This window comes from Lampris incognitus, chromosome 12 (assembly GCF_029633865.1).
Source record: "Lampris incognitus isolate fLamInc1 chromosome 12, fLamInc1.hap2, whole genome shotgun sequence".
NCBI classification, from domain to species: Eukaryota; Metazoa; Chordata; class Actinopteri; order Lampriformes; family Lampridae; genus Lampris; species Lampris incognitus.
The window spans coordinates 51,969,524-52,041,612 of NC_079222.1; the positions used below are offsets into that span (position 1 = coordinate 51,969,524).

The 72,089-nt window shown below is 45.1% G+C and overlaps 1 protein-coding gene across 1 annotated transcript; it reads left to right on the forward strand.

Moving 5' to 3' along the window:
• The first annotated feature begins 3,533 nt into the window (after positions 1-3,533).
• Positions 3,534-43,550, forward strand: fbxw2 (F-box and WD repeat domain containing 2). The gene is made up of 8 exons (XM_056290977.1): positions 3,534-3,870; positions 4,905-5,191; positions 5,613-5,835; positions 7,246-7,440; positions 33,677-33,810; positions 36,276-36,362; positions 37,565-37,734; positions 42,945-43,550. Exons 2-8 carry the CDS (start codon positions 4,925-4,927, stop codon positions 43,231-43,233), a joined length of 1,365 nt encoding a protein of 454 aa, XP_056146952.1. The 5' UTR covers positions 3,534-3,870; positions 4,905-4,924; the 3' UTR covers positions 43,234-43,550.
• The last annotated feature ends 28,539 nt before the right edge of the window (positions 43,551-72,089 follow it).

Sequence of the window (72,089 nt, forward strand, 5' to 3'; positions counted from 1 at the left end):
GGGGGTTATGAAAAGAAAAAAAAAGATAGGATTTTTTTTGTTAAATCTCTTTATTTTATATATGCTAAATGTTATATTCGCTGATGCAGATGGTCAAGTAAAAGATCACATATTGTAGCGATCACGGATGAATAGACTCGCTAGCAGCTTGGCTAACGGGTCGGAGCCTTTAGTCCAGTGGTTCTCAACCTTTTTGGGGTCCTGGACCCCCTGCGTATTTTTGATCTACCCTGAGGACCCCTCCACCTGATCTTGGGGGAGGGGGGTTGCAATTTGATAGAAACAGTAGAAACTGCATTTTAAATTGCATTATAGCATTTATTCACTCTTTGGGGCAAAAATAAGAGCTTTCAGTTGTAACTTAGATATAGTTAACAAAACAGGATTCTTATGCAGTAACTTTCAGATATATGTAACAAAACAGAATATGTATTCAGTAACTTTCAGATATATGTAACAAAACAGAACATGTATTCAGTAACTTTCAGATATATGTAACAAAACAGAATATGTATTCAGTAACTTTCAGATATATGTAACAAAACAGAATTCTTATGCAGTAACTTTCAGATATATGTAACAAAACAGAATTCTTATGCAGTAACTTTCAGATATATGTAACAAAACAGAATTCTTATGCAGTAACTTTCAGATATATGTAACAACACAGACTATGTATTCAGTAACTTTCAGATATATGTAACAAAACAGAATATGTATGCAGTAACTTTCAGATATATGTAACAAAACAGAATTCTTATGCAGTAACTTTCAGATATATGTAACAAAACAGAATATGTATTCAGTAACTTTCAGATATATGTAACAAAACAGAATATGTATTCAGTAACTTTCAGATATATGTAACAAAACAGAATATGTATTCAGTAACTTTCAGATAGATGTAACAACACAGAATATGTATTCAGTAACTTTCAGATATATGTAACAAAACAGAATACGTATTCAGTAACTTTCAGATATATGTAACAAAACAGAATATGTATTCAGTAACTTTCAGATATATGTAACAAAACAGAATATGTATTCAGTAACTTTCAGATATATGTAACAAAACAGAATATGTATTCAGTAACTTTCAGATATATGTAACAAAACAGAATATGTATTCAGTAACTTTCAGATATATGTAACAAAACAGAATATGTATTCAGTAACTTTCAGATATATGTAACAACAGAATTTGTAAGCAGTAACTTTTAACAATGCAATCTTGACAATGGTGGTGTGGTCGGAGCCCTGTTTTTGGATTTTACAAAGGCCTTCGACAACGTTTATCATGACGTCCTACTCTCAAAGATATCAAGATTTAACTTTTCCGTTGATTCATTAGACTGGATGGAGTCCTATTTAAATAAGAGAAAACAGTGTACTAAAATTGGTGACAAGTGTTCGGCAAACACATATTGTACAGCTGGGGTCCCTCAGGGGTCTATACTAGGACCAATTTTATTTAGTATATACATAAACGGCCTTCCACAAGCCTGTCCAGATGTAAACATTCAAATGTATGTCGACGATACGGCCATCTTCACTCATACAAGATCAAAAGAGCAAGTTGCAGCTAAATTAACAGCTGCCATGTGCAAGGTATCTGATTGGCTTACAAACTCATGCTTAACTCCCAATGTGAGCAAACCAGTCTGCATGTACTTTACATCAAGGACCAACAATACAGTTGATCCGGACATTTTATTAAACGGTGAAGTTATTAATAGGGTGACACATGTAAAATATTTAGGCATCATAATGGACAAGCACTTGTCTTTTAAAAACATGGCAGTAAGGTAACCAGGAACGTTAAGTTCAATTTGAATACTTTTAAGAGCAGCAGGCATCAAATGTCTTCATCTGCCTCGCATCTTTTTCTACATGTCATGATTTCCCCTCATCTGTCGTTTAACCACTTGGTCCCAAGCAGGCGTGACCGCCCTCAAGCCAGGATATATTCTCTACATAAAACCAAGGGAATATCACCACTGCCATATCCGGAAAAAATATAACTTTCTTAATTTTGATCATTTTTTGTTATATTCGGATGTATGCCTGATGTTCAATATTATTCATGGACTCCCCCCCCCCCCCCTGAGCGCATGCCTGGCCTCTCCCGACCGTGACAGAGCTGTAAGGGTCAGGACCGGAGCAGCTTCAAGGGGAGCCTGGGTACCACAGTTTAGGAAGACTACTTTTGGTCAATCAGCCTTTTCAGTAAAAGTGGTGGATAGTGGACTTCCCTTCCCCCTAATGTCAGAGAGTCAGCCAGCTTTGCATCTTAAGCTTTGGTTAAAATCAGCACAAACGTGTAATCACAAATAAATGTCCTTGCTTTAATATTTTGCACATACTTTAGATTTCCTTCAGGGTGTACTTTTTATTCAGAGTAGTTAGTTGCTATATGTTTCTTAGTCAGGAGCAGCCTGGGGTTCTGGCTGGAACCAGCCCAGGTGAGACCTGACCGTAGACTGTGTGTCATTTATATTTCCTGCCACTGAACAGGCCAGACTGATTTTTATAGCTGTTTTCGTAATTTAGGTCAGATTGTTATTTATTGATGTTTCAGGTCAGTTTACTAAATATATTTATTGTTCCTGAATAGATGAAATCCGTATTCATTATGTTGTTGTCATATAGGCCAGATTACTATTTATATCCACTGTTTTAAATAGATAATATTGTATTTATAACATTTGAGACTGGTTTTCTGATGTATTGTCATGTTTTTATTTTGTCTTGATTGTTCTTTGTCTGCCTGTCCAATAGTTTTCTTATGTATTGTTATGTTTTTACTTCTGTATTAATTGTTGTTTGTTTGCCTGCCCAGGGACTGCAGATGCAAATTAGCTGCCGGCTAACTCTGGTGCAATTGTAAAATTGTGCATTGTCCCTGTCAAATACACAATAAACTAAATTAAACTGTACACACACACACACACACTTAACTATAGCTTGTGTGTGTGTGTGTGTGTGTGTGTGTGTGTGTGTGTGTGTGTGTCACAGATGTAGGACAAAAAGTTCGACTATAATGAATACATCACATATATTATATATGTTCTCTTTGTAATGTTCTGAATTGGATTTAAATAAAGTTTTGCTAAAAAAAACTACCAGTCCCATCAGCCCTTGGGCATCCCCAGCACAGAACCACCGACAGAGTGTCCTCTGCTGGTTGCTACAATAACATTACAATAATTATAATATAATAACAATTATAATATATGATACATAGCAAAGTATAATGCATAATATTATGATAATACATAGCACAATATAATAATATTATAATAATATGATTTTGCATAGCACAGTACCTATATAAACTATCCAAAATGACCTATATTGACAAATCTATTATAATAGCACAATACTTATCAATATAATATAATCTATACACGGTGACTTATACGGACAAATCTGTAGTACAAAATATAAAAACGCAGTACTTATATGATATAATTTATCGTAGAAGAAGAAGAGGAAGCGGAAAAGAAGAAGAAGAAGAAGTAGACGACGAAGAAGAAGAAGAAGAAGAGGCAGAAGAAGAAGCAGAAGAAGAGAATCAGAAATATCATCATCATCGTCACTGGAAACCAATTTCGCGTTATGTTTGGGAGAGTTTATCGTCACAACTCGTCCCCCAGCCAGTGTATCTGATTAAAAAAAACTCGAGTAAGGCCTTCGGTAACTGACGTTAAGCGACAGAAAGCCTGTTGTCCTCTCAGCACTTAGCTGCGTTCGTTACCCAGCCTTCAACCTGTTTGCCTAGAGGTTAGCTAACGCCACACCGAAAGCTAGCGATGTGAACTGAGCTAGCCAAGCGCTGCCAAGGGAAGCCTCCACACTAGCCCACTGGTTTGTCTCATTCTGGCTTCTTTGTCTGCGTGCATGCTCAGTAAACCTTGTGTCCAGGTGAACTGATGCAACCTTCTTTGATTTAAACCGGTTTATTAAGGAATCGAGATCTTTACATACTAGACATGTCGTTTACAACTTAGTCAACTTGGCCTTAGGACCGCGGCTACTTCAGTTGCTAACCAAGTAGCCAGACTAAATACCCAGGCACCCAGCTACTTTAATCTTTTACTAGAAAAATGTGCACCCATCACATGGTTTAAAGCTATTTAACCACCGCTTTCTGTCGCTTGTTATCGCCAATAGCACAGCTATAGGCCAGTAGAAGTTCCAGTTGGTTTAGGTAGCTACTCTCATGTTTTGATTGTGAAAATGGTTTATTTAATGATGCACTATAACAGCTGATCTCTGTAAAATACAGATATGTAGTTAGATTAGATAACTCACCTATCCAAGTGTTGTTTTACTGAAGAAAAAAAAGTTGTTTAATAGAATTTGTCGTGAGGGTTGTTGCCTTTCAAAATTACCCATTGCCACTCTTGGCCTGGTCATTTCTGGAGCTGTTTTACACAATAAGATTTTTGGTGGCGTTTACACTCATTGTATTTGCTCATATTAAAATTTCAGGTAGGGAATTATGAATTTACTCGAAACTTGTCAATGTTCTGTGATGTCTTATCAGTCAGTTGTTACCCTAGACTAGGGGTGGGCAATCTTATCCAGAAAGGGCCAGTGTGGTTGAAGGTTTTTGTTCCAACCAAGCAGTTACACACCTGATCCCACTAGTCAACCAGTGGGGTCTTTGCTGAGGACTTGATTTGGAGACACAGGTGTGTAACTGCTTGATTGGAACAAAAACCTGCACCCACATTGGCCCTTATCTTATTCAGGGTGAGTGATGAAATGTTTCTCTCAAATGTGTCCAGATGAACTGATTCAGTTTTCTGTGATTTTCTTATCTGGATTATTAAGCATGCATAAAGAATGTAACAAGCTATAGTTAAGTAAGAAATGCTGCCTAATGTGTTGTACAGGTCTTTGCTCTCATGTGCCCATGGAGAAGGTGGCCTTTGAGGGGTGGCTGGAGTCAGTTTCTGCCTCTTTCCTTACGCTGAATGACCAGCAACGTAATCAGTCACTTGACCAGCTAATTTCCCTTAGTGGTGCTGCCCAGCTACGCCATCTATCTAATGGACTGGAGACACTGCTGAAGCGTGACTTTGTGCGCCTTCTACCACTGGAGCTGACCTTTTACTTGTTGCGTTGGCTGGATCCTCAGACCTTACTTACCTGCTGCCTCGTGTGCAAGCACTGGAATAAGGTAAACCTCTTTTTTTGACTGTTTTTTTTCTAACTTAAAGACATTATTTTTGTCAAATAATCCATAAATGTTTTCCCATATCTGGTCTAGTTATAGTAAATGTTTTCCATACTTTTTAACATAGTACATAAGTACCTTTTTTAAGTAGTTATAAAATACACCTTGGGAACGTTAAGGAAAATTATGTCTTTTTTTAATACACTCTGATTTGTTGTTTTGGAATTACAAAAAATATTAGTGGCTTTAAGTTTATATTTTTTAAAATGCAGGGAGGTGTCATAATCCAATGCTTTTGGTCTATGTCTTGTCTGTTGTTAACACCAAGGACTACAATAGAGTTGTCCCTGATTTTTTCAGATGCATGTGACATTTTAACATGGAGTTAAAGATTGCCCAGTAAATTAAATTGAAACTCCTGCAGGTGATAAACTCCTGTACAGAGGTATGGCAAGGTGTGTGTCGGGAACTTGGCTGGCGGATTGATGAGTCCATTCAGAATGCGTCACACTGGAAGGGCATCTACTTAAAGGCCAAGCTGCGAATGATTCAATTGAAGGACGAGGAGGCCTTCGAAACATCTTCTCTCATCGGCCACAGTGCACGTGTGTATGCCCTCTACTACAAGGATGGCCTTCTCTGCACGGGTAAATGGCGATTTGGAATGTTTAGGGTTTGTTAAGAGTGTGGGTGAGCCTTTGAATGTCCTGTCATATGTCTTACTGTGAGATGGAAAATGAGGCGTTGCCACCAATTAAGGAACATGAATTGTGTGGCAGACTGCCTTTTTACTTGAATTCATACTGTTAATCTAGCTGTAGTTATTTTGTGGCCCCAATACCGCTGTTTGCTGTGTTCATTTTTGGATAGTGAGTTATTTGAATGTAAGATTAGAATCTACATTGAGTACAAAATATTTAAGATGCCTGCTCTCCTTGAAACAGATTGACCAGTTGAAAGCTATGGTTGCTGTTAGCTGATTTCATCTTTTTAATTGCAATCCAGCCAGTGAAGGGAAGGACAAAGTATTACGAATGAGTTCAGACAATTGAGAACTATATCATACTTATAAGGAGGAATTGGCCAGCGGTAAGGTCTAAGTGCCATTTGAACAGGTTGCATATCAAGGTACCAGGCATGTTGGTTTGAGAGTGTTAAGAGTCTTGATGTTGCCATGTTATCCAGGCGCAACAGTAACATTTGTGTTTGGAGTAGCCCACAGTCCAGCCCTTGGCTGGCCACTGGTCAAGGAGGTCATTGATGAAAGAGGTTAAAGGACTAATGAGAATTGTGTGAAGCAACAGAGGGTCCACAGCTGAAAGTTCAAGATGATAGTGATGCCAAAAGACCTATATAACAATGCACAGCTCATCACACCTTGTCAGGAATATGGTAAAACAGCCATTGATCAACAAGAGCTACACCTTCTTTTGGCGTTAAACAAGACTGGTTGCTTGAGGGCAAAGGAATGAAAACACTGACACTGGAGAGTGGAGAGTTAGAAAAACATTACCTGGTCTGAAGAATACCAACTCCTGCTGTTTCACACTGATGGGAAGACTGGGCTATTGAGAAATTAGTGTGTGCCACAGAATATTGACCATCATTGCCAATCAGTGCATCCCCTATCCATCTGCAGGTGGATTAGTTTCAGCAAGATGATGCCTGCCACAAGGTTAAGTTGTCAGGGAATGTTTCTACGAAAAGACAGTAAATTTAGTAGGAAGACTACAACTTCCACTCACCAAATCTTAATGTAATTGAACATCTTGTGGAAGGAAATGGAATAAGCTTTTAGAAATCGAGATCCGCTATCAGCCAACTAAACAACTTTCAGCATGGGCCCATCATCATGTGGAATGCTTTCTTCACCTTGTTGAGTCTGTGCGCTGATGGACTGAGGCTGCTTTAAGTGCAAAAAGGGTGTAACTCAATATTGGATAAGCGTCTTTAGTAGTTTGTATGCTCAGATTATTCTTTGTTTTGGGGATATACTGTTTTGACCTGAGATGGTACTTGCAATGCTCTACATTGGCCATTTTTTTTTCCTTTTTCAGGGTCTGATGATCTCTCTGCCAAATTATGGGATGTCCGTACTGGGCAGTGCATATATGGGATTCAGACGCACACCTGTGCCACAGTGAAATTTGATGAACAGAAGTTGGTGACTGGGTCTTTTGACAACACCATTGCTTGCTGGGAGTGGAGCACAGGGGCTAAAATCCAGCAGTTTCGTGGCCACACAGGGGCAGGTGGGTGCAAATGTTTCGCAGACATATGTACTTGAACCAAGCTTATTTGGACTGTGGAGCACTGTAGATTTAAAGTGGTCAGAAATAACATGACATGGTGTGTAAAGGTTATCAGCTGCATACACGTCAAGTGGTCAGATTCGATTTTTGGAAGAAAAAAAAAACGTTTGTGAGAGATGGTACTTTAGTCTCATAATGGACAACGTTTTAATTCAGTGAACCCAGGCTCATTTCTGTGTTAACATTCAGAAATACTATGGAAGTTTTAGTATCTCCATCATATTTCACAGGGCTACTCACATGATGATAGCATTGTGACATTTGGTACGAAAAATTCATCTTGTGCACATAAAAGATCACATTCACACCTGTCGGGCGATTTGTATGGTGTTGAACCCAAATGCTTATGGTAGTTTTAGTCCATGTGAGCGTGTACCATTCTCATTACTTGGAGACCGTGGCATCGAACAACACTTCCCACAACTCACCCAGGCAGCTATGCCATTTTACTGTAATAACAAGAAATGACAAGAAGCTTTAAACAAAAGCTGCCAAATTTGATGTCAAATTGTTTTTAAAATCTACATTCAAACAATAAAGCTTATTTTTCTGTATTAGAAAGTGGTAGCAAGAGGCCTTGCGAGGAAATTATGAACAAAGTCTGTGAGCCTGAGTCACAGACTCAAAATCAAGACTCTCAGCAGCACGCAAAGAATGTTAAGTCTTACAGATAATTTGCCTGTGGCAGAATGATTTCTCCCGGCTTCTTATGAAAAAAAATGCTTTTCTCATGGTGCTAGGATTAGCACTGAGGAGGAATGTTCTTGAGAGTGATTTGAGCTCATCCTGGGCTGCATATATACTGTACAAGGGTGTCAATATGCCAAATGTGTGCTGAGCAGTTGATAAAGACAGTGGAATGTTGAGGATGTAAGTAGTAGAGGTGACGAAGGTGTATGAGTTTAAATACTTGGGGTCAACTGTCCAAAGTAACGGGGAGTGCAGAAGAGAGGTGTAGAAGAGAGTGCAGGTAGGGTGGAGTGGGTGGAGAAGAGTGTCAGGAGTGATGTGTGACAGAAGGGTATCAGCAAGAGTTAAAGGGAAGGTTTACAGGATGGTTGTGAGACCAGCTATTGTATGGTTTGGAGACAGTGGCACTGATGAAAAGACAGGAGGTGGAGATGGAGGTGGCAGAGTTGAAGATGATAAGATTTTCATTGGGAGTAACGAAGAAGGACAGGACTAGGCATGAGTATATTAGAGGGACAGCTCAGGTTGGACGGTTTGGGGACAAAGCAAGAGAGACAAGATTGAGATGGTTTGGACATGTGTGGAGGAGAAATGCTGGGTATACTGGGAGAAGGATGCTGAATATGGAGCTGCCAGGGAAGAGGAGAAGAGGAGGGCCAAAGAGGAGGTTTATGGATGTGGTGAGAGGACATGCAAGGTGGCTGGTGTGACAGAGGAAGATGCAGAAGACAGGAAGAGATGGAAATTGATGATCTGCTGTGAATCCAGTGAGTCAAGAAAATACTTTATGAGACAGTACAAGCCTGTTTCATGCCATAAGCAATCATCAGCTGTCATTGTTTTTGAATGTTTGAATGTAGGCACCTCTCCCTTCCCCATTGGACGTTGTGCACGTGATGTGCATGATGAGGCAGTAAATGGTATGTTCTTTCCTGTGTAGTTTTATTGACAGCTGATGATTGCTTATGGCATGAAACAAGCTTGTACTGTCTCGTGAATAATTGACTTGACTCACTGGATTATTTTGCTGCTTATTTGTTGAACACTTTTCCTACCGTCGAGTGTTTCTTTTAACAAAGTTATATATACATGTATATATATATTTATATATATGTGTGTGTGTGTGTGTGTGTGTGTGTATATATATATATATATATATATATATATATATATATATATACATACATACACACACACACAGTTAAGGTCAAAATTATTAGCCCCCTTTATGAAATCAAACAAAACCCTTAACTTTTCCACGGAAATGACCATAACCACAAGTGTTTATAGTTTAATTGCTTCCAAAAGAACAAAGACAAGATCTCCACTAAGCTTGATTAAGATATTTTGCTGATGCGCTGAATTAAAACAAGATAAAACCAAAATGACAAGGGCAAAATTATTAGCCCTCTGACAATTAATAGTCAATGGTGTAACCTTTCTGACTCACAACCTCTTATGGTAGTTCCTAACTACCATATATATATATATATATATATATATATATATATATATATATATATACAGTGCATCCGGAAAGTATTCACACCCCTTCACTTTCCCCACATTGTGTTATGTTACAGCCTTATTCCAAAATGGATTAAATTCCTTTTTTTCCTCATCAATCTACACACAATGACAAAGTGAAAAAGGTTTGTAGAAATTTTTGCAAATTTATTAAAAATAAAAAACTGAAATATTGCATGTACATAAGTATTCACACCCTTTACTCAGTACTTGGTTGAGGCACCCTTGGCAGCGATTACAGCCTCAAGTCTTCTTGGGTATGAAGCTACAAGCTTGGCACACCTATATTTGGGGTATTTCTCCCATTCTTCTCTGCAGATCCTCTCGAGCTCTGTAAGGTTAGATGGGGAGCGTTGCTGCACAGCTATTTTCAGGTCTTTCCAGAGATGTTCAATGGGGTTCAAGTCTGGGCTCTGGCTGGGCCACTCAAGGACATTCACAGACTTGTCCCGAAGCCACTCCTTCGTTGTCTTGGCTGTGTGCTTAGGGTCGTTGTCGTGTTGAAAGGTAAACCTTCGCCCAAGTCTGAGGTCCTGAGCGCTCTGGAGCAGGTTTTCATCAAGGATCTCTCTGTACTTTGCTCCATTCATCTTTCCCTCGATCCTGACTAGTCTCCCAGTTCCTGCCACCACCATGCTTCACTGTAGGGATGGTATTAGCAAGGTGATGAGAGGTGCCTGGTTTCCTCCAAACGTAACGTTTGGCATTCAGGCCAAAGAGTTCAATCTTGGTTTCATCAGACCAGAGAATCTTGTTTCTCATGGTCTGAGAGTCCTTTAGGTGCTTTCTGGCAAACTCCAAGCGGGCTGTCATGTGCCTTTTACTGAGCAGAGGCTTCCGTCTGGCCACTCTACCATAAAGGCCTGATTGGTGGAGTGCTGCAGAGATGGTTGTCCTTCTGGAAGGGTCTCCCATCTCCTCAGAGGAACGCTGGAGCTCTGTCAGAGTGACCATCGGGTTCTTGGTCACCTCCCTGACCAAGGCCCTTCTCCCCCGATTGCTCAGTTTGGCTAGGTGACCAGCTCTAGGAAGAGTCCTGGTGGATCCAAACTTCTTCCATTTATGAATGATGGAGACCACTGGGCTCTTCGGGACCTTCAAACCTGTAGAAATGTTTTTGTACCCTTCCCCAGATCTGTGCCTCGATACAATCCTGTCTCGGAGGTCCACAGACAATTCCTTTGACTTCATGGCTTGGTTTCTGCTCTGACATGCACTGTCAACAGTGGGACCTTATATAGACAGGTGTGTGCCTTTCCAAATCATGTCCAATCAGTTGAATTTACTACGGGTGGACTCTAATCAAGATGTAGAAACATCTCAAGGATGATTAGTGGAAACAGGATGAACCTGAGCTCAATTTTGAGTGTCATAGCAAAGGGTGTGAATATTTATGTGCATGCAATACTTCCGTTTTTTATTTTGAATACATTTGCAAAAATTACTACAAAACCTTTTTCACTTTGTCATTATGGGGTATTGTGTGTAGATTGATGAGAAAAAAAGGAATTTAATCCATTTTGGAATAAGACTGTAACATAACAAAATGTGGGGGAAGTGAAGGGGTGTGAATACTTTGCGGATGCACTGTATGTATATATAGATATAGATATAGATATATAGATAGATAGATAGATAGATAGATAGATAGATAGATAGATAGATAGATAGATAGCTTTCAAACCACACCTGAGCAATCAAATCAGCTATATATATATATATATATATATATGTTGACATATGTGTGTGTGTGTGTGTGTGTGTGTGTGTGTGTGTGTGTATATACACACACATACATACATACTTACATACACACATATATGCATGCATATATAAATAAATATACACACATATTTTCAGGCAGTGTGGGTTTCTTACTGATTGTATCTTAACTGTCCTATTACAGCGAGTAGTGTCTGCTGTGATTTCATAACTGGGGTCCTGTACACACAAAGAAACATCAGGCAGGGCATGGACACGCACAGAGTAGGCCAAGTAGATGAACAGTTGCAAGGCAAAGTAATAGAGAATATAGGCCGAGAGCAATTATATACAGTAAAACCTAAAAATGCCAACTGTATTTGCAAATTCCATGGGGCTGAATTCACCCCGGCTACAATACGATAGGTTTATTCTGATTCAGTTATAGGCCTACATTCTGTATCATTACTACATTTAGCAGGCACAGCCAGAAACTCCACATGATAGTGAAGCATTGCATTTATCGTTTCAAATTTAGATACCTTCCACAATACTGTGCAGTCCAGTTTACATGGCCTGTAAACTATTAAATTTAGACAAGGCAAATAAGATTATATCTACCTCACTATCGGGTAGATCATAATGAAAAAGCCCTGAGACATAACAGACTTAGTGGGGTTTCAAAAAAGGTCAATGTTGAATACCTTAAAGTCTGCTGTAGACCAGCGTTTCTCACACCTCTCCTGGAGGTCCACTTGTCCTGCATGTTTTAGATCTCTCCCTGCTCCAACACAGCTGATTTAATGATCAACTCGTTATGAGCTCCTGAAGCTGCCTAATAACAAAACTGATCATTAAATCAGCTGTGTTTGGATCAGGGAGAGATCTAAAACATGCAAGACAAGTGGTCCTCCAGGAGAGGTTTGAGAAACGCTGCTGTAGACAACGGTACTGGAACTACCATAGGTGATTGAGACGATGCAAGTAATTGTTGACAAATCCAACAATTAGTAAAGTTACGAGAAGTGACCTATTCTTTCATCATAGTTTTAGTCAGAGTTGTTCTATAGGTATCAAAGTGTCTTACACGCATCTGTGCGGCATGTGAATTTTCCGTCTTTTTGGCACCAGACTGCGGACTGTTTCAAGCCCTCAGTTGTAGGTTAGTCTGTAAATAGCACTTTACAGTATCCCGTTCCACATGTAGTGACACAGCAGTGATTGCCGTTTATCCATGACCAATAAACTTCGCGTGGCTGACCAGGGTAAACTGTAGGGTCAGTGGTTAGTAAACAGCTATCTCTATCACACGTATCTGCACAAAAAAGACACTAATCTCCTGTCATCTGCACATCTGGCAATTTGGCTGTGGTGAGGGTGAAAGGTGGTGGATGAGAATGCAACAGGTGTTGTTGCAACATTGTTATCTTGTGGAGGATCAAATACCCATAACACGGGACTGACAATCACAATAGTTATTATTGCAAAACAATACATCGTTCTCCTGAGACCAAACCCATCTCATCTCATCTCATCTCATCTCATAATCAGCCGCTTCTCCAGGGTCAGGTTGCAGTGGCAGCAAACTAAGTAGGGCACTCCAGACGTCCCTCTCCCACAGTACCCTCCTCAGAGTGCCCCAGGGTACACGGTCGTAAGCTTGCTCCAAGTCCACAAAACACATGCGGTCGGTCAAACTTCCATGCCTCCCTCAGCACTTCTGCAAGGGTAAAGAGTTGGTCCGTTGTTCCACGGCCAGAGTGGAATCTGCATTGTTCTTTTTAGATCCGAGGTTCGACAATCAGTCGGAGCCTCCTTTCCAGCACCCAAGAGTAGACTTTTTCAGGGAGGCTGAGCACTGTGATGCCCCAATAATTGGCGCACACCCTCCGGTCCCCCTTTTTAAATATGGGAACCACCACGCCAGGCTGCCACGCCATAGGTACTGTCCCCGACTTCCACGCGGAGACATACCCACATCCGGCCCCCCACCCGCAGACATGGCCAATTGTGTCTGTAGGGACACCAGACCAAGCCGGAGGTAACACTGGGATTCGAACCGGTGATCCCTGTCTTAATAGGCAACGGAATAGACTGCTACGCTACCCGAACGCCCCTGTATTTGCAAATTCCATGGGGCTGAATGCGCCCCAGCTACAATACGATAGAAAAATTCTGATTCAGTTATAGGCTCAAATTCTATTCCCCTAAAACCCACAGATCCTAGTGCCCTAGCAAAACTCACAATTTGCCCCTCTGACATTAAATCCTGGAGGTCTAAAAATTTTCTCAAATTTAATGATGATAAGTCCGAGGTCATTCTCCCGAAAATTCCATCAGTCCTTTTGTTACTAATCTTGGTGGTCTGTCAGGTATTGTTAAGCAGACTGCTAGGAATCTTGGTATTCGATGCTAACCTCGGTTTTGATAATCAAATCAAACATGTTCATTCATGCTTTGCAAAAAGTTGTACATGCCTTTATCTACTCTCGTCTTGACTATTGTAACACACTTTATTCTGGTATCAGCAAGGGCTCCCTCCACCATCTGCAGTTGGTACTACACCCCACTGCTGGGCTCATTACCAGGACAAAGAGGCATGACTATATCACTCCTGTGCTTGCCTCCCTGCACTGGCTCCCTGTTATATTTCGAATTGATTTTAAAATGTTATTTCTCACTTTTAAGGCCTTAAATAGTCTTGGTCCTACATACATTTCTGATTGACCTGGTATACGCCCTCTCGATCATTAAGATCCGCAGATGGAGCCCTGCTGGTTATTCCCAGGTCTCGGTTTGTTACAAAGGGTGATCGGGCTTTTGCTGTTAGAGCCGCCACACTATGGAAATTCAAATTCAAATAGCTTTATTGGCATGACGTAACGCTGTACATATTGCCAAATGTCTTAGTTCAACAGGAACTCTCTTCCTGTTGAACTAAGACAAACCAAATCTCTAATTTCTTTTAAATCTCATCTTAAAACTTTTCTTTTTGTGAAAGCTGTTACAAATGTTTGATATTTGTTTTTATTTATCTGTACTGTTTTTATTTTTACTATTTGGTCTTGTTTTTGCCTTGTCTGGTTTTATTTCTTTGTAAGGCACTTTGTAACATTGTCTTAGAAAAGTGCTGTATAAATAAAGTTATTATTATTATATCATTACTACAGTTAGCAGGCACGGCCAGAAACTCCACACGGTATTGAAGCATTGCATTTATCGTTGTTTCACATTTAGATACCCTCCACAATACTGTGTGGTTCAACTCACGTGGTCTGTAAACTTTATTGAATTCAGACAAGGCAAATTAGATTATACCTACCTCATTATCGGGTAGATCATAATGAAAAAGCTCTGACACATAACAGACTGAGGGGGTTGTCAAAAAGGTCAATATTGAATAGCTTAAAGTCCATCCACTGTAGACAACGGCACTGGAACTACCATAGGTGATTGAGACGACACCGGTAATTGTTGACAAATCCAACAATTAGAAAAATTATGAGAGGTGACCTATTCTTTCATCATAGTTATAGCCAGATTTCCCCTATAGGTATCAAAGCATCTTACATGCATTAGAGGGGTTTCAAAAGTCTTGAGTTGCTACTGTGGGTTTAGCAATATCTTTACATACCTGTGATTGATGCCCTGGTGGCCAATCTGCATCTATACGGCATGTGGATTTTCCATATTTTTGGCACCAGACTGCACTTTACAGTATCCTGTTCCACATGTAGTGACCCGATAGTGGTTGCTGTTTTTCCATGACCAATAAACTTTGTCTGGCCGACCGGGGTAAACTGTAGGGTCATTGGTTAGTAAACAGCTACAGTGGTGTGAAAAAGTGTTTGCCCCCTTCCTGATTTCTTATTTTGTTGCATGTTTGTCGCACTTAAATGTTTCAGATCATCAAATAAATTTAAATATTAGACAAAGATGACACAAGTAAACACAAAATGCAGTTTTTAAATGAAGGTTTTTATTATTAAGGGGAAAAAAATCCAAAGCTACATGGCCCTGTGTGAAAAAGTGATTGCCCCCTAAACCTAATAACTGGTTGGGCCACCCTTAGCAGCAACAACTGCAATCAAGCATTTGCGATAACTGGCAATGAGTCTTTTACAGCGCTGTGGAGGAGTTTTGGCCCACTCATCTTTGCAGAATTGTTGTAATTCAGCCACATTGGAGGGTTTTCAAGCATGAACCGCCTTTTTAAGGTCATGCCACAGCATCTCAATCGGATTCAGGTCAGGACTTTGACTAGGCCACTCCCAAGTCTTCATTTTGTTTTTCTTAAGCCATTCAGAGGTGGACTTGCTGGTGTGTTTTGGATCATTGTCCTGCTGCAGAACCCAAGTGCGCTTCAGCTTGAGGTCACGAACAGATGGCCGGACATTCTCCTCCAGGATTTTTTGGTAGACGGCAGAATTCATGGTTCCATTTACCAAAGCTAGTCTTCCAGGTCCTGAAGCAGCAAAACAGCCCCAGACCATCGCACTACCACCACCATATTTTACTGTTGGTATGATGTTCCTTTTCTGAAATGTGGTGTTATTTTTACGCCAGATGTAATGGGACACACACCTTCCAAAAAGTTCAACTTTTGTCTCGTCAGTCCACAGAGTATTTTCCCAAAAGTCTTGGGGATCATCAAGATGTTTTCTGGAAAAACTGAGATGAGCCTTTATGTTCTTTTTGCTCAGCAGTGGTTTTCGTCTTGGAACTCTGCCATGCAGGCCATTTTTGCCCAGTGTCTTTCTTATGGTGGAGTCATGAACACTGACCTTAACTAAGGCAAGTGAGGCCTGCAGGTCTTTGGATGTTGTTGTGGGGTCTTTTGTGACCTCTTGGATGAGTCGTCGCTGTGCTCTTGGGGTAATTTTGGTTGGCCGGCCACTCCTGGGAAGGTTCACCACTGTTCCATGTTTTCGCCATTTGTGGATAATGGCTCTCACTGTGGTTCGCTGGAGTCCCAAAGCTTTAGAAATGGCTGTATAACCTTTTCCAGACTGATAGATTTCAATTACGTTGTTTCTCATTTGTTCCTGAATTTCTTTGGATCGCAGCATGATGTCTAGCTTTGGAGGATCTTTTGGTCTACTTCACTTTGTCAGGCAGGTCCTATTTAAGTGGTTTCTTGATTGAGAAGAGGTGTGGTAGTAATCAGGCCTGGGTATGGCTAGAGAAATTGAACTCAGCTTTCCAAAGATGTGATAAACCACACTTAATTTATGTTTTAAAAGGGGGGGGGGCAATCACTTTTTCACACAGGGCCATGTAGGTTTGGATTTTTCTTTTCCCTTAATAATAAAAACCTTCATTAAAAACTACATTCTGTGTTTACTTGTGTTATCTTTGTCTAATATTTAAATTTGTTTGATGATCTGAAACATTTAAGTGTGACAAACATGCAAAAAAAAAAGAAATCAGGAAGGGGGCAAACACTTTTTCACACCACTGTATCTCTATCACACGTATCTCTCCTTCACAAAAATGATATCTCCTGTCATCCGCACGTCTGGCAATTTGGCTGTGGTGGAGGTGAAGGATGGTGGATGAGAATTGCAACAGTTGTTATTAAAACATTGTTATCTTGTAGAGAATCAAAAACCCATAAAACGGGACCAACAATCACAATAGTTATTATTGCAAAACAATACATTGTTCCCCTGAGACCAAACCCCTTTCTCCCAAAAGGATGCCAGGGCCTGCTTGCCTCTTCTGGCCTCATTAGTACAAAGTACCAATGGTGCCTTATTGTTATCAGGCTCCATTAGATAAAGAATGCCTCTCCCTATAGCGTAGCAACCGTTGGCTCTCAGTAGGTTTTTAAACTTCGGTGAGAGCTGGCCACGTCTACTTGTCTTCCTCGTTTGTGAGCAGAGCGAGTCTCTCACCCTGGAACCTCTGTCTCCAGTGGTGGCGCCTTCTTGCAGTGGCTGGCGTGTGTTCAGCTGACTCCTCTGCACCTTCACTGCTGTAGGTGTGGTCAATAGCACTTGGTGGGGCCCCACCCATGGGGCTCCCTCCAATGTTTTCTCTTTAGGTCCTTTATAAGCACCCAATCTCCTGGTTTCAGATCGTGCAGCTGACCTTCTGTTGGCTGTGGAAGTGCCGCTCTCATATGCATGTGAATAGAACTCAGCATTTTGTTGAGTTGTACACAATAATTAAGCATTACATCCTTCATGAGGTCTGAGCTGAGGACCCACTTTTGCGGGGGAAGGGCTACTCCAGTGTTCATGGGTCTGCCTGTGAGGATTTCAAAAGGCGACAATCCTGTTGCAGCCCTTCCTCTTGCTGTCATGGCCATCACCACTAATGGTAGTGCCTTTATTCATTCGAGTCCTGTCTCATCAAAACATTTGAGTAGCTTATTTTAATCGTCCCATTTTCTCTCTCAACTGCTCCACCACTCTGTGGATGATAGGCACAATGTTGCCTCAGGTTAATGCCCAAAAATGACTTACAAACTGCGTTCCATTATCACTGCTGATCTTCTGTGGGATTCCCCATCTGGAAATAATCTCTTTCTAGCATCTTTGCTACTTTGGAGGCATCTGCCTTTCCTGTAGGGAAAATTTCAACCCATTTAGAAAACATACTAGCAAGAGTACCAGCAAGAGTTAAAGGGAAGGTTTACAATATGGTTGTGAGACCAGCTATGTTATATGGTTTGGAGACAGTGGCACTGATGAAAAGACAGGAGGAGGAGGAGCTGGAGGTGACAGAGATGAAGATGCTAAGATTTTCACTGGGAGTAACGAAGAAGGACAGGATTAGGAACGAGTATATTAGAGGGACAGCTCAGGTTGGACGGTTTTGAGACAAAGCAAGAGAGGCAAGATTGAGATGGTGTGGACATGTGTGGAGGAGAGATGCTGAGTATACTGGGAGAAGGATGCTGAATATGGAGCTGCCAGGGAAGAGGAGAAGAGGAGGGCCAAAGAGGAGGTTTATGGATGTGGTGAGAGGACTTGCAGATGGCTGGTGTGACAGAGGAAGATGCAGAAGACAAGAAGGAATGGAAACGGGTGATCCGCTGTGGCGCCCCCTCACAGGAGCAGCCGAAAGTAGTAGCAGTAGTTAGAAAACACATCAACAATTGCAAGACATTATTTCTTTCCCTCACATGGTGTTATTTCAATTAAATCCATCTTTAGGTGATCAAACAGGTGGTCAGGGGAAGGGTGACTCGAGGGTTGTGTGATTTGCTCTCTTGCGGCATTATTTTTCAAACAGATTAAACATTTAGAACAATTTGTGAATAATTTGTCAAACCTCTTATAAACCAGTGTTTGTTTACTGTATCCACCATCCCCCCTTTTGACACATGGTCCTCCCCATGTTTTACATAAAAAGGAAATAAACACTCAGGCAGACAAGGACGTATGTCCTTAGACTGCCATACGTTATTTACATATGTGCACTTACTTATCCTTTTTTTTTCCCTCTCTGTCTCTCTATCTTAACAAGACATCATAAAACCTCTGTCCACAGTCTGTGTGACTGGTCTGTCTGGGTCAGGCAGTCCTAAAGTAGCCGTGGTAGTCAAGGTCTGTTTTAGTTGAGTGAAAGTTGTGTCAGCAGCCTCTGTCTACGGCGCTTTGTCAGTTGGTTTTAGTCCATGGCCATGCGTAATGGGTAACTGTGGAGCCTCCAGGGATGCATAGTCACAGAGCTACTGTCTACAGTGGCCTGTCATCCCTAAAAATGACATTTATTGCCTCTTAATGGAAGGTTTTCGAATTTTGAAGATTGGTTCCACTCATTTTTAGCTCAGTATTTTACCCTTTTTTTTTTTTTTTTTGCGATCTCGTGTCCTAGGAAAGTTACTTTTTTCTAAGAAAATTGCAGTTTACTCAGACTGGCCATGTAGCCCTGCTCAGCCAGATGTTTTAGCAATGCAATAATACCAATCTCACAAGCTTGTTTGTTGAAGAACAGATCATCAAATTGTTGACATACTCTGTATCAGCGCGCTCCCTGCTGGAAGGCCTAAACTCTCCAGACTTGCATGCAAAACCTGTGAGTTGACTGCTGGGGATTCTACGTAACCTTGTGGCATCCTGGCCCACATATAGTATGTTTTACCCTGAAATGTGAAAGCAAAGCAACACAGAGTGTGGGTGCACATGGACACTGCTGGATTTACTGCTTGTAAATCTTGCATGAATCACCACTCTGCTGGCTGATTCTCAGGCCTTATCTTTTTAACTGGAAAGATAGGCATCCTCACTGGTGAATGAGCACATGGGATAAGGACTCCTGCTGCCAACAAACTGTTAAATACTGGTGTTATCCATAGTTTTCAGTCACGTGACTGACGCAGAGCCCTGGCAGGCAAAACAAAGTTCCAGCATGGCGGCCAACAGTGGAAACTCCGTAGAGCAGCAGCACAGACCTGTAAATTTTCCAGCTGTTCCAAGCAACGACTATTTGGATCACCTTACAAAAGAAGAAAAACAAAGGTATATTAACAAATGACAGGTTTTGGGCACTTGCGATTGATATACAGCACCCGCCACAGTATTTCAGTCTCTAAAAACAGCGAAGTCCCTGCCAGAGCTCCAATTTGGCGATGTTTACATATATCTTGTGGAGAATTCCTCTCCTTACACTGCCGCCGGATGAAAGCTTACAAAAGTACAGACAGTTACACTACCGTTCAAAAGTTTGGGATCACCCAAACAATTTCGTGTTTTCCATGAAAAGTCACACTTATTCACCACCATATGTTGTGAAATGAATAGAAAATAGAGTCAAGACATTGACAAGGTTAGAAATAATGATTTGTATTTGAAATAAGATTTTTTTTACATCAAACTTTGCTTTCGTCAAAGAATCCTCCATTTGCAGCAATTACAGCATTGCAGACCTTTGGCATTCTAGCTGTTAATTTGTTGAGGTAATCTGGAGAAATTGCACCCCACGCTTCCAGAAGCAGCTCCCACAAGTTGGATTGGTTGGATGGGCACTTCTTTGAGCAGATTGAGTTTCTGGAGCATCACATTTGTGGGGTCAATTAAACGCTCAAAATGGCCAGAAAAAGAGAACTTTCATCTGAAACTCGACAGTCTATTCTTGTTCTTAGAAATGAAGGCTATTCCATGCGAGAAATTGCTAAGAAATTGAAGATTTCCTACACCGGTGTGTACTACTCCCTTCAGAGGACAGCACAAACAGGCTCTAACAGGTACTATTTAATGAAGATGCCAGTTGGGGACCTGTGAGGCGTCTGTTTCTCAAACTAGAGACTCTAATGTACTTATCTTCTTGCTCAGTTGTGCAACGCGGCCTCCCACTTCTTTTTCTACTCTGGTTAGAGCCTGTTTGTGCTGTCCTCTGAAGGGAGTAGTACACACCGGTGTAGGAAATCTTCAATTTCTTAGCAATTTCTCGCATGGAATAGCCTTCATTTCTAAGAACAAGAATAGACTGTCGAGTTTCAGATGAAAGTTCTCTTTTTCTGGCCATTTTGAGCGTTTAATTGACCCCACAAATGTGATGCTCCAGAAACTCAATCTGCTCAAAGCAGTGCCCATCCAACCAATCCAACTTGTGGGAGCTGCTTCTGGAAGCGTGGGGTGCAATTTCTCCAGATTACCTCAACAAATTAACAGCTAGAATGCAAAAGGTCTGCAATGCTGTAATTGCTGCAAATGGAGGATTCTTTGACGAAAGCAAAGTTTGATGTAAAAAAAATCTTATTTCAAATACAAATCATTATTTCTAACCTTGTCAATGTCTTGACTCTATTTTCTATTCATTTCACAACATATGGTGGTGAATAAGTGTGACTTTTCATGGAAAACACAAAATTGTTTGGGTGATCCCAAACTTTTGAACGGTAGTGTATATGTATTTTCGTTCTGGATGGGTCAATAATGCTGCTGTTTGGGAAGTGTTTTGCCCGCCAGGTGGGCGTTCAAATATGAATGTGACATCACGTGAAAACTATGGATACATATTACTGCCTCTAGTTTGAGCAGATATTGTGCCTGACATGGATGGTATGTGGTCTTGGGTGTCACATGGAGGGGTTCAGCCCCTGTAACTAACCCTGCATCGTAATTACTGTAGCCCATAAAATTTGTGGCACTCCTTGTAATTGGTGAGTCAATGGTTAACTGAGGGGAAATATCCCCACCCCCTCAAGTTGAATTTACTGCTCTGTGCTAAATGCACAGTCCGTTTTGCCATAAAAGTGCTCTGAAATGGGTATCTACATGATTGCATTTGGGGTGAGTATTGCACTCTCCTCCCCTAGACTCCCACATGCGGTCTTGTTAACACCGAGTGACCCATGGCCCTAAATCCTCCCACTGGATGTCAGATGTTTTGGGTAGAGGCACATATGGTGTTGAGTTATACTCCCATTGGAGCTGGGCTACAGCGGGGGTCGGCACAACCGTCCGTGCCCACATAATCATCCCAATACATCCAGTCAATAGTCATAAGATCACTGTCTTTCCCTTGCTTGAACCAGACTTTCTCAAAATCCTCATCAATTCTTTCACTCACTTGGCTGTGACATGCAAGTCAGAGTCTTCTGTGAACATGTGCTGAGGTGACTTGCAAGTAGCAATATTTTAAGTAAATCAGGGGTTAATGATCTTGGCGCCGATGGCGGCAGATCTCATTGATATATGTACAGTGGCTTACCACACCCTAATTGTCCATACTGACCTGGGATGTTTGATATTCTAGTGACTTTAATTCCTTCCTCTGTGCAATGCAAGACCAAGCCTAACGCACACATCAAATCTCTGGCTAACAGATTTACAGGGCAATATTTGGAAAAGAGGAATGAGTGCTTTATTCTGTCACCGTCTTCCATGACAACTGGCAATGGTGGGGTATATAATATTCTTACTGCAACGTCTGATGCTCTTACAATTTCAGGGGCTTTTGAAACTCATTTTGTCTTATTGCTGAAACTTTAGCTCCTGCCACTTCAAAATAATTTCAGATAAAACCTCAAATGCACTCACTTTTTGTCATATTAAATGCGTTTTGCACTTAATGCACTTTGCCACCATGCCGCCTCCCCACCGCCAGTCACGCTTCATCTTCAGTGTACACATTGTGTGTGTCCGGGGGGTCCTAGTCTCTTTCTTGATTCAGTACAGTCTTTTGCCCAATGATCAAGGGCCCCACAGTTCCAACACCCCTTGTCTCGAGGGCCCGCATTGCGGGGTCCTCTACTCGGAGCTTGGCCGCTTCTCCGAGGGGGACCGCCACCCCCTGCTTCGCCCTCTGCCTCTGTTTGGGCTCTGCTGAGTCTGGAACTATGTCAGCTGCACCATTTGATTTATTTATTTTATTGTATTTATTTATTTATTTATTTTATACTTATTAATTCCCACGGGGACATTCATGCGCCCCATTTAACCCATCCTAGCTGTGTAGCTAGGGGCAGTGGGCAGCCATCATGTAGCAACCGGGGACCAACTCCAGTTTGTCTTGCCATGCCTCAGTCAGGGGCACAGACAGGAGTATTAACCCTAACACGCATGTCTTTTTGATGGTGGGGGAAACCGGAGAACCTGGAGAAAACCCACCGCAGACAAGGGGACAACATGCAAACTGCACACAGAGGATGACCTGGGATGACCCCCAAGGTTGGACAACCCCGGGGTCCGAGCCCAGGGCCGTCTTGCTGTGAGGCAATAGCGCTAACCACTGCGCCACCGTCCCGACATTTGGAGCTTGTTAGTCAACCGAGCTTTGGCTTGTGTTTTTATCTCTGGGAGTTTCATATTCTTTTAAACATGGATGGCATGCTCTTAAACACCTGCCAAACAACCTCTGTCCCTGCCCCCACAGTGTTTGCGCACCTGGCGGCAGATTTCTTCCTCCATGCCATCCAGGAAACAGGTCTTAATCTGCTGTTCATTCAGAGAGTCATTTTATCCATTCGGTGGTGCTGGACCGCTTTTCTTTGAAAACTTTAGTCAATCTGACTAAACGTTAGCCTTTATTGTGCCCCATCTTATGGTGGCTGGGAAATTGTCCCTCATTCTGCCACATAATCCCTCTACATTGCATCAATAATCGGCATTGTCTGCCCAGTTATAACATTTCCATCTCTATCCTTGATCACCCTTACTTGTTGCACATGCTTTGCAGCTCGGTCCCTCTGTCTAGCCAATCGGTACAAGTCCTTTTCTCCTTCCTTAGTGTCTAACCTGTCATACAACTCACCATACACCTTTGCCTTTGCCACCTTTCTTCACTTTACGCTGCGTCTCCTTGTATTCATGTCTACTTTCTTCATCTCTGTGACTATCCCACTTCTTCTTTGCCAGCCTCTTCCACTGTATAATTTGCTGTACTTCCTCATTCCACCACCAACTCTCCTTGTCTCCCTTCCTCTGTCCCAATGACACACCAAGTACTTTCCTAGCTGTCTCCCTCACTATTTCTGCAGTGGTTGCCCAGCCATCCGGCAACTCTTCACTACCACCCAGTGCCTGTCTTAACTCCTGCCTGAACTCCACACAACAGTCTTCCTTCTTCAACTTCCACCATTTGATCTTCGGCTCTGCCTTCACTTGCTTCCTCTTCTTGGTCTCCAAGGTCATCCTACAGACCACCATCCAATGCTGCCTAGCTATGTTCTCCCCTGTCACCACCTTGCAGTCTCCAATCCCTTTTAGATCGTGCCGTCTACATAAGATGTATAGTCCACCTGTGTGCACTTTCCTCCACTCTTGCACATCACCCTGTGTTCCTCCCTCTTCTTGAAATATGTATTCACCACATCCATTTCCATCCTTTTCGCAAAATCCACTGCCAGCTGTCCTTCCACATTTCTCCCCTTGACACCATACCTACCCATCACCTCTGTTCCCTTCACCAACATGTCCATTGAAGTACGCTCCAATCACCACTCTCTCCTCCTTGGGTACCCTCTCCAACACGTCATCCATCTCACTCCAGAATTCTTCTTTCTCTTCCATCTCACACCCAACTTGCGGGGCATATGCGCTGATAACATTCAGCAATACACCTTTGATTTCCAGCTTCATACTCATCACTCTGTCTGACACTTTCTTCACCTCCAGCACGCTCTTGACATACTCTTCCTTCAGAATTACCCCTACCCCATTTCTCTTCTCATTCGCACCATGGTAGAAGAGTTTGAACCCACCTCCGATACTCCTGGCCTTACTCCCCTTCCACCTGGTCTCTTGCACACACATTATGCCTCCCTTTCTTCTTTCCGTCATATCAGCCAGCTCTCTCCCTTTACCTGTCATAGTGCAAACATTCAAAGTTCCGACTCTCACCTCTACACTCCTACCCTTCCTCCTCTCTCGCTGCCTCTGGACATGCCTTTCCCCTCTCCTCCTTCGCCCAACAGTAGCATAGTTTCCACTGGCACCCTGCTGGTTAACAGTACCGGTGGCGGTCGTTGGTAACCCGGGCCTCGACTGATCCGGTATGGAAATCTGATTTATGATCCACATGTTTGATTTGGCAAAGACTTTACGCCAGATGCCCTTCCTGACCCAACCCTCCCCATTTATCCGGGCTTGGGATCAGCACTAAGAATGCACTGGCTTGTGCATCCTCAGTGGCTTGGTTTGCATCTTCAGTGGCTGGGTTTGCACGTCAGAATGTCAATAACTGCATTAACCACTGAAGTGACATCTAATTGTAGTCTTGAAACAACTCTGACTGAGAGAAGAAATAAAACAAGCAGATTACAATAAAATGGTGTAAGTTGTGAACACCAGTTTTGCAGATATTTGTTGCCATCTGTTGTTGTGAATCTATGTTGACATTTAAATGTCTAGACCCTGAATATAAGGTGATCCCAGTTATTCAGACATATTTCCAGGAAAAATACCCCGTCTTATGTTCGTGCACTTGCAGTGCACGGTTATTGTTGGGTTAATGCTTTTACAGGGGTGGTTTTTAAAAAAAAACTAAACAGTCAATCCAGTTCAGGACAAAAATTAAGGCCATGTTCACAAAAAAACATACTGCAAAAGAAGTAAGGGAGGGACAAGTGGCCATTCAGTCAATAATCTAATTAGTAATTTTATTTTTATTTTTTCGATTTTATTGGGATTTGCAAAAAAAAATACACCTGTGTCATCAGAGGATTCAGAATGAGTAAAAGTACACATTACCTTTACAAAGACACACCACAAAAAAGTGACAATTGACCCGCTGCTAAACACCCCAACAACCCACAGAAAACAAACAACACAACCATAAACAAACACCAAAAGAAAAAAAGGAAGGAAAAAAAACCCATCAGTCAACCAACAATAAACCGTGTCAATAATAGACACCAGTGCAGCAGCACATCACCCATGTCACAACAAACTCAATACCCATCTAAACCATAAGAGCTGCCTCAATCAGGGATAAATTGGAAATTCCTTTTCAGAACAAATTTAAAGAATGGACCCCATATTTTCCCAAATTTATTGGAGGAGCCACTTAATGAAAATCTTGATTTTTTTTTTCTAATCTAAGAAAATAGAGGATGTGTCTTGTCCAGTGGGTATGAGAGAGAGCCACAGCTGATTTCCACCTTGTCAAGATTAATCTTCTAGCCAGTAGGGTGACAAAAGCCAAAATATCTTTTTTGGATTTAGAGAGGGTGGATGGGGTGGAGACCCCAAATAAAGCACCAAGAGCATTTGGTTCTATTTTTTCCCCAATTATCTGTGACAGGGTATTGAACATTTCTGTCCAGTAATTCTGTAGGGATGGGCAAAGCCAAAACATGTGTATGAGGTTTGCAGCGGATTGCTGACACCTATCACAGGCTGGTGATACACTGTCATAGACCTTAGCCAACTGAGCCTTAGTGTAGTAAGTACGGTGTACCAGTTACACTGAATAAGACCATGTCTTGCGCAAATAGATGATCAAGGCTCAGCGTTTTCGGTTTTTACCGATTTTCACTGAAAAATACCCAGATTTTTAAACTGATTTTCATGCGGATTTTATGTTTCCACTGATCCAAAAGTTGTTCCTTTTCGTATGAGGTTATGTAACAGTGTCCTCTTGTGGCAAAATTCGACATGCTGGATGGCTTTGAAAAATAAAAACCAAAAACGCTGAGCCTTGTAGATGATCCATGTACATGTTCTAAAATCTCCACCCTAACTTCCTCTGGTATTACCTCCCCCACATCCTCCTCCCAAAGGGTCTTTATAGAGTTTAATGACTCTGGACGTAAAAGATTAATTTGGTTGTATATATGTGAAATTGAGCCTTTCAGGATTGGGACTGGTGTCAGAAAACCATCTAGAATGGAGTCATTTGGTAGGTTGGGAAACATGGGGAACGTGGTACGGGCAAAGCTATGGACCTGTAAATATGTGAAAAAATTTTGCCTAGGAAGTGAAAATCTGTCTGAAAGTTGCTGATAGGATGCAAAAACCTTATCAATATATAAGTCTTTAAAGCTTTGACCAAATCAAGAAAGCACGGTCTGTCAGGGAAGGAGGGAAAACATGATTATCAGCTAATGGGGCATAGGTAGAAAGTTATTGTAGACCAAAAAGCGCTTAAACTGAACCCAGATCCTAAGAGAGGTTTTAACAATTATGGTTTTAGTATAGGGAGAAGTAGAAGAATGTATAGGAGAGTGTATCGGAGCCTTAAGTGATACCGGTTTGGTGGAGTTTGCCTCTATAACAAGCCACGTCGGAGGGGGGTCAAAGGCCTCATATTGAAGCCAGTATTTAAAAATTCCAATATTGCCTGGCCAATAATAGAACCTGAAATTCGGTAAAGCCAGCCCTCCAAGTTGCCTAGGCCTTTGCAAATAATGTTTACACAGCCTAGGAACCTTCTTATTCCAGATAAACTCCAAGATCAGACTATCCACTTTACGGAAGAAGGTCTGAGGAAGGAAAAGCAGTATGCATTGGAACAAGTAGGAGAATCAAGGAGGAATATTCATTTTAACAGAATTGACTTGGACATATCAGGAAGTGTCAGGAAAAAACATTTAAAAAAACATCATTGTCACAATTGGGAGTGTAAAGGTTAGCCAAAGCCACGCGAGTATTATGAATCTGGCCAGCAACTATAATGAATCTACCATTAGGATCAGAATGAACATTTGAATGAACAAGGGGAACAGATTTGTGCAGCAGAATAGCCACACCTCTTGATTTACCCAAGAATGAGGAATGGTAAGTCTGACCCACCCAACCTCTCTTCAGTTTCAAATGACTGAGGCCTTGAGATGGGTTTCTTGTAGAAAGATTATATGAGCACCCAGGTGCCCATCTACAAACCCCAATTCCAGTGAATTTGGGACATTGTGTAAAACGTAAATAAAAACAGAATACAATGATTTGCAAATCCTTTTCCACCTATATTCAATTGAATACACTACAAAGACAAGATGTTTAATGTTCAAACTGATAAACTTTATTGTTTTTTTGCAAATATTCACTCATTGTGAATGTGATGCCTACAACACGTTCCAAAGAAGCTGGGACAGGGGCATGTTCACCACTGTGTTACACCACCTTTCCTTTTAACAACACTCAATAAGCGTTTGGGAACTGAGGACACTACTTGTTGAAGCTTTGTAGGTGGAATTCTTTCCCATTCTTGCTTGATGTACGACTTCAGTTGCTCAACAGTCCGGGGTCTCCATTGTCGTATTTTGCGCTTCATAAGGCGCCACACATGTTCAACGGGAGACAGGTCTGGACTGCAGGCAGGCCAGTCCAGTACCTGCACTCTTTTACTACGAAGCCCCGCTGTTGGAACACGTGCAGAATGTGGCTTGGCATTGTCTTGCTGAAATAAGCAGGGACGTCCCTGAAAAAGACGTCGCTTGGATGGCAGCACATGTTGCTCCAAAACCTGTATGGACCTTTCAGCATTAACGGTGCCTTCACAGATGTGCAAGTTACCCATGATGCCATGGGCACTAACACACCCCCCATACCATCACAGATGCTGGCTTTTGGACTTTGTGCTGATAACAATCTAGACGGTCCTTTTCCTCATTAGCCCGGAGGACACGACATCCATGATGTCCAAAAACAATGTGAAATGTGGACTCGTCAGACCACAGCACACTTGTCCACTTGGCGTCAGTCCATCTCAGATGAACTCGGGCCCAGAGAAGCAGGCGGGCGGTGTTTCTGGGTGGTGTTGATATCTGGCTTTGGCTTTGCATGGTAGAGTTTTAACTTGCACTTGTAGATGTAGCGATGAACTGTGTTAACTGACGATGGTTTTCCCAAGTGCTCCTGAGCCCACCTGGTAATAATCCTTTACACAATGAGGTCAGTTTTTAATGCAGTGCCGCCTCAGGGGTCGAAGGTCACGGGCATTCAATGTTGTTTTTCGGCCTTGCTGCTTACGTGCAGAGATTTCTCCGGATTCTCTGAATCTTGTGATGATATTATGGACTGGAGATGATGAAATCCCTACATTCCTTGCAGTTGTACATTGAGAAACGTTGTTCTTAAACTGTTGGACTATTTGCTCACACAGTTGTTCACAAAGTGGTGAACCTTGCCCCATCCTTGCTTGTGAACGACTGAGCCTTTCAGGGATGCTCCTTTTATACCCAATCATGACACTCACCTGTTTCCAGTTAACCTGTTCCCCTGTGGAATGTTCCAGACAGGTGTTTTCTGAGCATTCCTCAACTTTCCCAGTCTTTTGTTGCCCCTGTCCCAGCTTCTTTGGAACATGTTGCAGGCATCAAATTCAAAATGAGGGAATATTTGCAAAAAACAATAGAGTTTATCAGTTTGAACATTAAATATCTTGTCTTTGTAGTGTATTCAATTGAATATAGGTGGAAAAGGATTTGCAAATCATTGCATTCTGTTTTTATTCACGTTTTACACAACGTCCCAACTTCATTGGAATTGGGGTTTGTAATATAATATAAAAAATATAATATAAAAATAAAAACTTCACATGAACACAAAACTTAGACGCAGACATGGAGAAAGACACTGCATAATCTGCGCTGGGTGAAGCCATCGCAAACACGTGTTCGCGCCGCCATCGTCCTTCTGCCATTGGAGATACTCAAAAAAATTAACCACTGCAGCATAGAAAGCTCTTCATCAGGAGAAATTGCAACATTTGCATCCTACTTCCAGTGGACATAGTGATGAGGGCATCCCATAGTTACAAGTTGTTTTCATACACTTCCCACTTGAAGGGCCCTCCACAGCTACAAGTCTCACTTGATTTGGAGCGACACTTGAGAGGGAAGTGGTAGTGCATAAGGAGTGGTTTGGGAAAGGCCCTGATAGTACCCATTTTTCTTTTAAGTACCAATTTTTGTTTTTTAAACTGCAACCTTACCGGTTTGCATTGTCCATGGTCCTCCCTGCCTTCTCGAGCCCTGAGACAGTGCTGTGATTCCCTTGGTAATCCCTGAAACCTCCTTGTGAAGGTAGGAACTGGTTGCCCTATGGCAATAATCCCTATGGGCGTCGGTGTTTATGGAGCCAGCCCTGGATTGGTGTTTCACCTTCAAATTATAACCCTGTTGCATTCTTGGCCTTGTTAATGACAGCCACTTAAGGGGGATATAATCTGTCACCAAAATTAAGTGTCTGCGGGCATCCGGGTAGCATAGCGGTCAATTCCGTTGCCTACCAACACGAGGATCGCCGGTTCGAGTCCCCATGTTACCTCCAGCTTGGTCGGGCATACCTACAGACACAATTAGCTGTGTCTGCGGGTGAGAAGCCGGATGTGGGTGTGTGTCCTGGTCGCTGCACTAGCGCCTCCTCTGGTCGGTCGCCTGTTTGGGGGGGACTGCAGGGAATATCCTGATCCTCCCACATGCTGCGTCCCCCTGGTGAAACTCCTCACAGTCAGGTGAAAAGAAGCGGCTGGTGACTCCACATGTATCGGAGGAGGCATGTGGTAGTCTGCAGCCCACCCCAGATCGGCAGAGGGGGTGGAGCAGTGACCGGGATGGCTCGGGCGAGTGGGGTAAATGGCCAAGTACAATTGGGGAGAAAAGGGGGGGGGGATCAACAACAACAACAAATTAAGTGTCTGCCTGATAGCTTTGTTGCATTTTTCAGGAATTTCATTGGATGTGCTGTTTTTATTATTATTATTATTTAAGAACTTAGAACATTTAAACAGTGCTGCAGCTATCCACTGCTCCTATACAGTAGGATGGGTTAAATGCCACTGCTCCTATACAGCAGGATGGGTTAAATGCCACTGCTCCTATACAGCAGGATGGGTTAAATGTCACTGCTCCTATACAGCAGGATGGACTAAATGCCACTGCTCCTATACAGCAGGATGGACTAAATGTCACTGTTCCTATACAGCAGGATGGGTTAAATGTCACTGTTCCTATACAGCAGGATGGGCTAAATGCCACTGCTCCTATACAGCAGGATGGACTAAATGCCACTGCTCCTATACAGCAGGATGGGTTAAATGCCACTGTTCCTATACAGCAGGATGGGTTAAATGTCACTGCTCCTATACAGCAGGATGGACTAAATGCCACTGCTCCTATACAGCAGGATGGGTTAAATGTCACTGCTCCTATACAGCAGGATGGACTAAATGCCACTGCTCCTATACAGCAGGATGGGTTAAATGCCACTGTTCCTATACAGCAGGATGGGTTAAATGTCACTGCTCCTATACAGCAGGATGGACTAAATGCCACTGCTCCTATACAGCAGGATGGGTTAAATGCCACTGTTCCTATACAGCAGGATGGGTTAAATGTCACTGCTCCTATAGAGTAGGATGGGCTAAATGCCACTGCTCCTATACAGCAGGATGGGCTAAATGTCACTGCTCCTATACAGCAGGATGGGCTAAATGCCACTGCTCCTATACAGCAGGATGGGCTAAATGCCACTGCTCCTATACAGCAGGATGGGCTAAATGCCACTGCTCCTATACAGCCAGATGGGCTAAATGCCACTGCTCCTATACAGCAGGATAGACTAAATGCCACTGCTCCTATAGAGTAGGATGGGCTAAATGCCACTGCTCCTATACAGTAGGATGGACTAAATGCCACTGTTCCTATACAGTAGGATGGACTAAATGCCACTGCTCCTATACAGTAGGATGGGTTAAATGCCACTGCTCCTATACAGCAGGATGGGCTAAATGCCACTGTCCCTGTACAGTAGGATGGACTAAATGCCACTGTTCCTATACAGTAGGATGGACTAAATGCTACTGCTCCTATACAGCAGGATGGGCTAAATGCCACTGTTCCTATACAGTAGGATGGACTAAATGCCACTGCTCCTATACAGTAGGATGGGTTAAATGCCACTGCTCCTATACAGCAGGATGGGCTAAATGCCACTGTCCCTGTACAGTAGGATGGACTAAATGCCACTGTTCCTATACAGTAGGATGGACTAAATGCCACTGCTCCTATACAGCAGGATGGGTTAAATGCCACTGTTCCTATACAGCAGGATGGACTAAATGCCACTGCTCCTATACAGCAGGATGGACTAAATGCCACTGCTCCTATACAGCAGGATGGACTAAATGCCACTGCTCCTATACAGCAGGATGGGCTAAATGCCACTGCTCCTATACAGCCAGATGGGCTAAATGCCACTGCTCCTATACAGCAGGATAGACTAAATGCCACTGCTCCTATAGAGTAGGATGGGCTAAATGCCACTGCTCCTATACAGTAGGATAGGTTAAATGCCACTGCTCCTATACAGCAGGATGGACTAAATGCCACTGTCCCTGTACAGTAGGATGGGCTAAATGCCACTGTTCCTATACAGCAGGATGGACTAAATGCCACTGCTCCTATACAGCAGGATGGGCTAAATGTCACTGCTCCTATACAGTAGGATGGACTAAATGCCACTGCTCCTATACAGCAGGATGGGCTAAATGCCACTGCTCCTATACAGCAGGATGGGCTAAATGTCACTGCTCCTATACAGTAGGATGGGCTAAATGCCACTGCTCCTATACAGCCAGATGGGCTAAATGCCACTGCTCCTATACAGCAGGATAGACTAAATGCCACTGCTCCTATAGAGTAGGATGGGCTAAATGCCACTGCTCCTATACAGTAGGATAGGTTAAATGCCACTGCTCCTATACAGTAGGATGGGCTAAATGCCACTGCTCCTATACAGCAGGATGGGCTAAATGCCACTGTTCCTATACAGTAGGATGGACTAAATGCCACTGCTCCTATACAGTAAGATGGACTAAATGCCACTGCTCCTATAGAGTAGGATGGGCTAAATGCCACTGCTCCTATACAGTAGGATGGGCTAAATGCCACTGCTCCTATACAGTAAGATGGACTAAATGCCACTGCTCCTATACAGCAGGATGGACTAAATGCCACTGCTCCTATAGAGTAGGATGGGCTAAATGCCACTGCTCCTATAGAGTAGGATGGACTAAATGCCACTGCTCCTATACAGTAAGATGGACTAAATGCCACTGCTCCTATACAGCAGGATGGACTAAATGCCACTGCTCCTATAGAGTAGGATGGGCTAAATGCCACTGTTCCTATACAGCAGGATGGACTAAATGCCACTGCTCCTATAGAGTAGGATGGGCTAAATGCCACTGCTCCTATACAGTAGGATGGACTAAATGCCACTGCTCCTATACAGTAGGATGGGCTAAATGCCACTGCTCCTATACAGTAGGATGGACTAAATGCCACTGCTCCTATACAGTAGGATGGGCTAAATGCCACTGCTCCTATACAGTAGGATGGGCTAAATGCCACTGCTCCTATACAGTAGGGTGGGCTAAATGCCACTGCTCCTATACAGCCAGATGGACTAAATGCCACTGCTCCTATAGAGTAGGATGGGCTAAATGCCACTGCTCCTATACAGTAGGATGGACTAAATGCCACTGCTCCTATACAGTAGGATGGACTAAATGCCACTGCTCCTATACAGTAGGATGGACTAAATGCCACTGCTCCTATACAGCAGGATGGACTAAATGCCACTGCTCCTATAGAGTAGGATGGGCTAAATGCCACTGTTCCTATACAGCAGGATGGACTAAATGCCACTGCTCCTATACAGCAGGGTGGACTAAATGCCACTGTTCCTATAGAGTAGGATGGGCTAAATGCCACTGTTCCTATAGAGTAGGATGGGCTAAATGCCACTGTTCTTATACAGTAGGATGGGCTAAATGCAGAAAACAAAGTCGTTGTAAGGCTACAAGTCCTAAGAATAAAATGTCAAAAGTGATTTAGCAACATTTGCTCATGTTTCACCAGTCTTCAGCGTTGACTATAACGATGAGTTGGACATGTTGGTGAGTGGATCTGCTGACTTCACTGTGAAGATCTGGGCTCTGTCGGTTGGCGCCTGTCTAAACACTCTGACTGGCCACACTGAGTGGGTCACCAAAGTAAGTCTGTTTTCCTCCTGATAAGGCTTTCATTTGATATATACTCTCATTTGTATTAATCTGTTGGCCTCCTAAATGTAAGGTTGCCATTAATGATCATGTATGTGTAATTCGGAGCTGAAAAGCAGTAAAGTTGGGTTGCTAGATTTAAAAAAAAAAAACAGCGGTTGGATCCAACATCCTAACTTGAGGATGCATATGGAAAATGGATTAATTTTAGTTTAACCTTGGCCTGTAATTTGGGAAAACACAAGGTAAAAACTAAAAAAAATTGTCCTAATATGACTGCAGATATATCCAATAATGGAATAAGTTTCCTTATGCATAATGCATTGACTGTAATACTAACAATAATAAATCTACCGTCACTTGTTTATGAAAAGAAACAATGTGGGCAGCTAAAAACTCGTTTAAAAGGCATACTAAGTAGGATTCCCCCCCGAAATAACAGCGATGTACCTACTCATTCATTACTTATTGTCCGCCTGTGTCTGCAAAAGGTCCTGCCTTCTGCATGTATGTCTTGTTTTCTGAATGGATGGGACATTTCTGGGTGTTAGGCTGTAGCCAGCAGACTGGCTTGTGAGCGCAGGATTCCTTGAAACCTTGTTCAGTGAGTGTGCCAGATCATTACAGCCCAAATGATGCTTAATGCTGGACACAGCACCTACAACATGAAAATGCAGCAGGGTGGAGCGCCAAGGAGGCATGGCTTATTCCAAGACGAGTGAGTCTGGGGTTCACTTTCCACTTGGTGAACATTGAAGGAGGCTATGGGGATGAAATAGGGCATGGCGTGGTGGGCTTCACGTCTTGTTGAACTAGGCCGTGGGGGGCTCATTTTGAAGTTGTATTTACAAGCTGTTAACCGAGGCTGCAAGGCCGAACCCAATGTGCTGACACAGACAGACTTGAAGGCAGGGTTTCAGTAAAACAAGTCCTGTGATGCCAGACAAGATGGAGGAGGAGATGGTAGAGTGAGGAGCAGACCGGGAAGTGCATACGGGAGGGGGACCTCGACCAAACTGGGAAGCAGGAAGACAAGCGGGGCTCCACAGAGACAGACCAACGAGCGGAGGCAGGGGCTGAACAGAGCAGACAGGATAAGCAGGCACTACAATCTGGCAAGGTGGATGTGGCAAGACTGAGTTTATTGATGAGATGCAGGTGAGGTGGCACAGTGGTTAGCGCGGTCGCCTCACAGCAAGAAGGTCCTGGGTTCAAGCCCTGGGGTAGTCCAACCTTGGGGGTCGTCCCAGGGTGTCCTCTGTGTGGAGCTTGCATGTTCTCCCCGTGTCTGCGTGGGTTTCCTGCGGGCGCTCCGGTTTCCTCCCACAGTCCAAAGACATGTAGGTCGGGTGACTCAAAGACATGTAGGTCGGGTGACTCAAAGACATGTAGGTCGGGTGACTCAAAGACATGTAGGTCAGGTGACTCGGCTGCACTAAATTGTCCCTAGGTGTGAATGTGTGTGTGTGTGTGTGTGTGTGTGATGGCCTGGCGGTCTGTCCAGGGTGTCTCCCTGCCTGCCGCCCCGTGACTGCTAGGACAGGCTGCAGCATCCCTGCGACCCTGAGAGCAGGAATTGGGAACACTTTGTCATTTTGCTTCATGCACTTGCGTACATGAAATGAAACGAAATGCCGTTTCCCCCAAGATAAGAAGCAGGTGATTCGGTTAATGGATGGATGGATGGAAAGGCAGGTGTTGGACCTCTGCTCTGCCTGCACCACACCTGCCTCTAATCCTGAAGCACACATCCACACACAAACAGGGGAGAGACGCTAGGGCAGGGGGCGTGGCCAAAATAAGGGGGACATGTCTTGATGCATGCTCCATAATCCAGGTAAGAAAATCAAAGGTTGAATCAGTTCATCTGGACACAACGTTTTGTGTTTTTTTTTTTGTTTTGTTTTTTGATCTAGATGAGCTGATTCAACCTTCTTTGATAAGGGAGACAATTAGGGGGAGTGGAAGAAAGAGGGTGAGTCCTGGGAGGGCGCAGAGGCGGCTGTGACAGAAGCAACACAGTGCTACTTGGTATGCCTTTTAAGCTCACTGAAAGCATAATTCTGTTGGTAATTACATGTGTGCCCCTTCTCTCAAAGAGTCCATGACAAAGTGGCTAACAGCATTATCCATATATGTTGTAATTGTGTGTCTGGCTCCAGTAATACAATATATTGTTACCATACAGTTTTACAATCCTGTGTTTTCCATACAAAAATAGTAAAATGTATTGCATCTGATGATTTTGTTAACTTAGTCTTGTACTCTTTTTAACATTTTTTCATTTTACGCTTGGTATTTATACGTTGACATTTGTGTTCTGCATAGGTTGATAAAAACTCTAATGTTAATGCAAACTGGAGTTATAAACGCTGGGATGTGTTTCTGTATTTACAGTGGTAGAATTTAACCGTGACATAATGCCTGATGCTTTTTTATCTTCTGTGATACTGCAGGTGATACTACAGAAAAGTGAAGTAGAGTCTGTGGTGCACAGTCCTGGTGATTACATTCTGTTAAGTGCTGATAAGTATGAAATTAAGGTAATATTTTTGTCTTTGAAACATCTCCAAAGCTTTCTTAGAGTTTCTGTGAGATGATGCCAGGTGCACGCAGCATGATGTTTGCCCTGACTGACCTGTCCCAGACAATTTTTTTAGATCTGCGACAAAAAACACAGGTTTGAGGCAGGTCAGCGCTTGTGCCCATTGTGTCAAAGCTTCTGCCACTACCCGGTTCCCCGGCACAGAGACATTTTGACGTTGTGCGTCTTGGGAGAGAGGTCCTCCTCTGTTGCGCTCGCTGAGGTTTCTTCCTGTTTTCCTCCCTGTTAAAGGTTTTTTTTAGGGAGCTGTTCCTTATCCGATGCGAGGGTCTAAGGACAGCATGTTGTGTTGCTGTAAAGCCCCTTGAGGCAAATTTGTAATTTGTGATATTGGGCTACACAAATAAAACTGACTTGACTTGACTTGACATGGACACGGATTGTAAATGAGGGCACAACAGCCCATTTATTATAACAATTAAAAACACCACGTGGAAAAGACTAAAAACAAACTGTCATTAAAAGGTCTCTGTCAAGCTAGACCAACCCAGGACAGCTGGTCTACACCCACTCTGCCACACCCACTGGCGATTCTCTTTCACTCCGAGTGGTGAAAAGACACAGCCTTACCCAATCTGTAACTCGTCCAGGACACTGAATCTGGTAATGTGAGTATGTCTGGCACCGGCGGTGAACAGCAGCCAGGGAAAGAACCAGAGGCAGCCAGAGTCAAGGCGAACAACTTCAAAACACAGTCCTTGCTGCCTGCTTCTTCCCCGCATTTCTTTCCTCCATAGTTTACAATGTTCTTCTTTTCCTTTAATCGGCGCGAATGAGTGCAGGAGCAGCAGCTTGCTGTTCAAGCTGCTGCTCCTGCACATTAAGCTCTGTTTTGGCAAAGACCTAAAAAACGCACCACGCTCTTGTGTTCTCGGGAGCCAGCCGTTTCAGGAGCAGATTGTTCGCCCTCTTGCTACAAGGTCTTGTGAGCCTTGTCTGCAGATTGATTGCATGTGTGCGCACCACTACGTCAACAAGTAGACAGATTTCAAGACGTTTTGTTGTGTAGTGTGAGCAGTACCGCGACTTTGGTATTTCGAAAGTCGTGTCGTGTGCACTTGACATTAGATGTATGTATTAACTATTATATCTGAGAAGTCCAGAAGGTGTTGCAAAAATGGTGTATTTTTGTCCTTTTAGGTTTGGCCATTAGGGAGAGAAATCAACTGCAAGTGTTTGAAAACTCTGGCCGTGTCGGAGGACCGCAGCGTCAGCCTGCAGCCACGCCTGCAGTTTGATGGGCGCTACATCGTCTGCAGCTCTGACCTGGGACTCTACCAGTGGGACTTTGCCAGTTTTGAGATTATCAGGTAAAACTGATGATTTTGCCCATAACATGTCTTTGACATACTGTAAGACAGGGCTTCTCAAAGTCCGGACCTCGGTTCGCATCCGGACCAGACAGCAAGTTGATCCGGACCCACCCAGTAACTGGTGTTATGAATACAATACGTTATGAAGTGTCATATGTTTTCTATTATGTGTATTGAAGCTTCTCCAGATTGTTGAGTCGTTGTTCTGTGTTAAGTACACCGTGAGAGCCACGGAACCCGAGTCAAATTCCATGTGCAAACCTACATGGTCAATGAACTTGGTTCTGATTCTGATTTTTGCTGCCGGGTTCACGCATTAATGTTACACCAGAGAATCTGCTTTGACGGTGGTGCCCATCTTTTATTGCACTTATAGGAATGTACGAGTGTAGTTGTCGTGAACTCGAGTACTGCCATCTTCACTTCATGTGGTTCACTGTCTCTCCTCTGTACCGCTGCGCGTGGGGGGGGGGGCTTAGCCCCACCCTCATTGAAACACAGAGCGGAGAGGAGAGAAAGTACAGCGAGCATAAATGACAGTAACGAGGGGTCCGCGGTGGTGTAGCGGTCTAGGCATCGGCTTTGTGTCGATGCAGTTGCCCACTGGGGACTGGGGTTCGCGCCCCGGTCTCGTCAGATCCGACTATGGCCGGACTCGATGAAGCAGCAATAATTGGCAGCGCTGTCTCCGGGAGGGGGGCGGAGTCGGCTTGTGTTCGTCACATGAATGCGTCTCTGGGGGGGTGTGTGTGTGGGGGGGGGGGGGAGCAGTGGTTCGGCCTGGAGTCGCCTTGTGACGGAAGTGGCGAGGCGACTCCTTCCAGACTGCCGGCCGGAGAGACGCAGCTGGCGAATGCATGCAGCACGAGGGTGGTGTTTGGACTAGAACAGGGAGCGACTGGCCACTAAACTGGGAGAAAAGGGAAAAATCAGAAATATAAATAAATAAATGGCAGTAACCAGTCGCCTACGGGCACGTGAGATTTCGGTATGGTGTGTTCACACCAAACGTGAAGCAAATTTTCACCTCGCGTTACTCGCGTGAGTGTAGCCGCAGGATCGAGTACGTGAACCCGCGAATTCTCTTCCAGAGAAGAGGAGAGAAAAGAGGAGAGAGAAGAGGAGAGAAAAGAGGAGAGAGAAGAGAGAAAAGAGGAGAAAAGACAGAAAAAGGGAGAGAAAAGAAAGAGAAGAGAGAGAAAAGGGGAGAGAAAAGAGAACAGAGGAGAGAAAAGAGAACAGAGGAGAGAAGAGAGAAAAGAGGAGAGAGAAGAGAGAGAAGAGGAGAGAAGAGAGAAAACAGAGAAGAGGAGAGAGAAGAGGAGAGGGGATTGAGACTCCGCTGATAGGCGTTTGCGACAAAGCAGCTCCACGTGACTTTCTCACTCAGGTTGAATGTTTTTGACTCGCACAAATAAGGCGAAATGCGCATATTGACTTTACATGTAAATCACACAAACTCAGGTCTGTTGGCGTCTTTGCATTGACTTTGCATGTAAAACACACGAACTCAGGTCTGTTGGCGTCTTTGCATTGACTTTACATGTATTACGTGAGAACTCAGGTCTGTTGGCGTCTTTGCATTGACTTTACATGTATTACGTGAGAACTCAGGTCTGTTGGCGTCTTTGCATTGACTTTGCATGTAAAACACACGAACTCAGGTCTGTTGGCGTCTTTGCATTGACTTTACATGTATTACGTGAGAACTCAGGTCTGTTGGCGTCTTTGCATTGACTTTACATGTATTACGTGAGAACTCAGGTCTGTTGGTGTCTTTGCATTGACTTTACATGTATTATGTGAGAACTCAGGTCTGTTGGTGTCTTCGCATTGACTTTACATGGAGTACGTGGGAACTCAGGTCTGTTGGCGTCTTTGCATTGACTTTACATGTATTACGTTAGAACTCAGGTCTGTTGGTGTCTTTGCATTGACTTTACATGTTAAACACACGAACTCAGGTCTGTTGGCGTCTTTGCATTGACTTTACATGTACTACGCGCGAGCTCAGGTCTGTTGGCGTCTTTGCATTGACTTTACATGTAATACACACGAACTCAGGTCTGTTGGCGTCTTTGCATTGACTTTACATGTACTACGCGCGAACTCAGGTCTGTTGGCGTCTTTGCATTGACTTTACATGTAATACACAGGAACTCAGGTCTGTTGGCGTCTTTGCATTGACTTTACATGTATTACGTGAGAACTCAGGTCTGTTGGCGTCTTTGCATTGACTTTACATGTATTACGTGAGAACTCAGGTCTGTTGGCGTCTTTGCATTGACTTTGCATGTAAAACACACGAACTCAGGTCTGTTGGCGTCTTTGCATTGACTTTACATGTATTACGTGAGAACTCAGGTCTGTTGGCGTCTTTGCATTGACTTTACATGTATTACGTGAGAACTCAGGTCTGTTGGTGTCTTTGCATTGACTTTACATGTATTATGTGAGAACTCAGGTCTGTTGGTGTCTTCGCATTGACTTTACATGGAGTACGTGGGAACTCAGGTCTGTTGGCGTCTTTGCATTGACTTTACATGTATTACGTTAGAACTCAGGTCTGTTGGCGTCTTTGCATTGACTTTACATGTTAAACACACGAACTCAGGTCTGTTGGCGTCTTTGCATTGACTTTACATGTACTACGCGCGAACTCAGGTCTGTTGGCGTCTTTGCATTGACTTTACATGTAATACACACGAACTCAGGTCTGTTGGCGTCTTTGCATTGACTTTACATGTACTACGCGCGAACTCAGGTCTGTTGGCGTCTTTGCATTGACTTTACATGTATTACGTTAGAACTCAGGTCTGTTGGCGTCTTTGCATTGACTTTACATGTAATACACAGGAACTCAGGTCTGTTGGCGTCTTTGCATTGACTTTACATGTAATACACAGGAACTCAGGTCTGTTGGCGTCTTTGCATTGACTTTACATGTAATACGTGGGAACTCAGGTCTGTTGGCATCTTTGCATTGACTTTACATGTAATACACATGAACTCAGGTCTGTTGGCGTCTTTGCATTGACTTTACATGTAAAACACACGAACTCAGGTCTGTTGGCGTCTTTGCATTGACTTTACATGTAAAACACGTGAACTCAGGTCTGTTGGCGTCTTTGCATTGACTTTACATGTAGTACACAGGAACTCAGGTCTGTTGGCGTCTTTGCATTGACTTTACATGTAATACACAGGAACTCAGGTCTGTTGGCGTCTTTGCATTGACTTTACATGTAATACACAGGAACTCAGGTCTGTTGGCATCTTTGCATTGACTTTACATGTAATACACACGAACTCAGGTCTGTTGGCGTCTTTGCATTGACTTTACATGTAATACACACGAACTCAGGTCTGTTGGCATCTTTGCATTGACTTTACATGTAATACACACGAACTCAGGTCTGTTGGCGTCTTTGCATTGACTTTACATGTAAAACACACGAACTCAGGTCTGTTGGCGTCTTTGCATTGACTTTACATGTAATACACACGAACTCAGGTCTGTTGGCGTCTTTGCATTGACTTTACATGTAATACACAGGAACTCAGGTCTGTTGGCGTCTTTGCATTGACTTTACATGTAATACATAGGAACTCAGGTCTGTTGGCACCTTTTTTGCATTGACTTTACATGTAATACGTGGGAACTCAGGTCTGTTGGCGTCTTTGCATTGACTTTACATGTAATACATGGGAACTCAGGTCTGTTGGCGTCTTTGCATTGACTTTACATGTAATACGTGGGAACTCAGGTCTGTTGGCGTCTTTGCATTGACTTTACATGTAATACACACGAACTCAGGTCTGTGGGCGTCTTTGCATTGACTTTACATGTAATACACACGAACTCAGGTCTGTTGGCGTCTTTGCATTGACTTTACATGTAATACGTGGGAACTCAGGTCTGTTGGCGTCTTTGCATTGACTTTACATGTAATACACACGAACTCAGGTCTGTTGGCGTCTTTGCATTGACTTTACATGTAATAAGTGGGAACTCAGGTCTGTTGGCGTCTTTGCATTGACTTTACATGTAATACGTGGGAACTCAGGTCTGTTGGCGTCTTTGCATTGACTTTACATGTAATACATGGGAACTCAGGTCTGTTGGCGTCTTTGCATTGACTTTACATGTAAAGCACACGAACTCAGGTCTGTTGGCGTCTTTGCATTGACTTTACATGTAATACACACGAACTCAGGTCTGTGGGCGTCTTTGCATTGACTTTACATGTAATACGTGGGAACTCAGGTCTGTGGGCGTCTTTGCATTGACTTTACATGTAATACGTGGGAACTCAGGTCTGTTGGTGTCTTTGCATTGACTTTATATGTAATACACAGGAACTCAGGTCTGTTGGTGTCTTTGCATTGACTTTACATGTAATACACAGGAACTCAGGTCTGTTGGCGTCTTTGCATTGACTTTACATGTAATACATGGGAACTCAGGTCTGTGGGCGTCTTTGCATTGACTTTACATGCAATACGTGGGACCTCAGGTCTGTGGGAGTCTTTGCCTTGACTTTACATGCAATACGTGGGACCTCAGGTCTGTGGGAGTCTTTGCCTTGACTTTACATGTAATACATGGGACCTCAGGTCTGTGGGAGTCTTTGCATTGACTTTACATGTAATACGTGGGAACTCAGGTCTGTTGGCGTCTTTGCATTGACTTTACATGTAATACACAGGAACTCAGGTCTGTGGGAGTCTTTGCATTGACTTTACTTTTAATACACGTGAACTCAGGTCTGTGGGAGTCTTTGCATTGACTTGATGTGAGCTCTCATGGCGCCAAAGCAGCTGCCTTGGGTTTTGCGTGAGTTAGAGCCAGTCAGGCTCAGAGCAGGGCGGATCTCCACAAAACAACAACTGCTTCTCCCCCTCGGCCCCAACGCATTCGGACTGTCTTGACTGCCTTGAACTTGAATGTATGTTGCTGAAGAGTTACGTGAGTTTATCAGATGTTATTTCGTTATCGCCAGTCATGAGTTATACGTTTGAGAACCACTGCTGTAAGCTATCCGGTGCATTCAAGCCTAGCAATGAAGCATGTTCTCCACCGGGTGTACTAGTTTTCACTGGAATATCAGCTACTAGTTTCATGTATGTGCTTCATACAAGTCCATGATTATATAGAGCTGCAGCAGAGCTACTTGTGTTTATTAAGTATATTTTGTCTTCCATAGGGTGATTAAAATGCAAGACCCTCCAAATATCTCTTTGCTCAGCTTTGGGGAGGTTTTTGCTCTCCTTTTTGACAACCACTTCCTCTATGTGATGGACCTGAGGACGGAGGCTATATCAGGCCGATGGCCTCTGCCAGCCTACAGAAAATCCAAACGAGGCTCAAGCTTTCTGGCTGGTGTAACGTCCTGGCTCGATGGCCTTGATGGAGGGAATGACTCTGGACTCGTATTTGCTACGAGCATGCCTGATAATAGTATTCACTTAGTGTTGTGGAAGGAGAATGGCTAGAGTAATGCTCACAGAAACCTGCAATGTTTGATATAAACTGCCATTTCCATGTGTGCTCTGGAATATATGAAACTTCACAGCCAAGGTAGATAATGCATGGACCAAAGTGCTTTTGTTAGGGTTTTTTTTTTTTCCATATGTGTTTATGCATGCTCAGTAATCCAGGTAAGAAAATCAAACAGGTGAATCAGTTCACCTGGACACAGCGTTTATTGACAGACACGTTTCATCATCATCTAAGTGACCTCTTCAGTCTCACCTGACTGCAGGTACCCCCACCCTTATAAACAATACATTATCATAAGGGTGGGGACACCTGCAGTCGGTGAGACTGAAGAGGTCACTTGCAGTGCCATGTAAAAGTATTCAGCCCCCTTGACAGTCGTCACTAAAGTCTGGATTATAAAAGAAACTCACACATCTGTTCCTGAACAATAGTATTGTTGTGAGCCCATAAACTCACCAGCATGTTCCCACAGCCAGAATAAGTTAGGTTTCACTGGCGTGTTATTAATCAGTTAAACACTAAAATATAGTGCCTGCATAAGTATTCAAGCCAATGTCCCCTCAGGGATGAATAAAGTACTCTGATTCTGATTCTGACTCTGATTCTGACTCAACCCCTTGTGCTCTGAAAGCTCCAAGTTTACACAAATGACAAATGAATCCTAAGACGAACTCAGGTGACCGCAGTGGACATAACTAGTGTGCAGCTGTAAGGTGTTAGTTCTGCTATAAAAGCACTCTGTGTAAAGGTGATTAGGGGGGCGGGAACTCCGTCAGAACATGAAGACCAAGCAGCTTCTACTTCATTAACAAAACGTCAGTGAAACACAACTCTTGTGGCTGTGGGGCCCACATGCTGTTGAGCTGATGGCTTCCCACCAGTAATGTTGTTCTGCAACACGTGTGAGCATCTTTCAAACATTAGTGACGACTGTCAGGAGGGTGGAGTACTTTAGCAAGGCACCACAGATGAGTGATGGTACGCTTCTCGGTAAATGTTGTGTCCGGAGGAACTGATTCAACCTTCTTTGTTTTTTTCCATACAATTTCTGTCTCAATATACACTCTTCTGCAAACAAACATGACTTTTCTTTCAAAAGGAGTTGAAATGGCAAAGTGTGGAATGACTGTTACAGATATTTGTCCAGTCCCCAGCAGAGGTGGACTTGTTTCGGATTCCTGCAGAAGCCACACAAACGTTTCCTTTGTCTCGGATAGGGATTTGAAGATTGCTGACTGAAAATACACCTGTTGGAGTCAAGGATGTTGTCAACAATAACACAAATTCCTATAACAAATTTTTTATTTAAGTTGAATGAGGTCCATGCAGTAACAATAAAACATACAATTTTATGGCATGCAAGCTCCTGGGTCAGCCTATCATTGTTTAGATGAGAATGATTGTACAATTTTGTTCCCACTGATTACAGTTTATGTGCCAACATAGGCCTCTCCTACTTCTGCTGGAAGCTACAAGAGGCCATTGCAAGCATGTGGCTGGAAATGGCCTGTTGTCACACAGCAGGAAGTGGAGCGAAGAGCTTGTCTGTTGGGTTATCTGTAGCGGGGCTGCCTTAACACACAGTACTTGTGGATATGAGAGGATCTCACTGCACTTCATCACAGTATTGACTAGGGTTGTTACAGATCCTCTGAAAGGACGTTTTGAAATGAATACATTAAATTTATACAATGTTAAACATTGTGGGGTTATTTCATATAATTGACTTGATTGCAAAATTCTTTTCCTCCAAGGTATTATTTCCAACAGCTAGAGAAATGTGGTGATGTGCCTTTTCATTTGATTTGATGTTACAAACGCGGATCCCTTAATGGCCATGTTACAAAGAGGAGTTAACTTTGTTAAACAATGCATTGTTCATTTTGATTACCCATACTGAACCACACTGTCTGAGATGTCTTTTTTTATTGACCGATATGACTTGCTCAGCGAATCGCTTTAGGTTTTGACTGTTTTATACTACAGGTTTCTTTTCAGTCTTCTGCTTTGCACAGTATAGTAAATGGACTGACTGCATTAGCGCTTTTCTAGCTGCAACAGCCACCCAAAGCACTTTACAATCAATGAATGCCTCACACTCACCCATGCACACACACACACACACACACACACTCATACACCGATGGCAGTGTCGACCATGGAAGGCGCCAACAAGCCCATCGGGAGTAGTTAGGGGTTCGGTGTCTTGCTCAAGGATACCTCAACATTTTTGCATGGAGGAGCTGGCATGAAGGAGTGGCAACCCTCCAGTTACCTGATGACCTGCTCTACCTCCGAGCCACTGCCGGAGATAGGATGAGTTGCCAAACAGCGGTGTTTGTGATTTAGGCATGACACCTAAAGACTGGAAAACTAAGAATGACATTTTGTTAATTGTTTTCAGTCACACAAAGAAGAAAAAAACCAGTTTTTATTTGTCATTCGTCACTTGTTTAAGATGCACTTCTCTCAAATGGGGTCTGTTATGCTCATACCTCAGGCTTGTATGTGTTAGCCAGCTGGTACTTCGCTCCATTTTTTTCAAGTGGGTACATATGCAATGGGCAGCCACGAATTATTAGAGATGACAGAGCTAATAGTAGTGTACCACTTTACACCATCACACATTTATCACAAAGGAGCTTGTTGAGCTTAACTGACCACAGAGTTTTTTCATCTTCCAAATGCCTTTTTTGCTCCAATCCGATCAGCGGACTATTCAGTCAAAGTGAACTTTATCCCTGTATAATCAAACACGACAAATCTTCTTTGCTAATCTGGATTCCATGTAAGTATGGACTACTTTATATTCTGTCCAGTACTAACATAAACGTAGACAAATTCACCCTGTCTTTAAATCGTCCTTCCTTGGCCCCGAAGACTTCAGTTTTTTGTTTTGTTTTTGTTTTTGTTTTTTTATTGAAGAAAATTCTGAGACATCCGATCATTGGTTTTTTTCAATGCATTTAATCAGTGCTTGTATGGGATTATAATCCCCTGCTGATGTGGTTATGTAAATCTGTGTGTCATCTGCATAATTATGGTAACATATTGTGTTGTTTTCCATAATCTAAACTAGTGGGAGTGTATAGATGTTAAACATAAGAGGCCCCAGAATGGAGCCTTTGGGAACTGCACAGGTCATTTTTGTCTGCCCAGATTTGTAATTACCTATAGACACAATGTAGTCCCTTTCCATTAAACAGGATTCAAACCAGGTTAGTGCTGTGCCAGAAAGTCCCAGCCAGTTTTCCGATCAGTTTAGTAATATGGTGTGGTCGACTGTGTCAAATACAGCACTGAGATCCAGTCATACCAGGACTGAGATTCTACCGCTGTCTGTGTTTAAGCAGATGTTTCTTAAGACCTTACCGGCTGCACGGTGGCCCAGTGGTCAGCACTGTTGCCTCACAGCAAGAAGGTCCTGGGTTCGAACCCCAGGCCATCCCAGGTCCTTTCTGTGTGGAGTTTGCATGTTCTCTCTGTGTCTGTGTGGGTTTCCTCTGGGTGCTCCGGTTTCCTCCCACCATCAAAAAGCCATGCATGTTAGGGGTAATACCTATTAACCCTGTTAACTGCTTATTCACCTGACCGTGGCAATGGAAAGAAGAACTGGAGTTGGTCCCCAGGCGCTGCAGCTACCCACTGCTCCCATACAATAGGATGGTTACATGCAGAAAACAGTTTTCGTTGTAACCGAATAACGACAATGACGAAATAAAGTGGCTTTCTTCTTCATCTTTCTCTAACAAGAGCGGTCCCAGTGCCGTGGTGTGGTCGAAATCCTGAAGACATCGAAATAGTTATTTAGTGCCAAAAAGTTGTTCAGCTACTGGAAAACAACTTTTTCAATGATTTTACTTAGAAATGGAAGGTTTGACATGGGCCTATAATTGTTCCTTAGTGAAGTGTCTAGATTATTCTTTTTTAAGAGTGGCTTGATGACTGCAGTTTTCAGGGCCTGTGGGAAGAAACCTGAGAGAAGAGACGTGTTGACAATTTGTAGAAGTTCTCAGGACAAGCATTTAGAAACATTTTGAAAAAGCCTGTTCACGGAATATCAAGGCAGAAGGCGCAGGATTTCAGATGTTGTATAATGTCGCCCAAATTTTTATAGTTGATGGGATGAAATTGTGTCATGCTTAGGCAACTAAAATTCAATTGCCAATGCATTTAAGCACTCCACAATGTTTTTGTAACAGTTTTTGTCAAATTAGTTCTAACATCACCTGCATCCAACAACAATGAGCTTAACTATCTCAAGTCATTTAAATAAATAAAGCAGCAAATGTTGTTGGGTCTGTCTTTACTGATTTACCAATATAACAAACTTAAGTTTCCGCATGGTAAAATCATCTTGTTCTCCAAATGAGACTTTGAAAGGAAATGAAACCTAATACATTTTTAGAAAACTATGGTCATCTGTTGTAATTTAAAACGTGTTATTTCATAGAACAGAAGAAACCTTTTGATTTGCTTCACGTGACATTTTAGTTGTTGGGTGTAATAATAATAATAATAATACATTTTATTTTTGGGCGCCTTTCAGAGCACTCAAAGACACCTTACAGAACAGTTAAAAAAACAAAACAAGCAGCACTGTATCAGAAAGCATAAAATCAAAACAAAGCAGGGTAGACAATAAAAAGTTAACACAACAGATAAGTATAAAATCAACTTCTGCACAAAACTCAGTGAAGCGTGGATCAGACTGAATATGCCAGTTTGAAAAGGTGCGTTTTGAGATGGGATTTGAAGGTTGAAAGAGAGTCAGTGTTGTGAATGTCTTGGAGAGAGTTCCACAGGTGGGGGGGCAGAACGACTGAAGGCTCTAGGCCCCATGGTAGTCAAGCGGGCCGATGGTGTCGTGAGTTGGAGAGCAGAAGAGGATCTGAGAGTGCGGGAGGGTGTGTGGATATGAAGGGAGTTCAGAAAGATAGGAAGGAGCTAAGTTATTAAGGGCCTTAAAGGTGAGGAGCAGCATCTTGGAGTCAATACGGTATTTAACAGGGAGGCAATAGAGTTGCTGAAGAACAGGAGTGATATTGTGGGAGTGCAGGAATGAGGAGACGGGGAGGTCGAGTCGAGTCCATCCCGTTTACTCGCCACACAAAACGACACCGATACAGCACAACCTCTCCTGGCAACCAGCTAACCGCTAGGCTGCTGCTGCTCCCCCCGGAAACTCTAAGCAGCGCCCACGTCATCACTCTGAATGTCTGCCTTAAAGGAGCAGCAGCCCCTGGTGAATCTATCCTCAATTGTGTATCACCACACAGGCCCCCCCAGAATTCACCATCACAAAAAAATGCAACACAACAGTACTCAGCGAAACACAAACAGCCAACAGGCGAACAGTCTTCAGTGAAACAGTCAACGTCTCGAGGGGCGGACCAGGCGGCCGAAACGGCTGCGCTGAATGGGTATGGGGGCGGGGCAGGGGCAGGGGACAGAGCCGGAGCCCGGGCAGGGGCCGAGGCTGGGCCAGAGGCCTGAGAAGGGGGGCGTCCACGCCCCGAGGGCAGGGCCAGTTCGACCCACCTACCCAGGTCCAAATGGACAGGCTTGAGACGGTCCACCAAGGCCCGCTCCGGCTTGCCCCCCATGTCCACCACAAAGTTCTTAGGCCCCGCTTCCACGATGCGGATGGGCCCGTTGTAGGGGGGCTGCAGGGGGGTACGGTGGCTGTCGTGGCAGATGAAGACGTACCTGGCCGACAGCAGATTCTTGGGGACGTAGGACTGAGGGAGGCAGTGGTGAGATGTAGGGATTGGAGGGAAAGCGTTGGCACTGTCCCGGGCCACAGCCCGATGAGAAGCTGCTGACCAGGGGGCCACAACATCTGGGAGAAACTCACCCGGGACACGCAGCGGCTGGCCATAAACTAGCTCGGCAGACGAGGACTGGAGGTATCTTGAGGGCAGAGCGAAGGCCGAGCATGACCCACGGGAGGCGATCGACCCAGTTGCTATCTGTGTGGCTGGCACGAACAGCGGCCTTCATAGACCGATGAAACCGCTCACAAAGTCCGTTGCCCTGTGGGTCGTACGCTGTGGTGCGGTGGAGCTTCACCCCCAGCCCCACCGCGACTGCAGTCCAGAGCTCCGACGTGAACTGCGGGCGCCTGTCTGAGGTGAGGTCAGCCAGCGTGCCAAAACGGGCCACCCAGGACCCGATGGAACGCCCAGGCCACCTCAGTAAACGTGATCGATGACAGGGGAACAGCTTCCGGCCACCTGGTGGTGCTGTCCACCATGGTGAGAAGGTGGGTGAACCCGTGGGAGGGGGGCAGGGTGCCCACTAGGTCCACATTCACATGGTCAAAACGCCTCTCGGGCACCAGGAATGGCGCCAAGGGGGCTTTGCTATGACGGTGTACTTTGGAACGCTGGCACGCCACGCAGGAGTCAGCCCAGGCCTTGACGTCCTTCCTGAGGCCGGGCCAGACGAACTTGGCCCCCACTAGCTTAGTGGACGCCTTCACAACCGGGTGGGAAAGGCCATGGATAACGTCAAAAACACGGCGCCACCAGCCGGTGAGCACCATGGGGCGGGGCTAGCCCGTGGAAACGTCGCAGAGCGTGGCGTTGGCGCTGTCAAACACCACATCCTACAACCGCAGCCCCGTCCGTCCTTTTAATTAATTAAACTCAAAGTTACAACTCAAAAGGTTCAGTAAATCAAACAAAAACAGGTAAGTCCACTAACAAACACTCTGAGGAGCCGTGTGGCATCTCCTCAGTCTTCTCAGGTCTTCTCTCTGGCTGGGGTTTTTATTCAGTTCAATTCAGTTCAGTTTATTGTCATTAAAAACAATGTGCAGGCACATGTTAAAAATGAAATGAGGGCTGTGGCTTCACCAAACAGTGCAAGACAGACACAGACAAACACAGCAAACACAATATAAGATATAAACACATGAAGACCAAAAGCTAAAAATAAGTTAAAAAAGAGCAAGAACGCAAAATATTTAACAATATCTACAGACATTCAGTGGGTAGCCAGGTTCAGGTGGGCAACAGCTTGTGGAAAGAAGCTGTTTTTGAGCCTGGTAGTGCGGGCTCTGAGGCTCCTGTAGCGCCTCCCAGAGGGCAGGGGGGAGAACAGTCCATGGTTGGGGTGGGTGGGATCTCTGCTGATGCTCAGACCCCTTCGAAGGCAGCGTTTGTGATAAATGTCTTTTATGGCTGGGAGCTGGGTACCGGTGATATGCTGGGCCGCCTTGACGACCCGCTGCAGAGCTTTCTGATCTACTGATGTGCAGTTGCCGTACCACACTGAGATGCAGCAGGTCAGGATGCTCTCTATGGTGCAGTGGTAGAAGTTGGTGAGAATTTTGGGGGGTAGACGGGCGCTCCTCAGCCTCCTCAGGAAATGCAGGTGTTGTTGGGCCTTTTTCACAAGGGCCTGGGTGTTTAATGTCCAGGAAAGTTCCTCGCTGATGTGGACTCCAAGGAATTTAAAGCTGGAAACACGCTCCACTTCCACCCCATTGATGTGTATGGGGGAGTGGCTGCAGCTTCTAGACCTCCTGAAGTCCACAATCAGCTCCTTCGTCTTCTGCACATTGAGGACAAGATTGTTGGTATTACACCATGATGTGAGGTGCTCAATCTCGTCCCTGTAGGCCATCTCATCATTGTTGGCATGGATGAAAGAATCTGCAGTGCTTGGACTCGCGATCTCAGCCTGTACCAGAGCATTTGTCCATCCACTGTCTCAAGCCAGTCCCCCAGGAGCTGCAAGCACAGACAGGTGGAATTTTGTCCACATTACAATCTTACTGACCTAGAGTGCAAAAATTCAACTCCTTTTCATGTACCTTCATTATTTCCCTTTTATGTATGATACTTCTAAAATAGTAAACGTATACATGTTTATATTTACCTGACAATAATCACAGATTATCTTTATACTGAAATAATATTGGGTCCTACCTTCAAGACTGCCATTTCGATGTGGAGCCCACCGAACATGATCACAAAGTAGTTCTCTTCGTGGCTGTCTGGCCACATCCACTGGATCTCCTTGGCTAAGGCATAGAGAGGTTGGTCTGCAGCAACAACAGGCACCTGCCTAGGGTTCAGGTGATGAACTGCAGCTCTGACGATGTCCATTGAATGCCTTATCATGGCAGCAGAGTGTGCGTTGTCCAGAAATAAAGGTAACAGTGCATTAATGGCTGCAGGGGGCTCACTGTCTACTGGATTCCAGCATGGTAGGCAGACCACGATATCCAGCTTGCCTTGTTTGTTTCCTGATCCCCCAGGGCTGCCATCACTGCTCTCAGCCACTCATACTCTTCATCTCTTGTTTTTGTTGCCATCTGGAAATTAAGGGGTCTCACGGGTACTTTTAATGGAGGGGCTGTGAATTGCTTTGCCATTAGAGCAACTGGTGGCACACTGGTGTATGCTTGTGGCAGAGGCATGATCAACCTAGTGGATGGAGTGAACTGGTTCATGACAAGCACGCCACTGTCAGAGCCTGTACATTCATGTGTAGTGTGCTGTATCAAAGAGATACCAGTGCCATGGCATGAGTCCTTTGCTGTTCCAGAGCTTGGATTGTGGTCAATATTGTCCACTGTAGCTGTTGTGAAGAGAGCATTGCGCATTTTTGGTGGGCAAACAACATCTTCCAGCTTGAAGCGTTGACAGACTCCATTGGCAATGTCAGCCGACACCTGCAGGAGGCGATCATATGACACACACATCCCCAAACTGAAGAGAGTGTCAATTAGCCCTCTCTTACGTGTGACAGCATGCCATATACAGTGGAAGTGGAGTTTCCCGGTCACGGCTGTGACGCACTGTACCTGATGACTTTGCTGTCCGTGTATGTTTGACACTGTTGAAAACCAACAGCTGTGAGACTGTTAGAGCAGCGGTTGTAGTAGCTGTTTCAGGAAGCTGAGTCTGGTGTTTGATGTTCGCCCTATCCAGGATCAAGTTCACCAAGGCCAAAAGAGATGTCGGTACAGACTCCTTTTGACAATTAGGATGGAATGAGCCGTCAAAGTTGAACTTGGTGCCAAACATCTCTCTGCGTACCACTTGTGCTGCTCTCACCAAATGCATGGCATCACTGTCGTGGTCACAGGCCTTCTTCTGAGCATCTCCGATATCATCCTGAAATGTAAGAAGTGTGTCTCTTCCCTGCGAATGTGCCATTAAATTGGGAAACTCAGAGAGAAGCCTGTTCTTCAGTCTGGTTGTGTGGATCCGATGCCCGAAAGTGGCACCTAGCTGTTCAAGTCGGACTTTGTACAGGTCACCCAGGTCTGCCAGTTTGAATACTGGGGCACAGTCATCACTCTTGTTTCCTCCATAAAGGCTACCAACTCTGCAAATCAACTCCGTACAGCTGAGCCTCTTCTTCATGCCCATCCTTTGATACAGCCTGTCTTGCTTTGTTTATAGAGCATCCGGAGGCAGTTTAGTGATATTTTGCCTCAAGGGCTATCATGTCCCCAGGTGCAAGTTTGGCAAGCAACTCAGTGTCTTCTGTTTCCAATGCAGTATTTCTAACATTGCAATCTAACTGTTTTGTTGATACTTCATGGAGCACTTCAGAGCCAGCTGGCTTGTTGCAGAAGAAGCATACAGGCTGTTTAGTGTTGACATGACTGTGAGCAGATTCTGTGTGAACCTTGGGTGCATCAGACTGTGCCACCTTTTCTGATAACTTCTGCCGTCGTTGCAGCATGGTCTGATTATATTTTACTCGACAGGCCTTGTGCCACTGTGCCCTGTTGGTCATCAGTGTTGGTTCTATGCCATTCCCATCATCCAGCCTGTCCAAGTCCAGCTCAGCTGGTATTTGTCTAATTTTCCGAAATTCAAGGAGATCCCTGGCCAATGACACATAACCACTGCCTATTGGTGGCTTGCTTGACCTGGCAGGGCATTGCAAATAGTCCCCTGTTTCTACTTGGCAGAGAGCATAGAGTTCCCAGTTAGTGGGGAGATGCAGCTTAGAATGCTTAGATGTAGAAGGCTGGGCTGGATCAATCAGTATATGGGGTTTTGACATGATGCAGACGCAATGTTGAAGTGTCAAAGTTCTGAAGAGTGCAGTAGCTAGCCAGTAGATAGCTGAGGCATGCATTGTACGTTTATATTTATATTATTTTATAAATGTATACTACATTCATATGTTTAGTGAGTGAAATGTCTTTGGAGGAAGTAAGGGTGAAGAAGTTAGGTGGATTTGCTAACACTACTCAACAGCTAGCTAGCTAGCTAGCTAGTTAGTTAGCAAGCTGTTGATGAATGAAATGTGCTGATCATTTCATTTCATTCATCAACTGCTAGCTAGTATAAGATGCACTTTAAATACATAGCCTATAAATAATGTAAACGTTTCCTTTTTTCTTTTTCTTTTTTTCTCCATAAAATATTTCCATAACGGCACAAAGGTAATTGTTATGTACTGGCCATCTAGGTTTGTCCCTTCTGAGACACCGTCACGCTGCCCTTGTGTACCTTGTGTGTTATGGTTATGCGGATTCCGGGGTTCCGACAAGAATACATCTGACCACATAAAATACTCCTCCGTCTCCTGCCTCTTTATTAGAAGTTATACTCAAGTAGAAATAGGAGTATACAACAAAACTGGCGAAGAGGTAATACGTTCCCACGCTGTGTTTATTATTTCCGGTAGAAAGTCCGAGTTATACAAGTGTAACCCGTGGAAATTTTGTGGTTCTCTATTTTTTTTTTGTGTTATCACATTGAATGGTTTAGGCAAAAAAATTTCATGGTTTAGGCAGAAACATTTCAAACAAATACAAAAAAAACTCAAAAACAAATCAAAATACGGCAGTGGGCTTATCACTAAAAGAAAACACGAAACATTTCAAAATAAACATACATGACCTCTAACCCCACTAGCAACAATTAAAAAATGTGAGAATTCAACTCAAGAGTAATACTTAAAGCACACTCACATTCCATTTCCCTTCAGAGGGACATCCAAGTTGAGCTTCTGGCTTTGTTCAAAAATCCTCATATCTACATGAAATAAAGATACATTTATAGAGACATTTGTTCAACTTAACCAAATACATCATTAGCTAAGGAGGCTATACTGCAGGCTCGGTTACCTTGCTAATCACGTTTGGAGTTCCTCAGTCTGTACATCTCACGACATTCATCGCGCTATTTGCACCTTAAAACAAAACATCAGTAAAACTACTATATAGGATACAACTATTGACCTCCACACTACAGTACTAGATCCAGAGATGCATCATTAAGGCATATTTACCCGCGGATTTCATTAGATGGACTCAGAATGCATTTCGCCTGCATCTCTCAGCTTACTCAACCGGAAAAGGACTAGAATCCCCTGAGCATAAGAAGAAGAAATTCGCCAATCTCGCCCTCTAGTGGCACCAGATTGTAACAGCTAAGCGTTAACCCTTTTTATGATCTCTGTTGTTTCCTTGGGTACAATCTTACTTTTTTAATGGTTTGTACATATGAATTATATTTTAACATAACAATAACTGTAAATACCTCTTCCCGTGTACATCGTGTTAAGTGTTGTTATTAGATGGCGCCCTTACTCCTTGTATTACGGTAACAGCCGTATTATTGTTCTATCTGTGGCTTTACGGTACATTCGGATGTGACGTCGCCACGTTCTCAGTGTGCGATAGTGTGTCGTAAGAGTCGGTAGTGGAGCGCTAAGACCTGCTGTATTTGCCTAAATGAATATGCCTAACGTTCAAATCTAAAGAGAAATATATATATAGCATTTTTCTCCGAAACCGTCAATGGTGTTGAGTGCTCGACTAATGAGGAGCGGAATATCAACACCGCTACAGGAAAGAAGATGTTAACGCAGAGCAGTACAGGCCCGTTTCGTGCGTCTCGCCCTCACCAGCCGCTAATGGGGTTTTCCCACAAAGTATCATACTGTTACGTTGCCCAGCGTCACGCCCCTAATGTCGGTTGGACAGCGACCAATCAGATGGGGAAACATTCAAATTATAACAGCCAATGGGGTAGGTACTTATGACGCACAGCAGCCAATGGAGGGGTAGGAAACATCACAACCAATGGGACTGGGGCTTGTTTTGAAAAGCATTTAGGGGCCAGGGCGCTGTTGAAATGGCGCACATTGGACCGATGGAGGGGTAGGCAGGCAGTTAAAATATTTTTTTTTTAAACTAATAAATGTCATATGTGTATCATCTAATGGGGGGGAGGGGGATAATAAAGACGTACTTATAGTTACAAAGGAGATATGTTTTTCGGTGTCTACAACTGGTGGCCGATTTATTTCTATTATATCAGGTCTGCAAATAATAAAATACTTTTCTGCCAAGCACAGGTCACATCTTTTACCCCTAACTGAATATGCACTACTCTTTGTAAGGGTTTTCCAAGAGACAGAATAACTGATACTCTTGTCTACCAGTGACCAGATGTGGCAGCTTAAGGCAGCTGCATGTTTCGCGTGCTCCTTTCTGAAGCTGCTCATATGGGCGTTAAACCTCATTTTAAAAGGGCCTCTGTTAATCCCACTTAAGTGTCCACATTGCAGTTGTCTTCTCATGTCACCGATGCCTGGTAGATGACTCCCTCTATCTGGCATTTTCCTTCAAGAGGACACGATGGCTTCTTAACACGGCAGTTGCAGTTGGAGGTGCTTGGTTGTGGTGAGGGGGTCTGTGCCGTGGCCATGAATATTGGAAAACTATTTTTCAAGCTTCTGGATGAGTGCTTTACCCCAGACCACCAACTGAGGAAAATATTCAAAAGAAACACATCAAAATGAGCTACAGCTGCATGCCAGATGTCCAGCAGGTTATTTCATCCCACAACACAAAAGCATTGTAAGGTGCATGGATAAATAGACACGCTGGCCGCTGGCTGACGAGTCTGACCCTTCAGTCGAGCAGTTAGCAATGTCTCCCACGGCGCGGGAGATGCGGGTTCGCGCCCCGGCCGCGGCTGTTCTTGTGGTTGCCCCCCGAATTCGCTATAGTATTTTATTATTTGCAGACCTGATATAATAGAAACAAATTGGCCACCAGCTGTAGACACCGAAAAACATATCTCCTTTGTAACTATAAGTACGTCTTTATTATCCCCCCTGTTGCAGCTGCCATCAGGACTGTGTAGGTAACACATAGCTAGCAGAAAGCACCATTAACGGGGACAAACTGATACACGGTAGTCATCGGATCTCTGGTCTCACCGGAATGCCAAGCAAGGGCAACCGGCCGTTTATTTATTGAGTAATCACCCGCCCCCCTCTGCACAGTGACGTCAGCATAAGGGCATTCAAGACAGACAGTGTTCATCGGTGTCCAACACCCCCACTTGCTCTTAGGCTGATTACAGTATGCAGTTGTCAGGTACAGCAAAGAAAATAAAAACATCTTACATACCAAAAACAAAAGAAACAAACTTGTCAAGCAGAGCTTTAGTTACAGGTTTAGTCAAAATATCTGCAACCATGTCTGATGTGGGGCAATACTCAATAGTTATCCTTCCATCAGGGGAGGACATCAACCATCAGGGTAGAACATCATCCATCAGGGCAGAACATCACCATCATCCATCAGGGCAGAACATCATCCATCAGGGTAGAACATCATCCATCATCCATCAGGGCAGAACATCATCCATCAGGGCAGTACATCATCCAATTTCAGTTTGTTCTCACATGGGGTCGATCTTGGTCTGCAGTGAGTCAAGTCAAACCTCTCCAGGATTTTTGTGATGTACCTCTTTTGGTTCATCTTTATTTCACCATCTCCCTGTGTAAAGTCAATACCAAGGAAATGTTTTAGTTTACCAAGATCTTTCATCTTGAATTGGTCTCCCAATAGCTCTTTCACATTCCTGAGGGTTTCACTGTCACTCGCTGCAATAAGAAGATCATCGACCCAGATAATCAAAATGATTCTCTCACTCCCAGTTTTTTTTTACTGTAAACACAGTGGTCAGCTGGGTTCTGAACAAAACCATTTTGGCAAAGGAAATCATGCAGCCTTTTATTCCATTTGGTGCAGCTCCAAACCATATTGTGCAGCAACCTGCATTAAACTGCGTGCAGAGGTCATATCAGCGGTTGGGGAAAAGGTCTCACTATAGTCTATCCCTTCAATTTGACTATAGCCTTTAGCTACATATCTTGCTTTATATGTGGTTTCAACTGGGTTTTCATTAACGCTGTAAACCCATCTGCCCCCCACTGCATGTTTACCTTCTGGCAATGTTGTTAGGGTAAAAGTGTCATTTTCCCTCAGGGAACTCATCTCATCCTGCATAGCTTTAGCCCATAGTGAGGACTCTGGTGAGCCTAGGGCTTGTTTCAGGGTTTGGCTATGCTGGAGCCTATCCCAGCAGTCATTGGTCCCAGCAGTCATTGGTCCCAGCACTCATTGGTCCCAGCAGTCATTGGTCCCAGCACTCATTGGTCCCAGCACTCATTGGTCCCAGCAGTCATTGGTCCCAGCACTCATTGGTCCCAGCACTCATTGCCTTAGTGACACATTGTCGTAGGTGTTCAGGTAGTAGAGCCTGTTGCGCTCGCTGATGTCGAACCTGGTACCGTCCTTATGGACGAGCTGGTCTCTGCCTTGTTGAAAGGTCACTGAGGCACCGTTTGCAGTCGCTGTCTTCACGGAGAAGATGTCCTGTGGGTAGGAGGGAATGTGCAGCGCTCCCCTCAACGTCGCTTCACGTCATCCCTCCTCCTCCGTCTGCATGCGGCGTCGCTGTGTGTTGTGCTCCTGCAGAGAGTGCACTACTGCCTGGGCCGCTGGCCCCCCTGGTCGGTTTGCTGACAGGCCCGGGCAATGTGACCCCTCTCCCCGCAGGAAAAACAGGTAACGTTCGCTCTCCTCGTCATAATCCACGTGAGTTGTGTCGGGCTCGTAAAGGATGCAGTCCTTCAAGCCTTGAAGGCGCAAATGTCCCAGAAACTTCGTTTCCCACAACTCATATTTCTTTTCGTCCCCGTCAAAAAACAATCTGCTCCAACGCGTTCCCACGTCCCTCCTGGGCCCATAACCTGTTGCAGCTGCCACCAGGACTGTGTAGGTAACATATAGCTAGCAGAGGGCACTATTAACGGGGACAAACTGATACACGGTAGCCATCGGATCTCTGGTCTCACCGGAATGCCGAGCAAGGGCAACCGGCCGTTTATTTATTGAGTAATCACCCGCCCCCCTCTGCACAGTGACGTCAGCATAAGGGCATTCAAGACAGACAGTGTTCATCGGTGTCCAACACCCCCTCCCATTAGATGATACACATATGACATTTATTAGTTTTTTTAAATATTGTTTTTAATATTTTAACTGCCTGCCTACCCCTCCATTGGTTGCTGTGCATCATAAGTACCTACCCCATTGGTTGTTCTAATTTGAATTTTCCCCATCTGATTGGTCGCTGTCCAACCGAAATTAGGGGCGTGACGCTGGACAACGTAACTATGATTCTTTGCGAATAAAACATTAGATGACTGCGAGACGCACAAAACAGGCTTGCACTGCTATGCATTAACATATTTTTTCCCGTATCCGTGTTGATATATATATATATATATATATATACTATATATGTATACTATATATGTATACTGTTTCTGATTCTGTTTGTGATATTGATGGGCAGGATCTCAAGGCACAGCCAAGGTGAGGAGTGTGTACGTTTTGGGAACCTCAGAGTTGCTTCTCTGCTCTTCACAGATGATGTGGTTTTGTTGGCTTCCTCAGAACGTGACCTCCAGCACGCAATGGGGCGGTTTGCAGCTGAGTGTGAAATGGCCGAGATGAGAGTCAGCACCTCCAGGTCTGAGGCCATGGTTCTCTGCCTGAAAATGGTGGATTGCTCCCTCCGGGTTGGGGATGAGTTGTTGCCTCAAGTGAAGGAGTTCAATTATCTCGGGTCTTGTTCACGAGTGAGGGTAGGATGGAGCAGGAGATTGACAGGCGGATTGGTGCAGCATCAGCAGTAATGCGGACGTTGTACCGGACCATTGTGGTGAAGAGGGAGCTGAGCCAGAAGGCAAAGCTCTCAATTTACCAGTCAGTCTTGGTTCCAGCCCTCACCTATGGTCATGAGGTAGTGACCGAAAGGCTGAGATCGCGGATACAAGCGGCTGAAATGAGTTTCCTCCGTAGGGTGTCTGGGCTCAGCCGTAGAGATAGGGTGAGGACCTCGGACATCTGGAGGGAGCTCGGAGTAGAGCCGCTGCTCCTTCGCATCGAAAGGAGCCAGTTGAGGTGGTTCGGGCATCTGATTAGGATGCCTCCTGAGCGCCTTCCTTTGGAGGTTTACTGGGCACGTCCAACTGGGAGGAGACCCCGGGGTAGACCCAGAACTCGCTGGAGGGACTACATGTCCAATCTGGCCTGGGAACGCCTTGGGATCCCCCAGGAGGAGCTGGAGGGCGTTGCTGGTATGTCGGTATAATAACTCTGCACTATTCAGTGCAATAGTCGGTGCAATTTCGTGTCCAATGTTTTATATATTTTCAGAGCAAAATTCTTGTTTATTTGGTATTATATTAGCATTTAGTTAGAAAAGCATTTAGTTTGTTCATATATAAGTATATATTTGCTTAAATATATAAATATCTATATAAAAATCTCCCTCTTGTAGAGGAGCTCAAGCAGGAGTCGTGACAACTTTCTCTTTCGGCTACACAACGTGCACCATTTATTCCTTCCACCATTACAACAACAACCAAAAAACCCGCGCAGCGGAAGTGTGTCACTGTAAACCCGAACCGAGGAAACAGCAGCTGTAAACTAACGTTCCTACTAGCTCAATAAGGGGAATTATGTATCCCCATAACCACTACACACGTCCCCCCAGAATTCGCCTTAATACGAAAAGTCAGTGTGGCGAGGGGGGCGGAGCTCTCTGCCCCAACGGCTCCGCTGAACAGGAGCTGGGGGCTGGTTAACCGCAGGCAAAGCAGCAGAGTCCTCACAGCTGGACCGGGGAAAGGGAGGGGCTGGGGAAGCAGGGGGCGGCTCGCCGGGGGAGGGGGGCAGAGCCGGGGGGGCGCCCCCGCCGTGGGGGCAGGGCAAGACCAACAGGGCGGTCTAAGTCCAGGTGAGCAGGCTTGAGGCGGTCCACAGAAACCCGCTCCAGCCTGCTGTCAACCTCCACCACAAAGTGCTTATCTCCAGTGTCCCGTACCCGAAATGGGCCGTCGTAGGGTGGCTGCAGGGGACCACGGTGCGCGTCGTGACGGATGAAAACATACTCCGTCGACCGCAGCTCCGTGGGGACATAGGACGGAGAGCCGCCATGCTGAGAAGTGGGGACCGGTGCAAAAGCCCTGGCTTCCTCCTGCAGCGCAGTCCGTTGGCATCTGGCGGACCAGGGAGCTGTGGCGGTGGAAAGGAAATCCCCCGGGACCCGAAGTGGCTGTCCGTAGACCAGTTCGAAGGATGAGGACTGGAGGTCCTCCTTGGGAGCCGTCCTGAGCCCAAGCATGACCCAAGGCAGTTTGTCGACCCAGCGGTCGTCCTTGAGGGTAGCCCGCAATGCGGCCTTCATCGAGCGATGGAACCTCTCGACCAATCCATTAGCTTGGGGGTGATATGCTGTGGTGCGATGGAGCCTCACCTCTAAACCCGCGGCGATCTCCTCCCAGAGCGCTGACGTGAATTGCGGCCCTCTGTCCGAGGAGAGGTCAGATGGGGTGCCAAAGCGGGCGACCCAGGTTCCGATGAACGCTCGGGCAACCTCAGGCGCTGTCGTGACGAAAGCGGGACGGCCTCTGGCCATCGCGTGGTCCTGTCGACCATAGTGAGCAGGTATGTGAAACCACGGGAGGGGGGTAGGGGGCCTACCAAGTCCACATTCACGTGGTCGAACCTCCTCTCAGGTACCGTGAAAGGTATCAGGGGCGCTTTGACGTGCCGGAGCACTTTGGAGCGTTGGCACTCCACACAGGTGTCAGCCCAGTCCCTCACATCCTTTTTGAGTCCATGCCAGATAAACTTTGCCGCCACCAACCTTTGTGAAGGCTTCCTGCGAGGGTGAGACAGCCCATGGACTGCGTCGAAGACCCACCGCCTCCAAGCAGTCGGAACGACTGGTCGGGGCTGACCCGTAGAGATGTCGCACAGGAGCGTGGCGCCGGCGTCGTCGAAAGCCACATCCTCCAACTGCAGCCCTGTGACGGCGGTCCTGCATGCCTGCACTCCTGGGTCGGCGGCCTGGTCAGCCGCCATCTGGCTGTAGTCAAGTCCCAAATGGGCGGCACCAGCGATGGCCCGGGAGAGACAGTCGGCGACCGGGTTGGACTTCCCAGCGACATGCCTCACGTCGGTGGTAAACTCTGAGATGTAGGCCAACTGTCGCTGCTGGCGGGCTGACCACGGCTCTGCCACCTTGGCCATCGCGAACACCAGCGGTTTGTGATCGACAAAAGCCGTGAACTGACGGCCCTCCAGTAGGAAACGAAAGTGCCTAACAGCGAGGAAAAGGCCAAGCAGCTCACGATCAAAGGTGCTGTATTTGCGCTCCCTCAGGTTCAACTGCCGGCTGAAGAAGGCAAGCGGCTGCCACGCGCCGCTCACCCACTGCTCATAAACCGCGCCGACAGCGTAGTCCGAAGCATCCGTCGTGATGGCGATGGGCGCCCCAGACACAGGGTGTGCCAGCATCGCCGCGTCAGCCAGGGCGGCCTTCACATCCTTAAAAGCCGTGTCCCTCTCTGAACACCAGTCCACGGCGTGTTTGGGGGCTGTGCCCTTCAGAGCCTCATATAGGGGCGGAGGAGATCGGCAGCCCGGGGGATGAACCGGTGGTAGAAGGACACCATACCAATGAACTCCCGGAGGGACTGGGCCGTGTGTGGGCGTGGAAAGTCTGTGACGGCCTCCATCTTAGCTGGAAGGAGGGCCGCCCCGTCCTTGGTGACCCGGTGGCCCAGGAAGTCGATGGTGCTCAGACCAAACTGGCATTTGGCCGGGTTAACTATCAACCCGTGCAGGCTGAGTCTCTCGAAAAGGGCTCTGAGGTGGGACAAGTGCTCGGACACGGAGGTGCTAGCGACCAGGATGTCATCCAGGTACACAAAGAGGAAAGGCAGGTCCCGCAACACTGAGTCCATGAGGCGTTGGAAGGACTGCGCGGCGTTCTTGAGCCCAAATGGCATGCGGAGGAACTGGAACAGTCCGAACGGAGTTGTCACAGCCGTTTTGGGGACATCAGCGGGATGGATGGGCACCTGGTGGTACCCACGGACGAGGTCCACCTTGGAAAAGATCACTTTCCCAGCCAGGTGGGCGGAGAAATCTTGGATGTGAGGGACCGGGTAGCGGTCCGGTGTTGTTGCGTCATTGAGATGACGGTAGTCACCACATGGACGCCACCCACCGCCAGGCTTAGGCACTATGTGGAGGGGTGAAGCCCACGGGCTGATGGAGCGACGGATGATGTCGAGGCGCTCCATGTTCTCAAACTCCGCCTTGGCGACAGAGAGCTTGGTCGGGTCGAGGCGCCGAGCTCGGGCGTGCACCAGTGGGCCAGTGGTGACGATGTGGTGCTCAACCCCATGTTTGGTCGTAGATGACGAGAATGTGGGCTGAGTGAGGTCAGGGAACTCAGAGAGAAGATGGAGAAACACGTCCTCGTTGGAGAGCATGCTGGACAGCCTGACGGAGCCTGTATCGCTGTGTAGACGCGTGTGAAGCGAAGGTGACGGCGTTAATCAGGCGTCGATTCCTGACGTCCACCAGCAGCCCATGAGCACAAAGGAAATCTGCACCGAGGAGGGGAAATGCCACGTCGGTGGTGACAAAATCTCAGCTGAACCGCTGTCCGTTAAAACACATGTCAATGTGCCTCGTGGCGTACGTACGGATAGAGCTGCCATTAGCAGCTTTCATGGGAGGGCTGTGAGCGCCCGACAGGGCGTCCACACTTGATGCAGGTACGACACTCCTCTGCGCCCCAGTGTCGCATAGGAAACGCCGCCCCGAGATGGAGTCTTGCAGGAAAAGTAGCCTGTTGTCCTCCACGCCGACGCCCATGGCCAATAGTGAGCGCCGGCCTTGGCGTTTCCCGACGAGCTGACATTGCACGGGGAGGTGCACTTTTTCACCTTGGCCCCGAACTTTGCATGGTAAAAGCACAGACCAGGCTCCTGTCGCCGACCGGGGGTTGCCGCGGCGACCACCATGGAGGCACCAGGTGGTGGCGTGTGGGGGTGGGCAGGGGTGAGCGCGGACGCGCAGTGCTGCTGTTGGCTGGCCAGGAAGAACTTGTCAGCTTCTTCAGCTAGCTTGCGGCAATCGGTAATGCTGGTGTTAGCCAAAGCGGCCCGCACCTGAGCAGGCAGTTGTCGCAGAAACAGTTGGACAAAGAGGAAATCAGGTGTGTGAGCTGGTCCCAGCAGATTCAGCATTGTGTCCATGAGCTCGGATGGCCTGCTGTCGCCCAAGCCTTGCAGAGAACACAGACGGTGGGCCCTCTCGGCGTCGGAAAGTTCATAAATCTTCAAGAGGTGATCTTTGAGCCCCTTGTATTTGTCTGCCGCCGGAGGATTTGTAAGGAGACTCACCACTCTAGTTGCAGTCGAACCCCCGAGCGCCGATACCACGTGGTAGTATTTAGTAGCATCATCCGTTATCTTGCGGATAGCAAACTGCGCTTCCGCCTGGGCGAACCACGTCGTTGCCGATGACTCCCAGAACTCTGGCAATTTGAGAGAAACCGCGTTGATGTCGTCAACCATGTTCGTCTGAAAGATTGTCTCTGATAACTACCAAGAGACAAACGTCGGGGTCACCAGTGTAGAGGAGCTCAAGCAGGAGTCGTGACAACTTTCTCTTTCGGCTACACAACGTGCACCATTTATTCCTTCCACCATTACAACAACAACAAAAACCCGCGCAGCGGAAGTGTGTCACTGTAAACCCGAACCGAGGAAACAGCAGCTGTAAACAAACGTTCCTACCAGCTCAATAAGGGGAATTATGTAGCCCCATACCCACTACACTCTCACCATTTTTCGGGTGGTGTGTGTAGCATCCCCAGCTGATTGATGGTCGTAGTCTTAAACTGATGGTTTATGAAGATTCGCGTTATTCACTTTATAGTCGTCACAAACACACCGTAAGAGCTAAAGGAAGAAAGGCAACAAAACAAAATGTTTGAAAATTTACAATAATACAACAAGAAAATATAACAGAGAGCTCCCTATTCTACTACATATTATTGTTCAAATAAAGATTGTGCTGAAGACATTTGCATTGTGGTCAAACACATGGAGTTCGCTAACTTGTTTAGAACAGTAATTCAAATTAATAAAAAGCTGAACATGACACACTTTGGCACACCTTTCTCTCCCCATGCAGGTTCACTTAGAGCTCCCCGAATCAACCCCTCCACACAGCAAACCACAGACAGGGTCACTCAATACAAAAAGATACTTTATTGTAATGAATTCATAAAATACAATAAACTAGTCACTCCCCAGTCCACCACTCCAATACTACCCCAGCCCCACGACCAGTCTTCACTAGACCCCCTTGCCCACTTCCTCCTTCCGTCCCCCAACTGTTCAATTACCCCCCCCCCCACGGTCCTCACTTATGCCCTACTGGTTAGCAGCTACCTGGCACTACAACCCACACTTTCATGGTAGCTTCCCACCGCTGCACCCTTAATGTCTGCATGCTATCACCAACACACCACTGCATCCGTGAGTGACGATAAAAACAGACACTGCGAAGCACGTGTAACACTGAGTCCTGGGGGGGGGGGCCTGAACTCATGAGGCAGCCTATTTCTTCCAGCTGTCAATCTACAAGGGCACACGCTATGCTGACCATAGGCTACAGCAAAATAAGGGGGAAATTGAAGGGAGTTTGAGGGAGTTTTAGACATAAATAAAGCAATAAGCTTAAGGTGGGGATATATCGGGGAATTATCGGTCTACGTCACTCTGACGTCACGCAGGTTCTACTGCACATGTCGGCTGCCGCAAGGAGGCGGCCGCCATCATCATGTCGTGTTGTGCAGTCGGTTGCCAGAATCGTTTTGACAAACAAAACAAAACGCTCAAGTTTTACCGGATTCCGTCAACTCGCACCCCTTTTAAGGCTAACCGGGGACGTCTTTGGTTGCAATCAATCAGAAGAAGCGACTGGAGCGAGGAACTAATTAAAAATGGCCTCATTTGCAGTGATCCCTTCATAACAGGTAAGTTAATGTTAGGCCTCAGCTAACAGGCTAATCAGCCATAACTTTACATCGCTCGTTTTAACTTAGAACAATAGTTATTGAGTCCTATGGGTATATAACTAACAATGTTTGCAAGCAACGGAGTAATTATGTTCAAGTTTGAGCCGAGCTAGCCTAGAAGCTAACGTACCTTGGTTTCGGTTTTGCTAAAGTCGTGTTGCTAGTAACTGTTAACATAGTAATGGTAGGCCAGTCACCTGTTTTGGTGTGTTAAGGTTACTGTGAGTCACTGGAATACACTTTATTTGTACAGGAGAGGCATTTGAGGACTTCGACAGTCCTGACTTTGTCCCGTCTGTCTTCTCCTACTCAACCCAGTCCAGCAAAGGCGACGCAAAACACGGGGGGTAATATATGGTCACTTCCTTGTTGTTTGTTGTTCACTGTGTTCACCCAGCATGACCGGACATAGCATGACTGGACATAGCATGACTGGACATAGCATGACTGGACATGGCATGACTGGACATAGTGTAACCAGGTTAAAATTAATGTTTTTATTTTATTTTGTTTGAGTATGAAATATCACCAAATCCTGTCTGTGTGCTGTTATTTGTGTTTACTACATTTTATTTTATGTCATTATTTACTTTTATGTGTTTTACAACGACCGTCATATACGTGTACTGTCGCTTTAAGAGAGAGGTCTTGTGGGTACACGGAAGAGGGAACGCGGGAGAGGCCATTTTTGTTTTGTGGGAGGAGTCTCAAGCAGCGATCGAGCCGAGCCACGCGTGTTTCTTACCGTAGGACAGTTTTGCTGGTTGAGGAGAACGTAACCTTGAGTATCCCTGTAAGAAGATACTGCAAGCTGTGGGATAAAATACTTGTTTATCCTTTCTTACATCGGAGTCCCGTGGACGGTTTCTCCTTCTAACGCACACGAGTGAAGTCCGGGCAGTGGTTGAACTTCGACCCCCACGTCCGTAAGAAACACCGCTCCCGCTGGAGGACTGGACGTTTGTCGAAGGGTTTGAAACCAAAATAAATGGCAAGGTGAGCCAAATAGAGTCCTGTGTGTCCCCCCTCCTTCCTTGATCATGATGATGATGATGATGATGAGAGACTGAGGGCCCCCCACAACACCTGGGACCCCACCGAAAATAGAACACAACGCAGAGCTAACGATGAGAGTGACGGGCGTGCAGCAGGCTGACCAGCATAGAACAGCATAGGACTGCCCCCGTTACAATAGCATGACTGGACATAGCATGACTGGACATAGCATGACTCGAAGTGCAGAGAAGAAATGGTGAGTAATTTAATGTAAGCTATATTTTTGTCAGGACTATCTGTTAGGCCAGATAGTTTCTGTTATGTCTACATTATCTCATGAAGCCCTTTGAGGCGTGCTATGTGATTTCCACTGACTTGAGTTGAGGATGTGATAAACCTGTGGTCGACTGAGTAAATTAACTGTTTTGTACGAACTGCTTGCTTTCTTCTGTGTGTTTTAGATATGAGAGAAAAAGAAGAAGGGATAAAAAAACCCCACAGACAGCCAGACAATGGACATCAGTCCACAGAACTTGTTGATGAGGCTGCATCGGAATCCACACGTTTTGTGGGATGGAGCCTGGTGCTGGTCCTTGCACTGGTAAGACCTTCTAACATCTTAACTGTTGTACAGTAGGACAGTCACTACCAGGATTAATCAGGTTGTTCTGTTTATATATTTGTTGTGAAAAAGTATTGGGCCATGAATCTGTTTGGCACAGTCTGAATGATCACCCAGAGTGTAGCCGTTTCCCGGATATGAAAAATAGGACTGTGAAATTTCTATTTATCTTTATATCTAATCTCTTTTTCAGAAGCCACGGTCCCGAAGGCTCTCCATGATGACCCCAAACAGAAGTACAGCCAACTTTCTACCGAATGTGACAACCTGCGTGTGGACATCAACAAACTCAAATCGGAGAATGAACAACTAAAAGCCACACCCAGGAACACACAGTTTTCCTTTAGCTCTGTCAAATGCAAAGCAGCACAGGTTCTGCTTTTCACAGGTCTGTCCAGGGTCATTTTTGAGCGGTTGCTCCAAACAGTTAAAGACAGTGTGGAGGTTGTGCGTGGTTCTCTGACCCTGGAGGACCATCTATTGGCTATCCTGATGAAACTCCGATTAGGGCTCAGCAACAAGGATACTGCATTCAGATTTAAGGTTACCGAATGTGACATCTCTAAAACTATGAGAAGTTGGCTCCTGTTATGTCTCAGGTTTTGAAACCTCTCATCAAGTGGCCAAGCAAGCATGCAATATTAAGGAACATGCCAAAATGTTTTAAAGCTAAATACACGCGTTGCAGATGCATTATTGACTGCACTGACATTTTTATCAACAGACCCACGACTCTAACCTCCAGAGCCCAAACATATTGGAATTATAAGAGCCACAACACAGTTAAGTGTTTGGTTGGCATGTCACCTGCAGGAGCCATTACTTTTCTGTCCGCAGGTTGGGCTGGGCGTGTTTCTGATAAACAACTTACAGCTGAGTCTGGATTTTATGACCTTCTAGAAGTAAATGACGAGATACCAACAGATCGTGGTTTTACCATCAGAGATGAGCTTGCTGTACGCGGGGTCACCCTTAGAATCCCTCACTTTACCAAAGGTAACAAGCAGCTCTCTGCTCAAGAAGTGGAAACATCAAGGCGTTTGTCTAACGTGACAATACACATTGAAAGAGTGATGGGTAGATGGAAGAATTTCACAATTCTGACAACTGTTATTCCACTCACACATGGACATAGCGACACACTCACTCTTGGATGCCATGGGGATTGTGTGTGCAGTATTAACAGACCTTTGTAAATGTATAGTCCCTAGAAAAGAACTTGTCAAGGTTTTGATAAAGGATCCATGAAATTATAATCTACATTTTCCAGTATGTAGAGTCAAAGATACATTTCAAGGTTCAAGGTTTTTATTAGTCATATGTTTATGTGCAGGTACAGCAGCAGTGACATGAGGTAATTTTTTTTTTTACAAGATGCATACTTATTGTAAAAAAACTCATTATTGAGATTAATTCAACATTCAGTTGTTTTAATGTAAAATACAACTACAGGCGACGCCAGTTTATTACTTCATTAAATGGTTTGTTTCACAGTACATCTTTTTGACTTCATTTTTTGCACTGTTCACAATACCAATCCACAACCTGTCATTTGATTTCAGCTGTCATCATGAAATAGTGTGTCCTGGACATGACCGCTAGTGACAGTTGTATGCATCCAGAGACGTGTACGCTTTCAAGCTCTCCCGGGCATCAAGACTTGGTGTGTCCATCAGGTATTCGTGAATATTTGGCCACTGAAGACTGGGCCGTTTTGTCTCGTCAACAGCATACGGGTCTCCAATGGGACACGTCTTGGAGACCCGTATGCTTTAGGCGCAGGTCGGTGATTCAAGATTTACCAGGGTTAACTTCGTAGCATAACTGGTCTTATCATTGGCTGACAAGCTGTTGCAGTAGGCGGAAAACATCTTAAAACGAAAATCAAACCGTTGTAACGTATCGGAAGTTCGCTAGCCGTCTTCATACCAAGCCGGGACGCTAATCAACCGCGCTCTTCCTGCAGCCAAGCTGCGTGCGCATCCCTAGTGTTTGATAAATAGTTCCTCTATAGGTCTTGACTCCTCCCCTTACAAGACCTAAATCCCCACACAAAACCTTAAAACTTAAACCCAGTGGCCCAGTCCTGCAGTCTCTGGCAGTAGGCTGTGCCTCCTCTGCGGTGGCAGCTATATTCTGGGCTACTCAGCAGTCTCAGTGTCAGGGCAGGGCCAGGCTCCCTCTCCCTCTTCCTGCTGGGCAGGCTACAGGAAACCCTGGGTCCAGCCGGCGGCACACCTTCCCCACTGCAGGAGGGGTAGACGTATCTAAACCCCCTCTGCTGTCGTGCCAAGCTCCCTCTCTCTCCGACGTCCAGCTCAGCCTGGCGCTCCGCTGATGGAATGGGAAGTAGGCTATCACAGTCTTTGGGAAACTGATAGGCCGGGGGTAGTTGGCGTCCCCGTTTTCTATATCCTTGTTTTTCCAGGGGAATGTCAATCTTCCCGTGGTCGTTGTAGCCGGGGAAAAAAACAATCAAACTACCATAAACTAACAGAACAAAGAACCAGCAAAGCCGGAATAGGAACGTCTCCCTTCCCGATATCTGTTCCCTCTCCCCCCGTTCTCACCTCTCTCTGGTCCAAACACCCCAAATCCTTTATGTCCCCTTAGTTACTAACTGGGTACACCTGCGCGCCCTCACCTATCCGTCACTATTCAACTTCCCTCTTCCCTCCAGACCCCGTGACATCCCCCACCACTATTTCTATAGTCGTCCCGGCTATACTAACTTCTCACCTGTTTCCGATACCTGAATGGGGCCTTCCTATTCTCCCTTGCAGATCTACGAACTGGGACACCCAATTCCCCCGGTTTTAGCCTTATTTCCCATCCCCCACCCCTCTAGATTGCTTGGGGGGGGCAGCGGGCATCTCCGGAGCTTGAGGGACAGAGAAACTTACTGGATACCACGCGTAGTCACGTTGGTCTGGCACAGGCTCTGGACTTGGTGGGGGACTTTCAGGGTCTGGTGTAGTTCTAGGGTAGGGGCATGGTCGGAGTTGGTTCCGGTGGATAGTCCTTTCTGCCCCTCCTCCCTCTCGTCGTATGTGGAACCCCTTCTCGAGAGAAAACAGTGGTCAGGAACTGGATGACAGTAGCTGTGTCAGCAGGGGAAGCAAATGCTACTTCAGGCCATTTACTGTAGTAGTCTACCAGTGTTATGGCATATCTGCAATCAGCAGGTGCTATCTCAAACGGACCTACGATGTCCACGGAAACCTTTTCCCAGGCAGCAGCTGGTAGGGGAATGGTTTGGAGTGGAGCATCATGGGTTACAGTCGACTTATCATTCTGTTTGCAGGTTGTACAGTTCTTAATCAATGTCTCTATCTGGGAGTTCATTTGGGGCCACCAATACAGTTCTCTGAGGTGTTGTTTGGTGCGCACAATGCCTTGGTGGGTTTCATGAGCGATATTAATGAGTCTTTTCTGCAATGACTCAGGCACCAGCAACCGATGAGTACCTCTGACAATACAGTCATCCATGACTGCAAGCTCATGGCGGATCAGGAAGAATGGCTGTAAGTCAGGCTCAGTTGCTTTCTTTCGTGAGGGCCAGCCCTTCCGTATCAGTGCATGGAGCTTTGTGAGCACCGGGCAGGCACAGCACTCAGACTGGAAGTCATCCACAGACACAGCACTCAGATCAGTGAGAATGGTTGCAACAGATTCCACATTCTCTGCACATGCAGTGTCTGTCTCGGGAAGTGGAAGTCTAGATAGACAGTCAGCGACATAGTTCAAAGATCCAGTTCTGTATTCAACATCATAGTCAAACTCCATCAGGCGAGCAGACCATCTGGCTATCTGGAGACCAGCGCAGTTATTGCCTTTGGTAGTCAGGAGTATTGTAAGTGCTTGATGATCGGTGCGTAACAGGAATTTCCTTCCCCAGAGCCATGTACGCCATTTCTCAGCAGACCAGACGCAGGCCAGCGCTTCCTTTTCGACAATGGAATATTTTCTCTTGCAGTAATCCAAGCGAGAGGATATGAAAGTGTGGCTGAATTTCACGAGTCCTTTAAAAGAAATGGCTTGATTTTGGCAATAGTACAAAGCTGGGGGAAAATGGCTTTCACTACTGCAGTAACTTGCTTGTCAAATTTGAAGGCTGAATCAAATATCACACCAAGGTTTTTGACATGATTTTTGACAAGGGTGGACAGGTTGCCAAGACTGTTGGAGTCGGGGAGGGGGGGGGCAAATAGGACAACGTCAGATTTGCCCTCATTCAGCTTTAGGAAGCTCCTACGCACTGATGGATTTTTATGGACTGGTGTGAGGTCAGGCACCTCAACCCATGCTCCTGCCTTGTGCAGGAAGTTCTGCAGTCCCTACAGGACCTGTTTGATGGTGCCGGCGCTGCTTCTAGCTTGGGGTGTTTGCAGCAGCGATTACAACGGGCCATGATGGTTTTTGCCACTTCACTGTCAGTAGCCACACTTTGGTTAAGTACTTCCTGTCGGGAGTCCGCATGCTGAGGTCCCTTACTCGATGCTTTGTTCCTCAGTGGGACCTGCAGGCGGTTCTGGATGATTTCACTGGTCCACCTTTTAAGGCGCTAGGTCAGACGGAATTGGCGCTATTGTCTATCAAGACAATGCTTCTCTTGGCTCTTACTTTGGCCACTGGCCTCCTGCACGTCGGTCAGTGATGATAAGGGGTCGGTGGAACTGCACACTAACTCCTCCTTTTGGCCATCACCTCCTTGTCCAGGTTGAGGGTCATCCGTCTGAGAGTGTACTTTCCTCTCCCTCATGCTGACAGGGAGGAGGAGTACCTCCACACCCTGTGTCTGGTGCGAGTGATTTGCTGTTATGTGGAGCGCACGGTCACTTTCAGAAAGCAGTGTTTGTCTGCCATGGTGCTCACTGGATTCGTGACACAATCTGAAAGGTTTATGAAGCAATGGGCCGCCCTGCCGCAGTGTGCCTCAGGGCGCACTCTATTAGGGGCATCCTCTCTGGCACCTGGCAGTAGGGCT

Excerpts from the sequence above, each read along its gene's own strand:
- fbxw2 (XM_056290977.1), top strand. The coding sequence starts at position 4,925 with ATGGAGAAGGTGGCCTTTGAGGGGTGGCTGGAGTCAGTTTCTGCCTCT. Across the intron at positions 33,811-36,275 it reads ACACTGAGTGGGTCACCAAA|GTGATACTACAGAAAAGTGA; the intron begins GTAAGTCTGTTT and ends GTGATACTGCAG. Across the intron at positions 37,735-42,944 it reads GCCAGTTTTGAGATTATCAG|GGTGATTAAAATGCAAGACC; the intron begins GTAAAACTGATG and ends TGTCTTCCATAG.